The 72,089-nt window shown below is 35.1% G+C and overlaps 1 protein-coding gene across 2 annotated transcripts; it reads left to right on the top strand.

Moving 5' to 3' along the window:
• Positions 1–23,477: 23,477 nt before the first annotated feature.
• DSC1 (desmocollin 1) lies at positions 23,478–63,383 on the top strand. 2 transcript variants are annotated; one of them, XM_007487212.3, is made up of 17 exons: positions 23,478–23,928; positions 26,740–26,824; positions 29,675–29,877; positions 31,108–31,227; positions 32,506–32,661; positions 35,377–35,518; positions 38,305–38,468; positions 39,966–40,100; positions 45,675–45,860; positions 46,825–47,084; positions 47,212–47,354; positions 52,647–52,859; positions 53,775–54,020; positions 56,294–56,415; positions 59,282–59,542; positions 60,417–60,462; positions 60,543–60,677. In XM_007487212.3, the coding sequence occupies exons 1-16, from the start codon at positions 23,863–23,865 to the stop codon at positions 60,450–60,452; spliced, it is 2,538 nt and encodes an 845-aa protein (XP_007487274.1). In that variant the 5' UTR covers positions 23,478–23,862; the 3' UTR covers positions 60,453–60,462; positions 60,543–60,677. The 2 variants fall into 2 exon arrangements, with proteins under 2 accessions (XP_007487274.1, XP_001380481.1); XM_001380444.4 differs by lacking the exon at positions 60,417–60,462 and having other exon boundaries at positions 60,543–63,383.
• Positions 63,384–72,089: the final 8,706 nt, after the last annotated feature.

Genomic DNA, 72,089 nt, shown 5'->3' with positions numbered 1-72,089 from the left:
ATCTACAGATAGATTTCATAACAATGCCAAAGGCTGGACATTATAAATTTTGTCTAGTAATTGTAGATCAACTAACCAGATGGCCGGAAGCATTTCCTACGACCCGAGCCACAGCAGATTTTGTTGCAAAGATACTTTTAAAAGAAATTATTCCAAGTTTTGGCCTACCAGCACGTATTGACTCCGATAGAGGGAGTCATTTTACCGATTCTGTCTTAAATCAAATATATTCTTGCTTGGGGATAACTCCAAAATTCCATGTTCCATATCACCCCCAGAGCTCAGGCCAAGTGGAGAGGATGAATAAAGAACTTAAGACTATGATTGGAAAATTATGCACTGAGACCCATTTAAAATGGCCTGAAATTCTCCCTCTGGCCCTATTTTATCTTAGAAGCAGGCCTAGAGGAGACTTACATATTTCACCATTTGAGATGCTTTTTGGACATCCGCCTATACAGGCTAAGCCTTTCTCCCCGGCTTATACATCGCTATTAGGGGGAGATATTACTATTGCTTCCTATATACAGGAGTTACAGCACAAATTACGTGAACTTCATGAATCTGGAGCTGCAGTACAAGCTGGACCATTAGACTTTTCTCTGCATGACCTGAACCCAGGAGATAAAGTTTATATCAAGAATTTCAAGCGAACTGGAGCAACTGAACCTTCATGGGAAGGACCATTCCAAATATTATTAACTACTCCAACATCTATAAAGATTGGAGAAAGAGACTCTTGGATTCACTGCTCACATGTGAAGAAAGCATCTTCTGCTGAGACTGATTGACTCTATCCTATCATATGAATTGTGACTCTATCTTATCATATGAATTGGAGATAATAATCCATAGACAAATGGATGCTGTTTTTTTTTCAAGAATATATTGAATTACTGATTTTTTCTTATTTTTTCTTATTTCTTTTCTTTTCTTTTTTTGATCAGAATATTTGATTTTTTTTCTTATTTTTGTACTGAAGGTACACATAATTAATATTAATATTTTCCCTGCAGTAATACAAGTTAATATATATACTCTTGCTATAATATCAATATATGCCTAAAGCTTTAAACTATAGGAACCTGCCATTTATTGATAAAATATTATAGGACTGTGATCAATGTTTGTGTCTGATTCCAGGAAAAGGGATAAAAACAAGGAGCACAGACTAAACCTGAATAGTGCCAATAGAGCACACAAGAAATATTAAAGTGAGACTCGAGGTTGCGACGCTTAACTTATGTTTAAGTCGTAGGACTTCCTTGTATCTACACTCTTTTCGAAGTACTCAAACAAGTACAAAGCTTGATTATCATGCTGGCTCCCTATATCCCAGAGGAAAAAATCAGACAAGGGAATGACATTTCCCCATCAAAATAGAATTCTAATTCTTTCCTTCTTATATTATGGCAACTTCCTGTAGTCTTGGCTACAAATGGCTAAGTGAAATATTACTGCATTCTGTCCTACATACTTGTGGGATAGAAATTACTTTAAATTGGACCTATACAAGGTCTATTTTGAATTTTTCTTATGTTTTTGATTATTTTTCTATTCTTTTGATAATTGACACATACACCCCCATAACTGAACATTGCATTCTGAGCTAAACTTGATATTTTTTTTAAATACTTACTTCAGGGGGGATTGTATTTTAATTTAAAATCTAAGAATTTTTGAATTTTTTTTGTTTGAGATTGTATTTTTATAAAAATCCAAGACTTTTGTTTAAGATTTTACTGTTATAAAAAATTTCAAAGATTTTGATTTTGTTCGAGAAAAGATCTTCAAGAAAGAAGCTTGAAACTTTTATATCCAGAGAATGAACTGTTGCAGAAAGATGCCGAAAACCTACACTTCATCAAGAAGATCAAGAATGAACTTTGGATGGGGTTGATTGGACTGAACTTTTGATTGAAATTTTATTATATCTGTACACATTTATGCCAAAAGGGACTGCCCCTAATTTGGCTTTCTGTCAATGCGCCTAGCAAACATTGGTTTTGCTTTCTTTTCTTTTCTATTTCCTCTCTCACTATTCTAATTTCTCTTAGAAAATTGAATATTGTGTATATCTTTAGTTAGAAGTGAATTTAGAACTACAAAATGATTATGTTAAATGATCAATGGGGAGACTAGTCTCCCAATGATCATCAGGGGGAATTGTAAACCTCAAATTTCCTTAGACTTATAAATGTTGGAAATTTCACCATTGGGATATTTCATACTTGGAAAATTTCTTACTGATAGTCTATTGGAATGGAAATCCCATTGGCATGGGAGGTTCCTTCTCTTCCCTTCTTAAGATTACTTTAGGACAGAAACCTTTTGCTGAACAATGGAAAGGACTTTGACCTATGCTTAAGCATAGAACAGGAATTTCTTTGAGTCTTGATTGATTTTAGAATTGATACAATGGAGATACTTGGAATAAATCTCCACCCTATTCAGTCCTAATAGGATTGAGTAAGGGCTGCAGCCTAGATCAAAATTTAATTATTCCAATCTCTACCATACTCAAGTTAACAGGATTTAGAAAGGGCTGTGGCAAAGGAGTAAAGATTTAATCATTTGAAAAATATGACCTTCAACAGACATGTGCAAAAGCCAGAAACCTCTGGGCGGTCCTGGGTTAAGCTAGAGCCTCCATTGACAGGGAAATTGATGAACAGTGATTGGTAGATGTGAGGACTGAGGGGAGGCAACTTGGATGGTTTCCTTAAAGATAGGAGGGTCTGGAGACTGGAGGGTTGAGGAGTTTTGGTCGGTGTGGTTGCTGGGCTCTGAGAAGGCTTGCTCTGAAGGAAGCTGAAGGTGGGGGCCCCTGAGACTGTTTCTCCATTTTGGACACGTGAGTAATAGGGACTGGTCTTTTTTCTTTGCCCCAGCTATCTAAGGGCTTGGGCCTTTTGGCCCAGCCTAAACAGAAGGGGTATTTAATCCCTATTCCCTTCTCCCCCTTTTTTTTCTCTCTCTATCTCTAATTCCTTTCTTACTCCTATTGTAATTAAACTCCAAAAAAGGCTGACGGCTGACTTGAGTTTTTCATTTAGGAATTACATAGCTGATTCCTTGGCGACCTTAAATTAATATATATCAGTCTTTTAAAGTGATTCCCTTGTTACAACATCCAGGATGCACAGATCACCAGAGCCATGAGAGGAGCTGAATGCTGGACAGACCACCGATTGGTTAGAGTGACTCTTCAAATATGCATTGTGCCTCGCCATCCAAAACGTGCCCAGACAGTTTGCGCATTTTACAATGTGAGTCGTCTTAGAGATCCATCTTATTTGCAAACATTCCAGTCCTGCCTGGACAATAAGCTGTCTGCCAAGGGATCACTCACTGGAAGCTCAACAGAGAAATGGAACCAGTTCAGAGATGCAGTGAAGGAAACATCAAAGGCAGTCCTAGGCCCCAAACAACGCAACCACCAGGACTGGTTTGACGAGAACAACACTGCTATTGAAGACCTATTGAGCAAAAAGAACAAAGCCTTTATGGAGTGGCAAAATAACCCAAACTCTGCTCCTAAAAAGGACAGATTCAAGTCTCTCCAAGCCACGGCGCAGTGTGAGATCAGGAAAAGGCAAGACCGCTGGTGGGAAAAAAAGGCAGAAGAAATCCAGTGCTTTGCTGAATCAAAAATCTACAAACAATTTTTCAGTGCCCTCAAGACTGTCTATGGGCCATTAAAACCCACCACCACTTCCTTCCTATCCTCTGACGGTGACACTCTCATAAAAGACAAAAAAAGGCATCAGCAACAGGTGGAAAGAACACTTCAGTCAGCTTCTTAACCAACCCTCTTCAGTTGACCAAAGCGCCCTTGACCAGATCCCCCAAAACCGCTCCACTGAGCAACTTGACATCCCTCCTTCAATAGAGGAAGTCCAAAAAGCCATTAAACAAATGAGTGCAGGCAAGGCACCCGGTAAAGACGGGATCCCAACCGAGGTGTACAAGGCCTTAAATGGAAAGGTGCTCCAGGCATTCCACATAGTGCTGACCAGCATATGGGAAGAGGAAGACATGCCCCCAGAACTCAGAGATGCCTCCATCATAGCCCTATACAAGAACAAAGGTGCATGAGCAGCCTGTGACAACTACAGAGGCATCTCACTACTCTCCACTGCTGGAAAGATCCTCACCTGTGTTATACTCAACAGACTCCTGTCATCTGTTTCAGAGCAGAACCTGCCTGAATCACAATGTGGCTTGCGACCAGATTGCAGCACCATCGACATGGTCTTCACGGTGAGGCAAATGCAGGAAAAATGCCTTGAGCAGAACCTGAATCTCTACATTGTCTTCATAGACCTGACAAAGGCGTTCGACACAGTGAACAGGGATGTATTGTGGGTGATCCTCAGCAAGCTCTGTTGCCCAGCAAAATTCGTCAGACTGATCCAGCTCTTTCATGTCGACATGATTGGGGAAGTCCTATCTGGTGGAGAGACTTCTGATCGCTTAAACATCTCCAATGGCGTGAAACAAGACTGTGTCCTCACTCCAATACTATTCAACTTATCCTTCAACCAAGTATTACAACATGCTGTGATGGATCTAGACCTGGGTGTCTACATCCAATACCAACTGGATAGTTCACTATTCGACCTTCGCCGCCTGACTGCAAAAACAAAGACAACAGAGAGACTCATCCTGGAAGCTCTCTTCACAGATGACTGTGCTCTCATGGCCCACCAAGAAAATCATCTCCAAACCATTGTGGACAGGTTCTCCACCGCAACAAAACTGTTTGGCCTGACTATCAGCCTCAGCAAAACAGAGGTGCTGTTCTAACCCACACCAGGGAGGCCAACGAACCAGCCGTGCATTACAATTGACAGCACGCACGTTAGAAAGTGTTCTAACGTCAACACTTTCAAGTACCTGGGCAGCACCATCACCAACGACGGGTCCCTAGAACATGAGATCAATGCCAGGATCCAAAAGGCCAGCCAGGCACTCGGGCGGCTGCGCTCCAAAGTCCTCCAACACAGTGGTGTAAGCACTGCGACGAAGCTCAAAGTGTACAACGCAGTGGTCCTCAGCTCGCTCCTGTACGGTTGTGAGACATGGACACTGTACCAGAAGCACATGAAACAGCTGGAGCAATTCCACCAACGCTCCCTCCGGTCAATCATGAGGATCCGATGGCAGGACCGAATCACCAACCAGGAAGTCCTCGACAGAGCCAACTCCACAAGCATCGAAGTCCTGGTCCTCAGAACCCAGCTACGATGGTCTGGACACGTCATCCGCATGGACCCACAGCGAATACCAAGACAGGTATTCTATGGTGAACTGTCAGCTGGACTCAGGAAACAAGGCCGACCAAAGAGAAGATTCAAGGATCAGCTAAAGTCAAACTTGAAGTGGGCTGGCATGACACCAAAGCAACTAGAACTCGCTGCCTCTGACAGAAGCAGCTGGAGAACCCACATTAACCATGCCGCCACCACCTTTGAAGATGAGCGACGTCGACGTCTTGCCGCTGTGCGTGAATGCTGACACCAGGCCACACCCGCACCTCCTGTAACAACTGGCGTCCCAGGCCCCGTGTGCCACAAACTGTGCGCCTCAGCCTTTGGACTCCAAAGCCACATGAGGGTACATCAATAGATGATAATGCACAAAGACAATAGTCATTCTCGGTCACCGAGAGACTACTATATATATATATAATCATATCATCCATCTGATCCAGCTGCCTCATTTTACAGTCCAGAGAGATTAAGTGATTGATTCAAGGTCATACACGTGGTAAATGTTGGAGAATTGAATTCAGGTACTATGACTTTCAACTTAAAATTCTTTTCACTCTGTCACACATCCTTTGATTTCAGGACTAATAAACTTCCCTCCTCAAAACAAATATACAATGTGGAATGAAACCACAAAACTATACCTAGAAATGTATCAGTGTCTACTGTGAGGTTGTACCCTTTTGCTCCAGCACCTTCCTCCTAATTACAGACTTTTCATCATTATTAATATATTATCTACTAACAGTCCTTTATTCATCTGTAACCCTTTATGTAGGGAGAATGAGATGCACCATAGAGTATGGATTCTTTTTCCCAATTACTACATTTTCCTTCTCTTTCAGCATCATAATAATCCATTTACTTCATCTAAAGAAGTGATGCAAATCTGTATTATTGATCTGTATCCTGTTTCATTAAGCTGCTGTCTGGCTTATTTTTTAAGTTAGTGTTGTGTTCTTATCCTAGATAACTTCAGACTCAATCATGAAAGAAGAGTATTAAGCTGTTTCATAAGGGTCCCAGATATTATCTAAAATGACATACATCTTTATTTTTTCATCACTTCAAATTCTAGAGTTTCTTGTGGCAATTGAATAGAAACAGAGGAAAACGAATTAAAAGTAACCACTAAATGCATCCCAAGACAAGATTTTTTTAAAAATATAATATTTTTATTTACTTAATGTTGAAGAAAATAATATCCTCAGGAGAGATATATTGATATTTTGTGTTGTTAAGGGTAGTCTTTTAAGCAGAATCTTGCACAGTAGTATGCCATAGGTACAGATTCTCTTCAGTTTTTCCACAAATGTCCTGTTTAATAGACATGTGCTTTTGGGAATCTTTGTCTCCTTTTAAGGTTCTGCTCAGATTCTATGCCCTGCTATTCAAGGAATTTCCTAAACAGTCCAGTTGTTACTGTTCTCTTGTTTCTACTCCACTCAAATCACTTATACCTATTACTTTCCTTCCCCTCTTCCAGGAAAATAGAAATGTCTTGAAGGTAGGAATTTATTCATTTTTGTTTTTATGACTTCAAAGTATAGTATGGGCTTTTGTACATAAAAGGGACTTAATAAAAACTTGTTAAATGCTTGGTGAAGCTGAAATTAAAAGGGGAATAAAATAAGCAATGCAACTTATTTTTCAAAAGAGAAAGCTAAAGGGGGTAGGTGATGCATGACATTCTATTAAAGAATACTGAGAAGGAGCAATTGGACATGTAAAAGAGAAAAAACAGAAGAGGTGAGGGTCAAGGAAGACAAGGGAGAAAAAAAGAATTCTGGAGAAAGATGAATGTGGAAAATAATATCAAAAGCTGCTGAGATATTAAAAAAGATTAAGAATGAGGAAAGGACATCGCATATAGTAGACAATACTGCTAGAGAGCTCTGAAAAAAGTTTAATAGAGCAGTTCATATTGAGAAATGAGCTGGTTGTTTGGTAGTGAGTGAGTAAAAGCAAGGAATAGAGATGGTTTTTAGAAATAAATGTGTCACACTCATAAGAATAAGATATATATAGTATTATGATTTGAGGGAATGACAGAATTAAGGGAATAAGAAGTGGAGAAAGAGTCATAAAGAGACATGATAGATGAGAAACAGACAATAAGAGAAACAAAGAAAATAATTCAATGGGACAAACAAACTGCTAGAGGAGATGGGAAGATATAGGATCAAAGACACAGGTTGGGATGTCTTCATTGGCAAGGAGAGAATCAACCTCTTTATTAAAGATGAAAAACTAAACTGGATATAACTTAAAGATTTAAGAGTTTTACAATATTGGGGGAGAGGAGAAGAGGCATCTCACAGTAGATATCTACTATTGTTTTTGTTAAGTAGAAGGTAACTAAACCTGCTGAAAAAAACAGTGGTGTGGAGTTGGGAAAGGGTTGAGGGATCTTAAAGAGAGGGGAGAAATTTTGGAACACTTACTAGGAAGATAAAATAGAATTCCAAGGCAATTATGGAAGAATAAATGTTTTGATGTGCATTAATGAAGCCCAGTAGAGCCTAGACAACATGAATTTGTAATACATCTAATTATTATAATTATATGTTAACTTTAAACATTCAAAAACTTGGGAGCATGAAAAAAGATCAATTTTGAGGGCAGAATAGGTTTGAGGATTGGCAGGCATGAATTGCAATAGGGTGAGGGGACAAGGGAGTCTAAGGTGGCAGTGTATAGTTAAACATCCGGTTAACCATAGAATCAAGATTGTGAAGACAAGAACAGGTGTGAGCAAGGAACAATAGCCCGGAGATTGTTATAAGGATAAAGAAAATGTTTAGAAGGAATATGGTGGCCAGGTCTCATAGTAGATAGAATGTCAGACCTGAAGTTAGGAACACTTGAGTTCTGTCTGAGCCTGAGCAAGTTACTTAATCCTATTTGTCTCCGTTTTCTTCCCTATAAAATGAGCTGGAGAAGAAAATGGCAGACCACTCTACTATCTTTGCTAAAAAAACCCAAATGGAGTCAGACATGACTGAAAAATGATGAAAAAGCAGCAGTGAGGGAGAGAATACAAGTTATTATGATTGGAGAAAAGATTTCAGAATTGAAAAATCAGAGGAGTAGCAGAATTATGGATGACAGTGGGAGGGAAAGTATTATCAACCCTCTGGGTGATTGAGGTAGGGTGACATAAGCCATGAGATTTAGGACAACTAGATGATGAAATAATAGAGCACTGAACTTGGTTTCAGGAAGACCTGAGTTCAAATTCTTCATCAGATACTTCCTCTCTGTGTGTGTCTGGGAAAGTCAATTCACATCTCTCAGGTTTAGTTTCCTCATCTGTAAAACAATGATAGCACCTACTTCAAAGTGTTGTTGGGAGGATCAAATTAGACAGTGTAGGTAAATCATTTTGTAAATCTTAGAGCACTGTGTAAATGGCAGTTATTTTTATTGTTACTATTTAAACCCAACTGATGAGCTGGGTAGCCAAAGTGTTTTAGAGGATATCATTCTATTCATTGGAGTGTCCAAGTATGAGGAAACAGCTGAGTCAGAAAGATAAAATTTGATCCTAGCACTGAACCAGAAAAAGGGGAAGAGTGACCTATACTTAATAGTAAATCACAGTAACAAGGATCTGTGTGTAGAAGGCATTGAGTGATAAAGGCAGAAATTGTATCTGGAGGTGGCTATGGAGAGCAAAAATATATACCCCAATGGGTTCAATATTCAATAATAGACTGGAGTAGACTGGATGGACTAGAGATTGGATGGGAGAGGAGAGGAGAAAAGAACCAAACAATAAAAAAAGAATCTGAATGTTGTGGTGAGTTACATGGAAAGACATTTTTTCATTGGCTTAAAAGAGTTTTGGATTGGTGCTTTCAGCAAAATTTCAAAAACATCCACCTAAAATAGATACATAAAATGGGCTAGATTATGTACATGTCTCAACTTGACTATGCCACAGTTTCTAGAATATGTGACAATGAAACCTGAAATAAGTATAAAACCACACCTTGCTTCACAGCCTGCAAATGGGAATACAATATTGGAGAGTCTAAAGTTTATAATTAACATAGGTGTGCTAAGTGAAGGAATATAAAGGAGAGCACAATAAAATATATCTTGCAAAGGAAATTGAGTAAATTGTAAAGAAGTCCCTGTGATTTAAGATCTACATCAATAACTTTGCTTCTATTTCAGAATGGACCATGGGCTTTATAATAAACTTATTCTGTGGCTAAAACTTTCACATAAAAGAATAAAACTGAGATATAGCATTCCTAGAGGTTAAAGGTTATTTATACCTTATATATGTCTACCTACAATAGGAATCAATAACATACTTAATCTCCTTACACTCAACCTAATTGGCTAAAAAATAACAAAAGAATGTATGCTTTTGTTTATAGGATGCAGCCAACCCTATCTTTTGGAGATTTATAAATGAAATGCTCTCATAAATTTTAAAATTTGTGGGAAATGCGCATTAATTTCTCCATTTTATTCTTTACTGCAACTTCTCACAATAACCATCTGCCTCCTAAATACAGAGTAGTTTCTAATAGGAGTAAAATAACCAATGCTGTCATAAAAATAAACAAAAAGGTTTTTGGAAACCTCAAAGGGATATATAAGTGTTGTGGAAAGGAAACTAAAACAAGTTCTGGACTTTCTTCCACTGTGCTGGAACAAGCAACAGTGGTAATATTAGAGAGAGAAGAAATTGACAAGACTGACAGTTGGTGGGGGAAAGGGCAACTAGGAGTGGCAGTGGGTCTTGTGACTAGCACTTCCTTCCTGGCATGGGAAGTGTGAGAGGCTTTTCTTCCCAGTCTCTGAATAGAAGTGCCTCTATTTTCTTCAGCCCAAAGATACAGGCCCAACCAGCTCTGAATGTCAGAACTTTTCTTGTTCTGTCTACTCCTAAGATTTTGAAATTAAGAAAACTAACACAGATATAGTGTAGACAGGAATAAGAAAAACCCTCCACCAGCCTGTGAGGCCTGGCCTCAGCTCCAAAGCTGAAAAAGACTTAAACCTTATCTAGGGAAATCCCTCTTCCCTTTTCCCTGATACCTCCACAATCCAAACTGGTTATTAAAATTTATCTTATTTGAATATAGCGGTCAGATAAGTGGACTATCTTTTTCAGGGGGCATAAAGGGAGCTGAACCTCAGTTCTGTCATTCAACTACAAACGGTCCTTATAGGACCCCTGCTGGGTGACCAAAGTCTAGGGAAAGGCTTGTCCCTCAGGAGGGTCCATGTTTACCTGCTCTGGGGCATCTTCAGCATCAATCCATAGAGAAGACATCCCCACAGGCTATCATAAGTGGCTCATTTCTTGGACACCCCATTTTGTTCAAAAAATAGGTTCTCAGCAGGGGCATCTCTCTCCTTTACCTCACTGGCAGCCATATTCCCTCTCTCCCTTCACCTCCTCCATTCCCTACTACAAACATTTCTTATCCCCTGTTTTTTCAATCCCCCATCTTCCCCTATAAAATATTACAGTGTAAGTTATTGTTCTTACTATTATTATTTGGCATTGATATCTTAGAGGTAGTAATAGTAGTAATGATAGCATTGTTGATATTTAAGCTACTTGCACTATCTCCAAATTACTGCTTGTAAGGTTGGCTACCATACATTGTCTCTAGATTGGATAATTGGAATTCAGAACTATCTGTAGCCTTTATATTAAATTAATTCAACCTCATAAAGAATTCAGTTTTCCTTATGATAGTTTCATAAATATCATTTAAGTATCTCTTCATTATTTATCTATGGCATCCAGCCAAGAGCACAAGATTCTGTTTTATGCTCATCAAACAAATTCCTTCAAACGTGGGTCTGATGTGGCATCTCTAGAAAAATAAAAAAAAATTCATATGTTTACTCTTTCTTTACTTGTCCCTACTATATTATTTATATTGTTATAATATAAATGGTTGCCTTTACATGTGTACTCAAGGAAAACTAATTTGGAGGAGAAATATTTCAAGCTATTCTATTATTGTATCCATAAATATTCACAATCCTGTCCTTTGTCCTGACCTCAAGTTCCCAATCACCAACTTGACTGAGCATCTGGTTGTACAGAAGGCATCTCAAACTCAATCCATCAAGAACATCTTATTATCTTATCTTTCCTAAGCCTTTCTCTTTCCCAAATGTCCTTATTTCTATTGGCACCACCATTCTAGTTACCTATATTTTTAACCTCAAAGACATCCCTAAATCTTTATTCTTCTTTGTTCCCTATAAGCAATCAAGGGGCATATAGAAAATTCTACTTACACAAATTTCTCAAATCCATTCCCTTCTCTTCATTCATGTGTTCACCAACCAAGTTCAAGCCCTAATCATTTCTCATCTGGACTAGTTTTCTAATAAGCTCTCTGTTTCCATTGTCTACTTTCCTAACACTTATCATAGAGCTTGGCACAAAGTAGGCACTTAATAAATGTTTGCTAACTTGACTTCTCCAAACCATCCTCCACACTAATAGTTTTCATAAAACACTGATCCAGTGATGCAATTTCCCTGAAAAAGAATGTTCAGTAAAGCAACAATGCAATGATCCAGGACAATCCAGAGGGTCTTATGAGAAAGAACCTTATCCATGTCCAGAGAAAGACCTGTGGGAGTAGAAACACAGAAGAAAAACAACTGCTTGATCACATGGTTCAATGGGGATCTAAACGATCACCCAAGTGCAATTATAAATAATATAGAAATAGGTCTTGATCAATGACACATGTAAAACCCAGTGGAGTTGCTCATTGGCTATGGGAGAGTGTGGGAGGAACAGAGGGAAAGAACATGAATCATGTAACATGGGAAAAAATATTCTAAATTAATTAATTAAACTTAATTTTAAAAATGAATGTTCAGTAAATCATTATTGTTGTTTAATCATTTTCAGTTGCCTGATCTCCATGACCCTGGAGTTTTCTTGGAAAAGATACTAGTGTGATTTGCCACTTCCTTCTCCTGTCCATTTTCCAGATGATAAAACTGAGGCAAACAGAGTAACTGACTTACCTAGGGTCACACAGTTAGTGTCTGAAGCCAGATTTGAACTTAGGAAGATAAGTTTTTGCGACTCCCACTTTAGCACTCTATCCACTGTGCAATCTAGGTGCCCCAAGTCATTATTGAACCTAAAATAAAATGTAAATTTCTCAGATTGGCATTTAATGCCCTTCATTTTATATCTTCATCCTACCTTTTTTGGACTTATTTTTAATAAATCTCTATTATACACACTTATATTGTGAAAAAAGACAAGCCTATTTCTCCCTAAAACTCCACAGGTATGTGAGAGCAAGTTTGAACCAGCTTCCAACACCCAATAGTTACATTTTCAGTGTGATATTTAATATATCAAAAATTAGCAAATACAATACTATCAAGGCCTGATTTATTTATTTACATTTTTGTTGATTATGCTTAAGAAAATGATGGGGAAAATGTTTAAAAATATAAGCTAGACTTAAAGGTGTGGTTTTTAGAATTTTTTTTTTGAGAGCCAGTTCTTAAGCATTCACTAGCAGAACCCTGCAAACTTTATGCCCTTTCCAACTTCCATGCCTTGGTCTAGGCTATCCTGCATGCTTTGAATTCACTACCTTCCTCCCCACTCACTCATCTCCACTAATTTTTTAAAGAATCTACTCAGGTGCTAATTAAGAAACAAAACACCCTTTCTTTCTGGCTTGGAGTCAATAAGTTTTTGATTCTAAGACAGAAGAGAGGTAAGGGTTAGGCAATTAGGGTTAAGTGACTTGCCCAGGGTCACACAGTTAGGAAGTATCAGACCACATTTGAATTCAGGATCTCCTGTCTCCAGGCCTGGTGCTCCATCCACTGAGCCATCTAGCTGCCCCCAGGTGCCACTTCTTATAGAAAAATCTTTAACTTATTCCATTGGTTGTTAGCTTTCTTTCCCTCTTCAAATTATAACATGTTTATTTATCTGTTTAAATATTTAAGTCTCCCCTTAAAGGAGATGTAAGCTTTTTGAGGGTAGAGACTATTTTTGCTTTGTTTTATCTAAATCCCCAATATATAACATATAGAAGGAACTTAATAGATGCTTAATGAATTCCAGAATCTTATAATTGATGTTTCTTGTTGGCTCATTTCCTTTTTTTTAATCATAGAGAACTTCTTCTAATATAATACCTGCTCTTTGAATGAATATAGGGATAGTTAATGATCTCTTTCAAGACAAGGGTTGCTATGTCTAGTGCCATTTACAATTAATGATTTCTCCAACAGTTCTTTGCCACAATACCTTATCTTCTTTAAAGAAACAATAATATCACTACTAGGTCTCTGTTCCAAAGAGATCCCAGATAAGGGAAAAGCATCTACTTGTACAAAAATATTTATAACATCAAAGAACTGGAAACTAAAGGGATGTCCATCAAGTAGGGAATGGCTGAACAAGTTGTGATATATAATTTTAATGCAATACCACTATGCCCATAAGAAAGATCGAACAAGGGTTACCATACACTGTTCTATAGTTTCTGAGTTTGTAATGTAATATTTACAATTAAATTATGAGGCTGTTAGTAGCTTTAGAAGCTTTATTATATCAAAGTGGGGTATATGGGGTGCTCAGGGAGGGGTAGTATCTCTGGTATGGAGGGCTTGTCGTGCCCTCCTAGGGCAGCTCTCCAGCCTCTGATCCTCACCTGACACCCAGCTCTCACTTGTGGCTCCCAGTAGCTGCTAGCATGCGGCAGCGGCCACACCCCGGGCAAGGGCTTCGACAGGCCGGCTAAACCTTGTGAGGGTAGCCATTGGGGCGTCATGGACCCCTGGTGAACCAGGGCTTTGCTCACCCAGCATGTGAAGACTGCTTCGGCCGAACAGACGGAAGAAACCAATGAGAAAGTTCAATGGCTGAGATGGCGATGCAGCAAAGCACTGTGCAGTGCTTAGGGCGTGTTGGAGCACAAAAGACAACACGGCCATCCAATGCAGCTGAGGAAGTCTCCAGGTGTAACGATTTTTCATGCCACTGGACCCAGGCTTCCAACGCCGAGAGAGTGGGACTGTCTCTGTGCATAGACTTTTCCACTTAAATCTCCTTCACGCACAAGTGTCTTTGTGCACACTCATCTACATCACAGATGAAAGTGTACAAAGACAATCATCATCCTCGGTTACTGAGACACTACTACCACTACTACTACTACTACTATATCAAAGTAGAAATAGTAACGAGAGGGAAATGTAGGAAAGAGGTAGAGAGTTGCCTAGCCTATCACTCTATGTGCCATTCTAATGAAATAGAAGCTTGCCAGGAACAGGGGTCCAATCTTGAGCCAGAAGAACACAAGAGCCAACCTTCAGGTTCTAATCTCCAGCTAGAAATCCACAAGAGTCTCTTTAGCAAGTCACCAATGCCACACTCAGAATCTGAATCCAAATCTGAATCTGAATCAGAATCAGAATGTCCTCCAGACCCCAGGTCTCCTCTTTTTAAGCAGCTTTCTACAAGCACTAGCTTTCCCACATCACATCTACAGGAACCAATGATAGTTCCTTAATTTGTCTGGCACTGTGTGTGTGTGGGGGCGGGGGGCAGTGCTTGGAGGATCAATTTCCCTTCTGGTCTTGTTGATTTCTACTTCCTTTCACTGTGGGTGTGTGTATCCCTGCAAATCTCAATGATAAAAAAAAAAAAACCTTCAGTTCCCTGAATGATTAAATTAAAATAAAGGAAGGTCAAATCTTTTCTCAGTTATCTGTCTCTGTCTCCCCCAAACCTCTTTCCCACCACAAACACACATAATTTCTATATCACCAAAAGAGCAAACTGGAGGAAGAAATGAATATGTTATCTGAGGAGAAAACTGAAGCTGACTCAGCTGACCACAGAGGCTACAATAAACAAGTATTTATAAAGTCAACAAGTATTTATTAAGCAATTACTATGCCAGGCATTGTGCTACGCACCAGGGATTAAAACAAAAACTGAAACAGCCCCCAAGAGCTAGCATTATAATTGGGGAGAGAACATGCAAACCAATGTACATGTATAAAGCAGATTAGAGGTAACTGCAAAGGAAAGGAAAAAGTTACTAGCATGGGTGGTGGAGTGGTGGAGAGAATAATCCGGGTCCATAAAGGCCTCTTTCAAAAAGTAGCATCTGAGATGAGTCTTGAAGGAATCCAGAAAAGTCAGGAGGAAGAGGTAAGATGGGAGATCATTCTAGGCTTGGGGGAGACCCATTGAAAAAAACATGGAAAGTTGTGTTCTGTACTAGGAAAAGTATGAAAATTCGTTGGATCATAGAATATATGAATAGGAGTAGTAAGAAAGTTGTAAACATAGGAAAAGGATGGATTAGAAAGGACTTTAAGAACCAAATAGATCATTTTTCTATTTGATTCTAGAGACAACAGATTGTCACTACAGTTTGTTAAGGGGAAGAAGAGAAATTGACCCTCTCTTTAGGAAGGTCACTTTGGCTGTGGGGAGGGTTTGTGGGGTAAAATATTATGAATTTAGTTTGAATCTGTTGAATTTTAAAATGCCTACAAAGCATCCTGTTCATGTTGTCTAATAGTCAGCTGAAGATGTGAGACTAGAGGTCAGGAGAGGAGTTGGGGCTGGATAAATAGATTTGAGAAACTTTGGCAAGGTAATTATAATTGAATCCATGGGAGCTGATGAGATTACCAAGTGAAACACCACAGACAAAGAAGAGAAGAGGTTAGAACTTTAGTTAGTGGGAATGACTTACAAGGGAATTTGAGGAGGAGGAGATTAGGTAGAAAGAAAAGAAGGAAAGAGAATTGCCACAAAAACCTATAGAAGAGAAAGTCTTAAGGAGAAGCAAGTAGATGGCTCAGGGATAGACCCTGTGGCCTGGAGTCAGGAAGAAATGAGTTCAAATCCAGCCTCAGACATTCACTAGACATGGGGCCTTGGGGGGAAAGTCACTTAACTTCAGTTTGTCTTAATCTTTTGGAGGAAGAAATATCAAATCCCATAAGAAGTCAGACATGACTGAATAGCTCAACAACAACCACATAAAGGAGAGGAGAATGATTTAAATTGTCAAAGTTTGCAGAAAGATCAAGAAGTATGAGGATTGAAAAAAAGGTTTCTAGTCTCCTAAAAATCCTCCATATCATTTTCATAGGGATGCCATCTAACTGTACCTCCCCTACTTGTGCATAACTGAAATTTTATGCATGCTGATACTGTTGGACTTGAAAATTTATTCTTGTTAAATGTCATATTATTAAATTTAGCCCATAATTCTAACTTTTTGAGAAATATTTGGGATCTCAAAGTTATCTAACATGGTTAGAGTCCTTCCTACTTTTGTGTCCTTTCCAAATTTGGTAAGCATTTCACCCATGCTTTCATCCAAATTAAAAATGTGGAGTAGAATATATCTACTGACTAAATCTGAGCAAACAACCCATAATAACCTCAAGCATCATTCTGCATTAGTAGAGGAAGTTTCCTCATCAAGAATTCCTTACATCAATGAAATCATAGGACCAGAACCTCCTTCCCCAATATGCTAGAAATGATGATGTTGCTAATAATAATTACTTGCTTTTAATGTTTGCCTAATTTTTATTTTAGCAACCAGTTCCTGCTTATTGGTGAAAATTACGTCCAGAATAGCAGTTGCCCTCATCAATTCTTCTGTCTTTTGAAGATTGGAATGATCATTAAGACAAACAAGAAAATAATTTGCCAACTGTTGTGCTTTAGCAGAAAGAAAGCTTTGTCCAGTGTTTGTGACATTTTAGAACTCCATCACTACTGAAACTAAACTCCCAATACTACAATGATGAAGATATGAATATATGAGTCAGATGACATTAGCACTAAAATTCCATTTTTAAAAAATAAATATTTTTTACATTTAAATATCCAGTTAATTCCTTCTCCTACCCCCATTAGAGGAGTATCAATTGATAAAATACTTCTATGTATAAAACTATGTCTTGCTTATTTTCCATTTATTACTTCCTTCTCTGGAGGCAGACATATACAAAGTCATTCTTCAAACAATATTCCTGTTGCTATATATAATGTTTTCTTGGTTCTTCTCATTTAATAATTCATAATTTCATTTAGATCTTTCCATGTTTTCCCGAAACTGAACTGTTCATTATAAAATTCTATTTATTGTGTCGAATGTTTGCAGAATTTGACACTGCATTGGGGCAGTTTTGCTGCATTATAAGACAATCACTGAACTTAAGAGACTCAGACTCTAAAAACTTTGACTCATCAACAATAAAAAATTAGCAATATTGTTGATCAATTCTGTTTATCTATATTGTTATCTAGACAGCTCCTTTCGTTTTCCTTATTAGAATTAGTTGCATATGAATCATCTGAGTTTAATTTCTGAAAGCATACTAATCCTTTTAAATAGACTTTTCCTACAGAAGCTTTGGCAATGGAGCATGTATAGTCAGAGTGCTATTAACTGTTATAAGGTCAAAATTCTGTTATCCTATCATCTTTACTATTTCCTCTCTACACAGCCATGTTGTTTTGATACTTAGAATTTCTTTCCCCTTCCTTTTAACAAATCTCTAAATCCTGCTCATTCTGTCAAATTCAACTTCAAGTCTGTTCTTATTCATGAAACATCCAAACCATGTACCATTCTCAAAGATGCCAGTTCTGCCACTGGGTAACTATTTTTTAAATATTTTAGACTAGATACCCTGAAACCATCAATACATTTTTTATCTCTTCACCATTACCTATCTGCCACTGAGCTTCTTTGTTTTCTCTCCTTAAATTTCTCTTGGCTTTACCATTCCAATTTTTTCCCCACCAGCACCCTAACTGATGCATTATTACCTCACATCTAGATTTTTTAAAATTTAATTGATTAATTTAGAGCATTTTTCCAGGATTACAAAAATCATGTTCTTTCCCTCCCCTCCCCCCAATGCCCTCCCATATCGGACACATAATTCCACTGGGTTTTACATGTGTCTTTGATCAGGACCTATTTCCATATTATTGATATTGGTACTAGGGTGATCATTTAAGGTTTGTAGCCCCAATCATATCTCCATCAACACATGATCAAGCAGTTGTTTTTCTTCTGTGTTTCTACTTCCACAGATTTTCCTCTGAATAGGGATAGTGTTCTTTCTCATAAGTCCTTCAGGAATGTCCTGGATCATTGTATTGCTGCTAGAAGAGAAGTCCATTACATTCGATTGCACCACAGTGTATCAGTCTCTGTGTATAATGTTCTCTTGGTTCTGTTCCTTTCACTCTGCATCAATTCCTAGAGGTTGTTCCAGTTCCCATGGAATTCCTCCAGTTCATTATTCCTTTGAGCACAATAGTATTCCATCACCAACATATACCACAATTTGTTCAGCCATTCCCCAATTGATGGGCATCCCCTCATTTTCCAATTTTTTGCCACCACAAAGAGCACAGCTATGAATATTCTTGTACAAGTCTTTTTCCTTATTATCTCTTTGGGGGTAAAAACCCAGCAGTGCTATAGCTGGATCAAAGGGTATCACACCTAGATTTCTGCAACAATCTCCTATCTGATCTTGACTGTGGTCTCTCTATTCCACATTATCATTCCACATTATACCACCAGTTAATAATGGATTAGGATGCCAAAAACTCACTGGCAATTATGATAATGTTCATTTGCCAATTCTTAATTCCTATATTTCTCTATTACAAATGGCTCTTTATTTCAACAATTTAGGTGCTCCTTCCCATTTGATGAATTCCAATATACTATCTTGCCTTAGAATCAAGTAAAAAACCCTCTGTTTGACATGTGAAGTCCTTCATAACACGTCTCCTCCATTTTTCCAGTTTTATTATGCTTTATTTTTCAATATGTGCCTTTTGATCTGGTGACATTGGCTTTTTTGTCATTCTACAAATCATTCACTTTATCTCTTGGCTCTGGATTTTTTCTCTGAATGACCTTCATTCCTGAAATGCTTCCCATCCTCATCTCCACTTCTTGGTTTCCCTGGCTTCATTCAAGACCCAATTAAAATGCTAATACTCTAAGGAAGCTTTTCCCAATACCTCTCAATTCTAGTGCTTTTTCTCTGTTATTTCCTATCCAATTCATCCAATATGGAACTTGTTTGTGCATGCTTGCTTTCTTGTTGTCTCCTGCATTAGACTGAGATCTTTGAGAGCAAGGACTGTCTTTAGCACATTTTTGCATCCAGAGTGTGAGTAAGTGCCTGGCACATTGTAGGAGTTTGATAAATATTTATTGACATACTATCTTCCAGTCATAGTAATTTTTGAAGACCATTTATTGAGATTTGTAAGGCTTGATATTCATGTTGACACACTAATAGCTCCTTTGAATGTTTAAGTAATTACAATATGCATAGAACAACTGATACAAAACACATCTTCCAATAAATGTATGATAAAAGATAAAGTGGGTAAGTGTAGGAATAACAGATGAAATGTCCTAGTGTTAAACTCATCCAGACTCCTGAGTAACAAGAGTTTTTATGGAAAAGCATAGACAACAATTATATAGGATAAGAAAGTCAGACTGGGGGTACAGTCTGAACCACTGGACAGATTAGTCATAGCTATCAGATCATTGATTAGAATGTAAGTGTAACAGAAAATTTTTATCTGTTTTAACAGCTATTTGGGTTTCATCTCCATTAGCCATTTTTGTCCTTTTTGGTCACACTTTCTCATCTAGTCAGAATTCTCTAATTTAGCACTGAAAATGGAAACAGAATAAGAGTCTGGTAGTTCTGTCTTCTTTTTCTTCTTTGTTGCAATTGTTCCATCCCAAACAGCAGGTCTTTGATTTTCCCAATTTTTCCAATACAATTAAAAAAAACAGCTTCCCAATTCTATTATAGTTTTTTTTTTGGTTTTAATATTCCCAATATTAATCTTACAAGGTCATGCTATCCATGTTGATCCTTGCTTTCTTATTTTGTATGTGGCATTTTAAGTGTAATTGTAGGTGATCTGTTTTATCTACCTACTCTTGGACAACTCTTTCATTTTCCTTATTGGAATTATTTTATATAAATCATCTAATTGATTTTTTAAAATTTTTGAGAGCATACTAATCTTTTTAGGTAGACATCTACAGAACCTTTGACAACGGAATAATAGAATCCTTTCAGTGAAACTTTTGAATCTGTTTTCTCTAAATCTAGAGTCTGTGACAAATCTTGCTGGGTTTTTCTTTAAATGTTTTATCAGTTATACTTTAGCAACTAGTTTCTTTTGGTTAGTTAGAAAAGTAAGCCTCCCTCATCATGTCTTCTCCATTAAGGTTTGTCAAGAATTTGTTAGTTCCTCTGTCTTGAGCAGAAAAAGATATTTTTAGATATCTGGATAACTGAAGTCCTCTATCTTTGCTATATATTATGAATCTGTGGCTGAATTGTGATGAGATTGTGATTAAGAGACATAACTGTATACTGGAAAGAACACTGTATCTAAAGTCAAGAAAGTTAGAATTCTGTCCATGCTATTTATTTGCTATATAACCATTGAACTCCTTTGATCCTGCTTCATTTTCTATAAAAATAGACATGATAGTGTAGTTATCTATAACATAAGATTCTTAGTTGGATCAAATGAGACGATATATACAAAAATATGATATTAACTTGTTATAATTCTCAAACTACTAACTGACTTTCTTCTGTCAAAGTTCTTCATTGTATAACTCTTGGATAACACCTCTCTTTTTCTTTCTGTTTTCATCCAAATGCTTGCTTACAATACTATATTTCCCCCTTTCTCATTCCTGAATTTTCTTGTTGTTTTTTAAAAAACCCTATCTTCCACCTTAGAATAAATAAAGTGTATTGGTTCTAAGGCAAAAGAGTGGTAAGGGCTCGACAATGGGGGTTAAGTGAGTTGCCCAGAGTTACACAGCTAAGAATTGTCTGAGGTCAAATTTGAACTCAAGGCCACTGTCTCTGGGCCTGACTCTCAATCCATTGAACCACCTAGCAGCCCCTATGGATTTTCTTACATAAAACTATATCTTCTTAATATAATTTATTACCCTATTCTTGTCTTTTGCCTATATCCTATTGAAAGAGCCATGCTCTTAGATAGTCATTTTCAAGCCTTCAGTTCCATACTACCAAGTTTCAGTGATAAAGATACAGTTAAATAATTTGTTGTTTCCTGACTTATGGTTTCAATTTTAGCTTACTTTTCCCTGATTATTTGTATATCCTCCAAACTCAACACCTGTAGTAGTGTTTATTTCCTCACTACATACTTAAACATAGACACTATTGGTAGGAGGCAGAACCCAACTCTGGTATTGCCCCATTTCAGGGAGTAAGGCTGGAAAAATGAATAAATACCTACAAACATTGGTGATAAAGAAATATTGAGAGCCAAGGATGATTAAGGCACAAACAGAATAGAAAAGAAAAACTTTACATCATTTATATTCAAAACCTCAAAAAATAACATATTTGCTATAAATTCTACTAGAATTCCTAGAACAATTAAGCAAGAGTTAAACATAGTCATATAAATGAAATAAGAGCTCTAAAAGAAAAATGGAGAAGAAATGAAGGAGAATGCTAGAGGAAATCATTACAAGGAAATAAACTGCCTAATAGAGAAGTTCCAAAACTTCCTCAAGTAACAGACTCTATGAAAATTATATTGAAATAGAAATCAATTCATAGATGACAAAATAGAAGTGAAAGACTAAAAGTATTTTAGAAAACATAAGATATCTTCCATCGAAACTAATTGCTTGAGAAAATAAGATAAGGAATTACCTAAGAATCATTGGACTACCTCAAAATCTCCTCTGTTAAAAAAAAAAAAAAGGTTAGAGACAAAAACGTTGTGGTAAAACAAAAAACAGTCTAAAATTTTTGATTTAGCAAGCTGGCCATAACAGAGATTTGTGGTTCTCCCTGTTCTGCTTTATGTTTGCAAATGATTCTGTGTGCTTTCATTAAATTCATAATAAAAAAGTGGGTGGAGAGAAAAACCAAAAAGATGAAGTAGGGAGGCTTTTATTTGTACTGGAGAAGAAATAAGTCCCCCCAAAATAAAATCATAAATCCATTCAAGTTTTATAGAGATAAAACAGTGATTTATTTTAAATGAGGTGTCTCTTATTTAAGGTGTTTTTCCAACTAGATTATAAGGTCCTTGAGAACAAAGTCCATGCCATATACTTCTTATGCATCACACCTTCTACTCAATAAATCATTGCTGATTTCTCTGGGGGAAATGCATTTGAATACTTGAAATTATTACTTCTTTATGCTAACTTTCTGGTTCTGAAATGGAGAAAAATAGATTTCATTTTAGGTAAATGTTTCAGGACAAGATGTTAAAGGTTTGCATCAACAGTCTGTTTCAGATACTCAATTCAGTAAGATCTTTTGTTTTACTTCACAGGAATAGGAGCCTGAGTGGCATAGCTGAAAAGAGGACTGAATCCAGCATCAGGACACCTGGGTTTTAGGCTGAGCATGTCATTGTTTTATAACTATGACTATCTATATTTCTTAACCTCCTTGGGAATTCATTTCCTTATAATAAAGTGATTACGCTAAATTGCTTAGGCACTGAAATTTCAAGGGCTAAAATTCTATAATTTTAAAACTAGAGAGGCCCTATCCAAAAACATTCAAGAAAAATAACATATTTGCAAAAAAAAAATAAAAACAAAACAAAAACTGAAGAAAAGAGGGGAAACACCCCCCAACCCCAGCTGCTTCCTGGCCATTCTTGACCCAAAGTAATGATTTAATGGCTCCTTAAATTCTCTCAGGCTTTTAGGCTAAGACCCTGGGTGGCATCCTAAATGGAAGGGAAGGAGACTGGGGATAGACTTACAGCAAAGCTGCTTCAGACTAGAAGACTTCATGTCTTCTGGAATCACAATGCTCTATGTGACAAGGCAACACCTAAATGCTGAGATGGAGAGATAACAGACTGATGAGAAGGTGATTGCATACCTGTTTATGTCCTTTGATTTGCCAATGGCAATGAGAAGTGGGGGAAGGGAGCTAATGAGAATAATTCCAACTTGACTTCCCTGCATGATTCCTGTCTCTTCGCCTGAGGCAGGGCAGGTTAATAAGGCCAAGGAGGAGGGGAAGGGGTGGGAGAAGGGATGGGTAATAATTGGCATGGGACCTCGTATACCATCAATCTGGGGGGAAGGGAGGAGAGGGCTGAGGACCAAGGGAGTTCCCTCCTGCTCCTGCCTATGTAGCAAGTAGCAGAAGAAGTTTTGAAAGTTGCTGCAGGAGGAGCCAGTGGCTGGTTTTGGGGTGACGGTACCCCACCCTCTACATTTGAGGGAAAACCCCTTGGCAAGAGGGGGTAGACAGAATTGGGAGGGGAAAGAAAGAGAAGGAGAGAAAAGAAAAGTCATTCTCCTGCACCTCCTCCTTCTGTCCTTCCTCACTTCTCCCTGTAGTCTCCACTGGTGCAGAGGAAGCAGCATATCCCCCAGCCAGGGGCCTGCAGTTGGGGACCTGCTTGCCCGCCGCCTGGCACTGCTTGTCCTGATTCATCAGCCGCTGCCTTCCCAGACCATTGGGAGCGCTTCTGATGGCACCAACTCCTGGCGGCGCCCTGAGGAGCATCCTCTGCAGGCATCTCCTCTTGTCTCTCCTGGTGAGTAAGAGCCAAGGGATTAGCGAAGGCAGCCAGATGTGTTAGCAGCTTCCTCCTGCCCCCTGTCCCGCTGTCCCGGGAGGGTGTGAAGACAGGTGGAGGAGAATGATGGACCGCGGGGGATTAGTGTAGGGAAACTCTCTCTCCCTTCTAGCCCAGCTTAATCAAGGGGAAACAGGGAAAGCGGGCCGCCCAAATAACCAAGCTCAAAGACGGTCCGCTCCAGGGGAATTCCCTGCTCCTCTACCAGCGGAGGTATTTTTTTTTTAATCCTGAGAAAATGAGCGTAATGTGATCACTGGCCAGGCACGCGACGGAACGGTAGCTGCTGGCATCAAGGTGTAATGCTGTTAGGATACAAGGGATGTGGGTTAGGAAGGCTGCTTTGGCTTCTTGTCACCCAAGGAATCCCGGGGACAGAATCCTTAAGATCAGACAAGAACGCAGCCCCAGGAAAGAGCAGAGAAAGGGCAGCTGAGGGTCCTCTCCCTAGGACATGGGTACCCAATCTTTTCTGTGCCATAGGACCCATTTGGCAGCCTGATGAAGTCTGTGGATATCTCCATAGAAAAATGTTTTTAAGTGCATAAAATACAGAGGATTACGAAAGGAACCAATTGTGTTGCAATAAAGTTATGAGTGTGATTTTTTAAAAAGCTTCCAGAACCCCTAATCTATAAATAAAAAGGCAAAGTCTAGGAGAAAATTTAGAACTTTTGTTTCAATCCAGGGATTTCTCCTCAGAAATTTTCAGTTAAAAAAGCCAATTGGAAAATGGAAAGGTTGGGAGGAAATTGTCAAATGGGACCCTGGTTTATCAAAACTTTAGATACTGGGCCTGTGTGTTTTTGTTTCTTTCTTTATTTTTTAAAAGTGCTCCATCTCTCATCCCCTAGTGTCAATTTGTTCTTCCACCCTTTTACTCCAAGGCTGTTATGCTAACCAGCCTTAACCTTTTTTATGAGGCTAAGATTTCTTCCTAGTCATTAATCCAACAAAGCACAAACACAGAGGATGGCCTCCCTGGGTAACACATCCCCTTGCAAATATATTTGTTTTGCCTTTGCTGGTAGTTCAGCTGATGCACTCTAGCTCTAAGGATGGCCTAAAAGTGACCTCTGAGGAGGAACATGATCACTTGAGTGATGTAAGGAACTAAATGTTTGACATTTATCTGCTAGGAACATCATAGTCTGCTGTCTTTTTACTTTATCGCCTTTCCTTATCCCTTATATTTCCCATTGCAATATTACCAATACCCTGTATATAGAGATACAAGTGGTTTTATCTATGGCACACCTTTTTCACTTCCTAACACCTGTTCCCTTCCCTTATATTTTTTGGGCCCTGTTTAAACTTGTAGCCATCAATAGTACACATTCCTATCTTCAATGCTCTGCAGAAGTGTCTGGCAGGAAGAAAGAGTGGGAGTAAATACAACACACACCTATATACACATACATGAATATATAAATTGACTAGTGAAACTGAAATTCAATTTTAATAATTTAAATACAAAATATTCATTCCTTAAGGATTTCCTCATTTTTATAAGCTTATAATTTCTAAAATAATCACATTTTATTCTAATTTCTAGCATAGCATAACTACAGTGTTTAATTTATTTCACTGGAGATTGTCAAAAGGGAGTTTTATCTAGTTTCACCTAGCTGATTTTCTAAACAAGTTGTTTATACAGATTCTCTCTCCCTCAACACTGCACCTAAGAATCAAGATCAGGGTGACATTACTATGTACACACAAAAGTTTTTAGACTACTATTTATAAGGTTTCTTTAGAATCACAGGACTAAATTAACCTTAAAAAATCACTTTAGTACATTCTCTGACTTGAGGAAAGAACACTTAATCAAATGAGAATATCTCCTGTGTATAAAATTATCCAAGATGGGGCAATACCAAAATGTGACTTTCTTTTTTTCATTCCTAGTTTTGGTCATTTCAGTTTTATTTGGAGGGCTTTCACAAAACCTCAAAGTGATTTAAATTGTTCATGAGGTTTTGCTCTTTTTTCTTTCCTAAACAAGCTTAGTCCTGAGAAGAAAAAGTCATTGTTGCAAAAGTAGAAAAGAATGCCTTCTCCAGCAGATTAAAAAAGAATTATGAGAAAGATGACACATTATTCTGTGGGTATTCCAACTTTATTAGAAAATTTTTATTTGAAAAATTATAAAGTGATCCTTGCAAAGTATCTAACTAATATATAGATATGTGTGTGGTCACACATATAGAGCAGACCTAAGAGGAAAAAAACAAATCCTAGAACTACTACATAGTAAGTAGTAAGCTATGAGCCCCCTGAATTTTACAGTGACTTTTCAGGAGTAACTGAATGAAAGAAGTAACAAAAAAAACTTCTCAGTTTGGAGTTAGGGTAAGAATAAAATTCCCTTTGAATATCTATAATGAAATAAATTAAATACTGTACCTATGCTATGCTAGAAATTAGGGTGAAATATGTGGTTATTTTAATGAATTATTTGGTCACAAACATGAAGAAATCCTTTAGGGAATAAATGTTTTTATTTAAATGATTTAAAGCTGAATTTCAGTTTCACAAAACTAACATTCCCCTTCCTTTTAACTCAAAATCTCTAAAATAACTTTTCCAAGCCTTTCAAAGGAATTGCTATAGACTCATTCTTAAAGATTCTGTGATTATAGCTACTTTCATTATAGCTCTTTCAGAAAGAAGTTCAATTTAAGAAATCAACATTTCTTATGACATACAAGTAACGTGAAAAATGCTATGATGATGTGATTCCCCTTAACACAATTTTTTCCTTTGTAGGTTCTATGCTTCTTTTGTGATGCTTGTAAGAAAGTTGTTCTTAAAGTTCCTTCTCATCTTCAGGCTGACACACTTGTAGGCAGAGGTGAGAAAATATAGTAAGAGTTTCAAAGTTGTAATTGTATTTTCCTTAAGGCTTTTCTAAGAGCTGGGATGAAGGCCAACCCTATGTAAAACTGGGTCTATAATGATGGGTGGATTGCTTATTTTGTAGTAGTGGTTAGAATCGTCTGAAAACCCAGAGTAAGTTTTCTTTCTTTTCATTCAAGAGAAATGAAGAAACAAATATTAGATTTAAAGTCATAGACATTTATTTCTTCAGAATTTGTGTGACTAAATCCTTTTTTTTTTTACATCAACTCAATTCAATTCAGATCAGCAACTCTTTTTAAATACTTGCTAATTTTAATGCACTAAAATTGACTCCAGGTATACAGAGAAGAAAAGAAAAACTGTGCCAGCCCTCAAGGAGCTTAACTACTTCCAAAGTTCTCAAGTCATAGCTCTTGAAATGATTAGACATTGATAGGAAATACCAAGAATCCAATCTGGGACAACTTCAATATATTTTAATTAGGGTTTGTGGAAAAACTAAGCCAAATCTATCTTTATATTATCCTAATAGCATATGAGCTATTGTTTTCATCACAATAATCACCATTGCCACTGACTATGAGGGAGGTGTAACTCATGTTTTATAACTAAGATTGATTAGATCATAAATTTAAAATGGGAAGAGGCATTAGAAGTCACCTTGTTCAAACTTTTCAGATTATACATGAGAAAACTGAGGCCCAGAGAAGTTGAACAATTTCCCCAAGGTTACAAAAGAAGAACAGATGCATGATTTTAACCCAGGTCTTCTCACTCCAGATCCAATACTCTTGTAATATGAGTGACATCTCATCTTGGTTGTTCCCTGATCTTCCATCTTTATTTAGAAAGATTCCCCTGAATTCAGAATTTCCCCTAAAGTCTTAGTTTCATCTTAAGCTTTAATATCTATTAATTGCTATATTAGCTTGAGCAATCATTTAATCTTTCTGGCATTCAGTTCTTTATCTGTAAATTGGGTGGGTAGGATTAAATAATGTTCAAGACACTATTAAGTCCTAAGACTTATGCCCCCATCTAAGTAAAGGATATTCTAAAAATATTCACATGACCTTTGACTTTGTTACTTAGAGAGTTGGTCTTACCTCAACCCAAAATGAATCTCTTGAGCATTTTTATAGCCATGCCTCCTTTTAGCTGCATTCCCTCCAAAGAAACACATTATTATGTAGTTTTATTTGTTTTAATAATAAAAAATAGAATTTATTTTATTGCCCTACAGGATGACATATTAGGTGGCATATATAGTGACTTCAATTGAAGATTATTGTAAGGAAGTCTGCAATTTTTAAAAAGAATACATTGCAGATTTTTATATGGTACTATGAAAAGTTATCATTTATCATATTATTGAGGAAATTAGTAACATTTTTGTATAATTAAATTTTTTCATTTTCTCAACTGAACTTTCTACTCTCATCGTAGCTACCAAAAGTCTACCAGACTCTCAAAAATGTTACACAATGGCCTGATTTCATTTGAGTTTTGCAGTGGAAAGAACTGCTTTTGCAATCAGCAGATTTGGATTTAGATCCAGACTACTATTTCCCTAGAGTTGTATGATCCTGGGCAAATTTCAAATTCTCTATGGCCCCAGTTTCCATATATGTAAAATGAAGATATTGGACTAGAAAACCTTTGAGGCTCCTTCCCACTAACTCTATGAGTCCATTGTACTGTGAATTTATAATACAGATTTTAAGATCCAAAAGGCAAATGATATAAATGCATACAAACTCCCATATTGTAATAAGAAAAGTTAAATTGTACACATATGAATGGTATTAGAAAACAAGTGAATGCTTTTACCCTCTTTCAAGGACTACACAATCTATCTTTAGACACGGAGCTATATTTGTATTTGTCACACAGGGGAGGAAATTATCCTATTTAAAGCATTATGTTTATGACTATTTGAAAAATGTCTTTATGTATGAAATGTTGAAATCTAAATGAAAAATCTAAAAGAGATTTTCTCTGGAAAAGAATGTACATGAAAGGCAATGAGTGTAGTTAATAAAATTAAAGGAAAAAAATTGTGTGTCCTACTGGGAGCCAGGCAATTTTGTCTTTGTAACCCAAGTGCCTCACACAAATGTTTTTTTTTTTTTCCCCATGGAGGAGACATGCTTATTGAGTTGAATCCAGCATCTCCTAAATCTTACGGGTTTTTTTCCCAATCCATCATTTTTATACATAGATCTCTAGATAGTACTACATAGCTTAATATCAATGGCAGAAGAATGTGATTAGAAATTGTAAGGTCAGAAGTAAAATTCAATCTTTTCTTTTTTCTACATTCATCCTCATTGGCCAAAATAAAACAAAACTATAGTTTCTGGAGGAAAATATGATTAAATCTTTCTTAGCATAATTTTTATAGTAAAGTTAAAGAGAATTAAATGTATTAGGTTTAATTATTATGAAATTGTGACATAAATCAATGTAAGACATGACTCTGTTGGTATCAGCCTAGTTATTAGAACTGTCTCTCTCACCCATGAGATTGTTTTATGCAACCTTTGTATTTACTTTCATGTGTAACTCATTTTACCCTTTAATAAAAGATATATTTTTTGTGGGTAGAGAACTTTTTTTTTCCTTTCGTATTCCTGACTTGTGGCACAATGTCTTACAGACAGTAGGCATTTAATAATTTTTGTGGAACAAAATTGAATTGGTTTGAAAGATACTCATAACTCAAATATTGTTGGGTTCATCCCTTCCCTTATCATGCTCAAACAAGCAGTTGTCATTCCTGTAAAACATGTTCTCTTTTTGTTTGCATCTTTCAAATCTCTGTCAAATTTCATCCATGCAGTTAATCTGGAGGAGTGTTTCAAGTCAGCTGACCTCATCATTTCAAGTGATCCTGACTTCAGAATTCTGGAAGATGGTTCAGTATATACAACAAAGGACATTAAATTCTCTTCTGAGAAAAGAATATTTTCCATTTTGCTCTCAGATTCTCAGAAACTGGAAGAAAAAAATATAGAGATTTCCCTGTTAGCACCAGAAAAAAAGGTACAACACACAAAAATTTGAAGTGCTTTTATTTATTGCTCTATTTAAAACAAACATCCCCACTGTTGTCGTTTAGGTATAAGTTCAATATGAACACTTTGATTTGTGAATAAAGTAATTAAGAAGTCACAGCATGAAAATCACTAGATGAAAAGGATTTATAAACAAGGTTGTTTTTTAAGTAGCATGTCTAGTTCATTTTAAGAACAGTAATTCATATGTGTATGTATATGTGCATATAAAAACATGTACATGTAAATACATATACATTTTGTATTTATTGCATGTTATGTATTTATGTGTGTAAACATAAAGATATACTATTTTATGGTTTACAAAGTGCTTTCTTAAATTTACTGGGAGTGTGTGTGGTACTATGAGGATTACTACCCCTACTTTTCAGATGTGGGCAAGAGATGAAAACAACTACAATCACATGGTTAATGAGTATATATGGCAGGATTTGAACCCAGATGTCCTGACTTCAAGTTTGTACTCTCTTGACTACACCACATTGCCTGATTTAATTTATAGAAATTCAAATTATGTACTTTTCAGGAATATATTTTTGTGTGTACCTGTGTGCATATATGCGTGTGTAAAAGAAATCATTCCTAGAGTAAAACTTTTGGCATATGTATATATCTGCTGAAACATGGCATCCCCAAAATTCTTGGGTAATTTTAAGCTATTAAAGCTTTTAGACCTTCTTTATATGTACACACCCATCCTCACACACAATGATCCAGCCATCCACACCCACCCTACACACACACACACACACACACACACACACACACACACACACACACACACACACACACACACACCACACTAGGATTATAATACTTTGTACTGTAGCATTTTTTATTGTCTTTCAATGAATCATTTGGTTTGTGGATTTCCCACAGCTATCCAAGATCTCCTTTATGCCTGATCAATAAGTTTCTGGTTTATCAAGAGTAGAGGTGATCCAGGGAGAAGTTGGGACCAAACTGGGGTACTCGGGGGAATGTATGGAAGCAGAAAGTGGGAAAGAGTTGAAAGTCTTGTCTGAGCACTTCTCATGCGTTTGTTTAGTGACATCTTTCTCTTCTCAAACCAAACACATTATATTTATTTTATGTTATATGTACAACTTCCATAATTTCACCATACATTTATGAAGGTGAAATTTTAATTCATATGTTTGTTATATATGGCATTTTTTGTACCTCCTACCATATTCAGATGCCTGTGAAAAGACACTCAAAAGACAAAGGTCTTAAGAGAACCAAAAGAAGATGGGCTCCAATTCCATGTTCAATAATGGAAAACTCTTTAGGTCCATTTCCACAACAAATTCAACAGGTAAAGACATTTGAAGTTTTATTTTACACTAAAGGAGTTAAATGTTAAACCATATATTGTTATTTCCAGCTGTTACCTAATATGATCTGAATTATTATAGTAAACTGAATGAGAAAATGTATTATCTATGAATGGTTGGATGAATTAAAAAAAGCTTTAAATAAGCCCTTAGTACATACTAAACATTATTGTATTAACTGCTGATACAAATTTTAAAAAATTGAGATAGTCCCTGCTCTCAAGGAATGTATGTCCTAATTTAGGGAGATAACACATGAAAGAAAATTTATCATATAAGCTTGATAAAAAGATCTGGAAATCCTGAGGGCTTCAATGGTGGAATGAATGGCAAGGTCCAGGAGTCCCAAGGTTGCACCATTAGGATATATGGCAGCACCCTAGGATCTGGAATGTATAGTGGCCAGGTAGATGATAAGGTGTGGAGTACTTTGTTAGGTGATTTTTTTTGTTCAGTAGTTTCAGTTGTGTCTGACTCTTTATGACTCTAGAGTTTTCTTGGCAAAGATACTAGAGTGACTTACCATTTCATCGTCCAGTTTATTTTACAAAGAAACTGAGGCAAACAGGATTAAGTGCCTTGTTTAGGGTCACACAGCTAGTACACATCTGAGACTAGATTGGAAATCAGGTCTTTCTGAATTCTAGGACCAGTGCTTGATCCATTCAGCCATCTAGTTGTCCCTAAGGTGATCTTACAGTCATCTTAAAATGATTGTAAAGTAACATGGTAATCTTCCATCTTAGCATAAGGATTGGTGAGATAAAAGTACTCAAAAGATTGAGTGATTAGTGAGTAAAGATGTAGATATTTTGGTGTATTATAGGCAGAGTATTGTTGATGCAAAGCATCAGTTTTCAGGGTCTATAGTGTACCTTGAATGTCTGGGAAGCACTATCAGGGAGTAGAAAAACCAGAAATCTGAGAATCGTGCAAGGTGGGCTCTAATCCCTTTATATATAACGTTGGGCAAAATACTTCATCTCCTGACGTTAGTTTCCTAACATGTAAAATGAGGTGGGGAAAGTGAACTAGATCATGTCTATGGGGTCCACTGGGAGCTCTAAGTTTCTGTGATCCTGTGTTTCTCAAATATACACATAAATGGGTAATTGGGGGAGGTTAGGGATAGGGTGAGAAAGCATATAAGGGAAGAAAAAGAGTGGTCAGAAATAGCCCAAGATTCTATGATATTTGAACATGAAACTTTATATTATAACCCTTCTCTTATATGATTGTTTATTTTTTTAATTTTCCAGATCCAGTCCGATTCTGCACAAAACTACACCATCTATTATTCCATAAGTGGACCTGGAGTAGACAAGGAGCCTTTCAATTTGTTTTACATAGATATAAACTCAGGGGATATCTTTTGTACGCGTGCTGTAGACCGTGAGACATATGACAGTTTTCAGGTAGAATCTGGAAATGGTTATAGAGAATTAAGTTCGATTTTATTACTTTAGCACTTAACATTTAGAATAGTAACATTTAAACTTCTTCATTTTTACTATTTAATAACACACAACATAGATCAGATAAGGATCAAATATTTGTTTTACTCTTTTAAACATATTTAGTGGGAAAATAAGACAAAATACTTTATTATGCGTGAAGAATGGAGGGGAGAAAGCATCTTCTTGCTTCATAGTCATTATTTAAATACTAAATGACTACTCTGAGACTATACTAGTATCAGTTTTGAAATATATTAAAACACTTGTTTTCTAATAAAGAAAAGGTCCTAAGAAATATTTCCAAAACAAATTAATCCAGAATAATTTCTTTTTTGTTTAATGAGTTTCCAATAGGATACATACAGTTTTAATAAATTTTATATTTCAATCATTTGAGCTAAACCAAAATAATTGTAGGTCATATGATTTAATAAAACTATATAACCACCAATGTCACATAGTTTTTTCTGAGGAAGGAATGAAATAATAAATACAAAAATTCTTTAAGCTTCCTAAAGTCATAACTTGGCCCAAGAAAATGCCAAACTATATACAATCGTGCTAGATTTTGCTCCCCCTACTTCTCCCATTTTTACCTCTAGAGTGGTAGAAAGCACAGGAGAAATATAAATAATTTGAACTGGGCTTTAAATATTTACCTATACATATATATATATATATATAAGTATATGTATATAAGTATATAAGTATATATATATATATATAAGTATATGAATTCAAATTGTTGAAGGATCAAGTTTTGTCTGCTAGGAAAGATATCTACTAAATAGAAACTATATACTTGATGATGTTGAACTTTTAAACTATTAAGCTCCCCTAATTAGTGTGTCCTTAGAAGAAGAGACCAGTGGAACTAACAAAAATTCTAGTGATTGTTTTCCTTGAAAATGTATGTGAGATTGCAGATTGTTGTTGACTTTGACAAGTAAAATGAAAAAATGGTAGCCCTGAGATTTGAATAGCTATTTAAAAAGAGGGTAGATTATAAAAGGATTTGGATTTTTCACTACTGCTTAAAATACAAAAATAATGTTAATTCAGGGATAGAGTATATACTTAATAAGGATTGGTTAAAAATGAATTTGCCTGGAGTTTTGAAAAATCAACTCAAAAGAGATTTAAAATAAAAAAGGATGGAGAAAACTTTACATGTATTTACAAAAGTACGTCTATAAAGTAGTTATAATGTGGGAAGAAAAATGGAGGTAAAATGTTCAATAACCTACAGATGACTAAAGACATTTAAGAAGTCATTAATAAAATAACTAGTTCAGATATATAAATACAAAAGCATGAAATATTGGTAACAAGAGAAACTGATTCAAATACTTAGTGACCCATCACTAATAATCTGAATATATAGCGCTAGAAAACTATGTCTTACTCAAAAGAATGAGAGAAAGTAGTGGAAGAATAACACTATATTAGGAAGTTATACTCATGGGGTTCAATTCAGGAACCATATAGGGAATCATAGTGGAAGGCATTCGAGTCAAGCTTAATGGAAGGAGAAAATGGAAACATTGTCCTATGGGAAAACTACAGATTCCTTGGACAGATGATGTATATATCTATATATGTACATATATAAATATATATATGGATCTATACTATGTGAAACATATCAAAAGTTTGGTACAGAAATATGGTGTAGTAATGAAGAAGTTCCATTATCTGGACATCTGGTATTGCTCTCTTCCAAAGGAAGAATATTTAATACTTCATTAGCTTGACATAATGATAATTTAATCCTTCAAAAGATGGACTAAACAACAAGGAAAATGGTTATTCTGAACCTGATTTGGATCAAAAAAGAAAGCTACAGCTGCTGATATAGAAATACATTTTAGAATTTGTTATAGCCAGGAAAGCCAGACATAAACTAATCCAAATTTTAGAGAACAGATTTCAATGTCATTTTGAAAACACTTATTAAATTCCTACTATGTGCCAGAAACTGTGTTCAGCGCTAGGGATAAAAGTAAAGGTAAAAACTTTCCCAACTCTCAAAGAGCTTACAATCAAATGGGGGTAGGGGGAATAACCAGGTTCAAATAAGATATATACAAGATAAATTGGGGATGATCTTACACTGAAGTCACTAGCATTGAAAAGAATGGGGAAATGCTTCTTGGATCAGATGGATTTTTAGGTGATGGAATTTTAGGTGAGATTTGGGGGAAGGCAGAGAAGTTAGAGGTGAAAATGAACAGGAGAGAATTCTATTTAGAGTAATGAACTGCTAGGGAAAATGTATGCAGTCAGGAGTAGAATGTTTTGTGAGTGGAATGGTAAATAGACCTAGATTCAAGGAAAGAATAGATAAAATCTCTTGATTTAAAATTCTGTGAGAAAAGTAGGCGGAAAGGAAAGAAGTAGGAGGAGCAGTGGAAAGCCCTCATGAATAAAATTCTGAAAATATATAAATTTAAAAAAAAGAGGAGTCATTCAAAGAGATCAATGGGATGCATCTTGGTTATAGTACTAATTCTTGGGTTTTATGGATTTGGTCTTATGCCACAAGTAAAAGAAATTTATGTTTTATTAATTCTCATTCATTAAATTTGACTATTTATATCTATATTGCTTATATTATATAAAATAGTTTATATTATGCTAAAGAATTTCTTGGGGCTCCTCTCTATATTTTAGATAATTGGTTATGCGACAACACCAGATGGTTACTCAACAGATCTGCCACTTCCTCTTATGATCAAAGTTGAAGATGACAATGATAATGCTCCAGTTTTTGAAAATATGGTTACATTTACTGTGATTGAAAATTGCAGAGTAGGTAAGTACATAATTTTAATAAAATATTATAATGAGTATTACATTTAATATGTGTTATTAGTATTTTTAAAGTTATTGATTTTTTCACTAATTCATTTTATGCTGGTGGTTTGGGGTAGTCATGAATTTAAATTGCTACTATAATACTATGAATTTATTAAAAGCTAATATTTAAGATTAAACCATCACTAAAGCTTCTTTGCAATCACAGTGCAATATCGTGTACTATTCATGTGTTTCAGTCAACAGTTTATTTTTGTCATAATAAATAATTACTTTTTAAAAAAACCATCACTAAAAATTTAGGTGATATTAATAGAGTATAATGGTAATGTTTTATTAATATATTATAACTATACTTATCAATTTTATTTAACCCAAATCTCTTAAATTAGAGGCTATTATAAAGTTGTTCTTACCTGAACTAAGTGTACAATCTAATACTCCCACAGCGTGAAAGACTCATCTCAGGCAGTTAAGTCAAGAAGTTATGATATAGCCTAAAAAATGGGAAAGAGAATCTTCCCACAGAAAAAAGGACAGTATAGAGAGAGGATCAAGAAACATCTGAATGATTCAAACACTAATGTGTTTCCTTTTTATCTCTTCCTAGTTGAAAACAAATTCTTTAAAGGCAGGAAGAATCAATTTTTTTAAAAATCTCAATTTCCCAGAGACAAATACTTTGCAAGTAGTAGAAATGTGATAAATGAGTTAATATTGAATGAATGAAATGTATCACAATAACCAGAAACAGGCATGATAATTTGTTTCCCTTCACTTATTCAATAAATACTTATTGAATGGTAGTCTGTATAGATCAGAACTAGTTGAATGACAATTGAATTTCTATTTTTGATAGGAAAAAAGATAAGAAAAGATACTTTGTGCTAAGTATATTTTCTAATATTGTCCCTGTTTAATAGACCTATTGGTATCTACTAAAATTATTTTGTAATATTTTCCCTAGTTATATTTATTATGACTAATCGACACATACCTTCATAAAAGTGCTACTAAAGTGTCTCATGGTATAGATGTGATCCCCAAATCTTGATGGGTTTGTAAAAAATGCAAACTTTAGTTGATTCTTCCAAGGTGAAAGGACTTTAAATGTATTGTCTATAATAGATTGTGTCTTTTCTCTAAGAATCATTCTGTGTCAGCATTGGCAAAGTGTTGCATTTGTGCTGGGAGGGGAGAGCTGCTCTGCTCCCTCACTTCCCAGTGCCTGAGGACATTTTTATGCCCCACTCTCTGTCCAGCTGCTCAACGTGAGCACATCCTCCCTCTGCTTTTTGGAGTAATGAGGGGGACTCACAAGTTGCAGTTGGGGCACTCAAACTTGAAAACCTTCGCCACTGCTGCCTATGGTATTGGAAGAGTGCTAGACTTGGAAACAAGAAATCCTAGGTTCAATTCACACCTCTAGCAAAGGCAAATTAAAAAAACAAAAACCCTTTCTGAACTTCATTTTCTGAATACCAATAGCTATGGTATTTGCTTCATGGGGTTTTTCTTAGCAATTAAATATAATAATGCATATGAAGTACTCTGTAAATTCTAAAGTGTCATAAAAATATCTGTTAATATTGTTATAACCAAGAAGTTGAGGAAGTAATCACAACTCTACCTCAAGCTTTCATGTCCTCTAGTTTAGACCTCCAATTGGTAGCTATGTGTTCATTCTCTGCCTTCTCCAATCCATCTTCTATACAGGTCTTAAATTTTTATTCTAATATTTCAAGTTTGACCATTTATCTTTCTGAAAAACTTTCATCTACTTTCTATTGCCTCTCAAATCAAATAGAAATTCTTATTTGGGGCATTTACAGTCCTTCTGAGTCTGTCTTCAGTCAATGAGGTTGCATATTACTTGCTGTAATTTCCTAGTTGACAAATTCTTCACAATACCATAATTGACTAAAAGATGCATAGAATGGAGGATCCCATTGTAGACTCAAAGACAGGGTTGGTAAGGACATTATTATTTATTTTTCCTGGTTATTAGGGAAGTGTTTGTCTTAGTAGAGCAAAAATCTGTCCTAAAATTTTCCTTTGAAGAACATGCATCCCATGTATATGTTAAAATGATGGTTGGCTCAGGAGAACTTTGTTAAAAAATTCTCTGTTAGTGTCAAGTGAAGCATAAAATAGTGACATATATGATTACTAAATGTAATAATTACTATTATGCATATATTGTGAATAATTTTAAAATAAGAAATGATGGTGTCTTCCAGACGCTCCTATTTGCAGCTGAAATTATATTGATTGTGTTATGACTCAAGACAATATAGTATATCCTAAATGAGATTCATAACTATTCAAAATATTTGATCATCCAAAAAAGGAAAACCAAAGTAGATGAATGATAGTAATTATAGTCATTCCTTTCTTTTGGAAAGTCACACAAAACATTTCCATATTGGCCTTATGAGGAAAATAAAACAAGAAAAATAAAGTAAAAAAAGTATGCTTTAATTTGCATTCAGAGTTCATAAGTTCTATCTCTGATGGTGGAGAAAAATCACTCTTACAATTAAATAAAACATGTAGATTAAATAGGCTTCACATTATATTAATTAAAAGTCAGTTAACTGAAGTTCATTTTTAAAACTGTAGAGAAGCCAAGAGCTTTCAGATTATTATCATATAAACCTCAACTCTTTTGTAAAAATGTCCTTGTAATACTGGACTTTGGAGAATTATCTACAATTATATCTCAAAAATATTAAATTCCATTGCTCATTCAGTTGTTCAAGTGAATTTGGTTTATCTTTACAGGTACTGCAGTGGGAAAGGTAGTGGCCACAGACAGGGATGAGCCTGACACACTACACACTCGTTTGAAATATACAATTTTGAAGCAGAATCCAGAACACCCAAAGATTTTTTCAGTCCATCCAGACACGGGTGTAATCACTATCATATCTCCACCTGACAGAGAAGTAAATTATCTTTCAGTTTCCATAGAAAGTATGTGTATGTGTATGTTTATGTGTATAAAATAGACAACATGATTTCTTCTCTGTGATGTTGTTTCTGGAAAAACCTTTGAGTTTGTTTGTGAGACCCTTCATTGCCTGCTCTTCGAAGTCTTCTTTGTTTGCTTCCAGAGTGATTGGGACTGCATAAATGCCTTGGGAAGGTCACTGTCATAAGTATTATCACCTCTTCTTTCTAATTGCTTCTTGTACCTCCCAGTTTCCTTTACGAAAGTATAAAATCTGTGGTGGAATTCAGTTATTACTCATAAAATATTGATATACTTATCTTACTCAAATTGGTTGTGTGTTTGGATTGGTCCTCCTAAGATATTTATAATTCACTCATACTTTTTTTACCTATGAGCAGCAAAGAAAGAATAGACAAACAACTTTTAAAATAAAACTGAGAAGATAGCAAAGGAAAGACAAATAGAAAGGCTGCACCAATGTGCAGAAGAAGGGCTTTCAGGAAGATAGGAGATAATCTATATGTTATAAAAAACACAAGTTTTCATAATTGCAGAGAAAACAAAAACATGAGATTCATAAATGAAAATCAGAAGATGAAATCGAATAGGTTCTTTCAAAAGTTTACATGTAAAAGTGACATAAATTTTAGCAAGTCAGAATTCTTACGTGATAGATCAATTTGATCAAACTCCCTGATTTAGCTTCTGTGGGAAAGTGAGAAATGGAATAGCATTGTTTAATGGAGGACATAAGTATAGGAAACAAAACTTTTAAAATAAAATGTAGAACATGAAAAGAGCCAGACAAAAAAGAAAATTTAAATTAAGTAGAAAAATAAAGGAATTAGCCAAGTTGCTCAGTTTCAGCCTATGAAAATGCATCATTAAGAATGAAACCATTCTAAAGAATTGGGAAACTCTAAAAAAAAAAGAACAGTAAGTTGAATGTCACCTAAAATTCTACAAGAACCTCTTAAGACTAGAATTGGCAAGTAGTTTCTGATCATCCTACTTAATTAGTATATCAAACATTTCTCTATGAGCCTTTGTCTTGTCTTTCCAAATGAATTTTAAAATTTTGCTTTTGAATGGGTAATTATGCTTACATCTAATTAATTTTAAAGAGCCTGGCCCTACCTGTCATATTTCTAAGTTAGTTAAGTGATGCAATGAATAGAGTACTAGACTTGGAGTCAGAAAAGCTTGAGTTCAAATTTAGACTCTGATACCTACTCAGTTGTGTGACCCTAAGCAAGTCACTTAACCTTTCAGCCTTAGTTTTCTCAGCTCCAAAATAATAATAACATCTACTTGCCTGGATTGCTCTGAGGATCAAATGAGATAATATATGGAAATCATAACATGCTGTGTTAATGCTAGCATTATTATTATTGTCCCCAAAATGTTGAGTTAAATTAGAGAATGATTGGTCTATTTGAAGAATAAAAACATTTCAAAACTTTGACAGTTCTTTTTTTTTTTCATTCAGGCATGTTCTTCATATGATTTGAAAATGGAAGTACGAGATATGGCTGGGCAGAGTTTTGGTCTATCAGATACAACCACTGTTACTGTTCATATTCAAGATGAAAATGACAATGCTCCTTCTTTCAAAAAAACTTCTGTAAGTTTCAAACTGCACCCCTGCCCCTACTCCACCTCAGAACTTTGATAGGTTTGTGAGAACATTTGTTATGGATGACATCTGTTTAGTGCTTTATCTGGGAAGGAAAATAAGACTGAGAAATATCATGAGAATTCCCTTACCTCCAAACCGATGGGCCAAAAAGACCCAGAATATTAAGCAGGGAATTATACCTTCCTGTTATCTTTGGAGGAATCTTTCACTTCATGAGAAGGACACCTCTTCTCCCTGAAATAAATACATGAGACTATTGACAGATGATTAGTAAGTTTGGAATACTGGAAAGTAAAAGGAATGAGGAATTCTAGAGTATCTACTATGAATCATTACATTAGTAAGCCATTGAGTCAAGGGTGAAAAAAGATAGAAGGGAGGAAATAGACTAGAACAAAAGGAAGGGATCAAGAGAACAGAAGTCACAACAAAGCCAAATGGCAAGTTTAGAAAAATGAGCTAGTGAGAAAGGTGAAAGAACAGGAAGTAGTGTTCAGGAAAGTGTAATTTCTAAGTTCAGTTCCACTCACAAGTCCTAATGTCTAATTGAATTAAAAATATTTGTAATTATTTATTTAACTCAAAAAAACAATGAAGTCATATTGTTGATAATTTTGCTTCAGGGAATTAAAGGAAGAAATTACCCCCTTTGTCCTTCTCATTTTCAGTCCTGGGATTTAATTGGAGAATGAAATAGTTTAATATTTGTCCTTAGGCTACATATCCATAGGTGATTTAATGAAACAAGCAATAAAAGTGACTTACATATGTGCTTTCTAAGTGTACTAAGACCAAGCTCCATTTAAATAGTATGATATAAAACATACCAGCGCTATGATCTTGAGGGGAAGCAATACTCCTTGCACTTCATAGGAAATAATCTATTTTGCATAAATTTGCATGGCATTCCAAGCCTAAAAAAATCAAGTTATTATAGGATGTGAAGTCTGAAAGCATCTTAGAAATCATGTAGCTGATCTCATTTCACAAGTGGGGTAAATGAAATGAAGGCACTTGCTCACAGCCATAGTTAGACAATGGCTATACCAAGATTTTAAATCTGGTTTTAGACTTGTAATCCAATTCTCTTCCCACTAATAATAATATTATTAATATTAGCTGACATTTATATGACACTATAGTTCATAAAGCATAGTTATACATTTTATCTCATTTGATCTATGTACTATTTCCAGTTTATTACTTCTATCTACTTATATAACACAAACTTATTTAGTTATACATTCTTTTTTCCTTATAAAAATAAAACAAATGTAATTTCCAGTAAATGCCTAATAGAGGGGATTATTATTATAATCATCCCTCTAATAATATAGTCTGATGATTATTTTTTAATTTTTACCAACATCATTAACGTGTACCGAATATTTACAATGGGTAAATAAAAAGGAACTAAACATGGTTTGAAATTCAAATTGCATATCCTTGAGTATCTTAAAGATAAATTTCACCAATGAAATATAATTTTTCTTGATGTTCCATTCAGACAGTTATCACTTCTTGAAAATCATAATCTTAGGGGCAAGATTTTGAAGTGCATGTTTGTGATGAAGCCTACCTCCTCTGCATTGACTTATAATAAGACAAATGTAGACTTAAAATAAAGGAATAACAACAAAAAGGATAGAAGAGGAAAGGAAAGGAAAGGAAAGGAAAGGAAAGGAAAGGAAAGGAAAGGAAAAGAAAGGAAAGAAGGACCCCCCACCCAAACAATTAATATAAATTCAGAAAATAAGAATTCAGGCAAAAAACCCCAAAAGATACCTCCCTCCCATAAAATAATTAAATATGATAGAGTAAGATAGATGGTAGCAGAAATCACCAAAAGGAAAAAAACAAGACTAGAAAAACAAAATCAATACCTCTAAGATTAAGAATACAAATATTTTAAAACTTCCAAAGTAGTTTAAATTCATGGAAAGATAAAGATATTCCACAAAGACAAAGACAAAAGTGGAAATAAGATCACAGAAGGAAAAGTTAAAAAACAAAACAAAATAAAACATAAGAATCCACAGTGTGTAAAAAAAGATTTTTAAAAACCTTTATGAAGTTGTGAACTCCCTGGAGTAGAGAGTATTTCAGGCAGAAAAACTAATAAAGAACTGAAAGAAAAAATAACAAAAAATATTTTAAATGACAAAATTGGAAGGCAATTTCAGATTCCTACAACTAAAAGAAATATAACTGAAGAGAATGCATATTATATCATAATCAAATAAGAATGACATGGAATATATTACCTATAAGATATATGTATAGGAGAAAAATCTATGAATAAACAAGAGAAAGAAAATTGTGGGATATAAAATGAATAATTTTGATTACATTAAATTTTAAATTGTTTGTACAAAAAACTCTAAAAAATTAGGACCTTAGAAATTTGTGTGAATTTTTATAGCTTCTGAGATAAAAGTCTTATATATAAAATACATAGAGAACTTTATCAAATGTATAAGACTATAAGCCATTCTGAAATTGATAGTCAAAAGATATGTCAAGAGTTTTTTGGTGAATAAATCAAAGCAAATATAATTACTTGGGGTGGGGGGAAGCTCTATATCATTACTGATTAGAGAAAGTCAAATCAGAACAACTTGATTAAAATGATAAAAGAGCAAAATGACAAATATTGGAGGAAATGATAAAAAATGGAGATATTAATACAATATTGGTGGAACTGTGAACTGATCCAACCATTTTGGAGTGCTGTCTGGAATTATGCCCAGAGTTACAAAACTGTGTATACTCTTTGCCCCAAGAATACAGCTATATGGTCATTCCCAAGGTGATCTACGAAGAAGGAAAAGAACCTGGATGTTCTAAAATATTTATAGCAGCCCTTTTTGTGTGAAGGAATGCACATCAATTGGGGAACGGCCCAACAGGTTATGGCATATGATTGTGTTGGGATACTATTGTGCAGTAAGAAGTGATGAGTATGTTAATTTTAAAAAACCATGAAAAGCAAAACAAGCAGAACCAAAAGAATAATATATATCACAACAGAAATGCTTTTTGAAGAACTGTGAATGTCCACCTCCAGAAAAAGAACTGCTAAATAAAAACATATATGGCAGTTTAATACTACCCTCTAAGTATTTTATTTTCTCTTCAGTTATTTTAAATGAAATTTCTCTTTCTAATTCTTCCTCCTGAGTTTTGTTAATTACAGATTCTGGTGTAAATATATTTTATATCCTACAACTTTTGCTGAAATGATTGTTTCAGCTATTTCTATAATAGATTCTCTAGTAAAATGCTCTTAAATTTAAATTTATTAATCTAATTTATTTTACATAACATATTGTTATTTATTTCATTTCATTTTAATTATTTTAATATCATTTCTATAAAATTGGTGCTTTCAGAAAGTTGTTTCTTGTAATTTTACAGATAAATACATTCTCTCTAAATATACATATTCAATCATTTTTCAGTCATATCTGACTGTAATAGAAAGACTAGAAGTCCTAAGGCTGCAGTAGTGGAATGAATGGCAAAGTTCAGGAGTCTTGAGGTTGTACCAGGAGGTTAGATGGCAGCACCTCAAGGTCTGGAATGTGTAGAGGCCAGGCAGATGATAAAGCCTGAAGGATCTTAGGAGGCACTAGCAAAGTAGATTGTATGGTGACTTTTTTGTTGTTCAATCATGTCTGACTCTTCATGACTCCATTTGGGGTTTTCTTGGGAGAGATCCTGGAGTGGTCATTTGCTTTTCCAGCTCATTTTACATATGAGGAAACTGAGGGAAATAGGGCTAAGTGGCTTGCCCAGCATCACAAAGCTCAGGACACTCCAGCTCCGAACTCAAGACATTTTCACTGTCTCCCATACTTAGAATTCTCTCCTTCCTCACTTCTGCCATATGTATATACATGTACACACACACACACACACACACACACACACACACACATATATATATATATGTGTGTGTGCATATATATATATATATATATATATATATATATATATATGTGGCCTTTGTGTGTGAGTGTATTCAAAAGAAAACTCCACAACAAGGTGTGGAATTGCTAATTAAGATTCCTTGACCTAGAAGGCCATCTGGGCTTTGGAATTTGGATAGATGAAGAAGATAAATAAATTAAACATACTAAAGGTCTAAAATGATATTTCATATTGTGACTTGATGCACAGTATCTATGGCCTTAATCCTTAGTCCTTAATGTTTTCTTTAGCCTTTCTGTTGCCTTTGACATTGAGTATCAACCATTTCTTGTTGATTTTCTCTTTTTCCTAGATTTTTAGGATGATATTTTCTACTGGTTCTCCTCCTACCTATCTTCCCACTCTTTAATCTTATTGGCTAAATCTTCATCTGATATCTGAAGGTGCCCCACTCCTCTCTGTCTTAAGCCTCTTCTCTTCTCTCTTTATACTATTTTAACTGATGTTCTCATTATCTCCCTATGGATTCAATAACCATTTCTCTGTAGATGAATCTCAAGTCTATTTATCCTGCTCTAACCTCTGTCCTGATCTCCAGGAATCTGCTTGCTGGATATCTTGAAGTGGATGTCATGTAGACATCTTATATTCCACATGTCCAAAACTCAATTCATTATCTTTTCTTTAGAACCTTCTCCATTTTACTAACTTCCTTACCACCACCAAAGGCACCACCACCCATACAGTCATACAGACTAACAAGCTTTGCGTCATCCTCAACTCCTCACTCTCATCTCCCCTTGGACAATCTTTTACTAACTGCCACTGATTCTCCTTTGATGACATCTCTCTTCTGTGGTTCTTTCTTTCCTCACCATTTTACTCCTGGACTATTGCAGAAGCTTGGTGGTTGGTCTTCTGGTCTCCAGTCTCTTTCCATTCCAGATAATCCTTCAATGAGCATTCTATCAATCTACCTAAGGCATATATTTTACCCTGTTACTACACACACACACACCCCCATTCAGTACATTCCAGGCTCCTCATCTCCAGAATCAAACACAAAATCCTCTGTTTCTCATTTAAAGCCCTGCTTTCACAGTCTTCTTATACCTTACTCCTCAGTGACACCAACTTCTTTCCAGTTTGTTACCCAGGACATTTCAGTTCCCAACTCCAGGCATTTTTGATGGTTGTGTCCCATCCTTAGAATCTCCTTCCTCACCTCTGCCTCTTGGCTTCCCTGGATTCCTTCAAGTATCATCTATGCTCCTATCTTCTGCAAAAATCTTTCTCAGACCTAAATGTTAGTGCTTTAAATCTGAGATGATCTCTAATTTATCTTGTGTATATCTTATATCTACATAGTTATTAGTTTGTCTTTCTTAGTTCCATCTCTACCTGCCTCAGATTTTGAGTTTTTGAGGGCAGTTATTGTTTTTGACTTTCTTTTCTACCCCAATACTTAGCATTCATTGAACCTGACACATAAGCACATCACAAAATGCTTATAAACTTAATTTGACTTTTTTGCTGGGGGGTTAGGAGTGGAGATGAGGGAGGATAACAAGCATGTTACTCTTAGAAAATATGCAGATGGTGAAATTATAATAAAATTTGTTTCAGTATGTGACAGAGGTAGAAGAAAACAGAATCAATGTAGAAATCCTGCGCATGGACATAGAGGATAAGGACTTACCTAACACTCCTCATTCAAGAGCGAAATATATTATCCTAAGAGGAAATGAAAATGGACAGTTCCAGATCACTACTGACCCCATGACAAATTCAGGCATCTTATGTGTCGTCAAGGTAAATAAATTGAAATGATAAGCATGCATTATTATTATTATTATTCTATATCTCGATTGTGATTTCAAATTATACATATAATTTTATAATTTATATATATATAAAGCACCTAAGCAATTAATTAAATTATGATGACTTGTTCCATAGCAAGAATCCTACAGAATAGGCAAGATAGGAGGCATTGTGGTCTATACAGTGAATTTCCAACAGATCCATTTGAGTATTTGAATGTTATTAATTATATTTACAGTATTTGGGGGGGCTTGCCTCAAAATTCAAAGTGTATGTGGTTCTTTTTTCCTCTTTTCTTTTTAAAAAAATTCTTCACTACCATCTTAGAATCAATACTATGTATTAGTTCTAAGACAGAATAGTGGCAAGGGCTAGGCAATGGGGATAAATGACTTGTCCAGAGTCACACAGCTAGGAAGTCTCTGAGACCAGATTTAAAACTAGGACCGCCCATTTCTCAGCTTGGCTCTCAATCCACTGAGCCACCTAGCTGCCCCTGTATGTATGGTTCTTTAAATAATTACTAGATCACCCTGTTCTACTGGGGTTATTCTTTCTTAATGATTTGTGCCTTTTGCATGAAAAAATGGGAAGCAACATAATGTGGAATGTGAGACTATTCAAACAGTAGTGTTCTATCACTTCTTCAGCATTTTTATTCATGATTAAGAACAGATTAAAATAAAAGAAGAAGACTGCTGCTTACCAGTCAAACTTAAGAAGTAACATTGGAAACATTTGCCTAAATCCAATAAGCTTATGTTGGAAAGTCTTCAGGTATAACTTCAGTGGCCATTAGTTTCTAATCAGCTTTTATTTTTAACATACCTTTGTATTCAGCTCCATAATTTTTCCTTTTTCGTTTGCTATGCTTTAGAAATTAAAATACAAAAATAAAAATGGGCCTGCTATGCCTTTTTTTTTTACTAACAAGATATATTTGATTGAACAGCCACTGGATTTTGAAGCCAGTCGCCAAGTTATTTTACAAGTTGGAGTAGTTAATGAAGCTGAGTTCTCTAAAGGAGCAAACAACAGAGGTGTCTCTACTTGCACTACTGTTGTCACTGTCAATGTCAAAAATGTTGATGAGGGACCTGAGTGCCAGCCTCCTGTCACAGTTATCGAGTCTCAGGATGGTATGCCGGCTGGGAAAGAAATCTTGGGATATAAAGCACGGGACCCAGAAACTTTCAATAGTGAAGACTTGACGTATGTAACATTTAAATCATGTTTATTTTTAATTTCATGTATTCTTTAATATGGAATATGAGGAAAAAGGAATGCTTTCCCTAAAATGATAAATCTAAAAATAAATCATTTCATATCTGCTCATTAGGTATAGGATGTTACAAGATGAAGATCATTGGTTTGAAATGGATAGGAAAACAGGGAACTTGAAAACAACTAAAATCCTGGACAGAGAGTCACGATTTGTAAAAAACAACCAATATAACGTCACAGTGCTTGCAGTAGATAAAAGTAAGTACCATATCTGACAAATATAATATGACTGCACAGTTGAGAGATTTCAGAAATTATCTACTATAGACCGTTCTTAAACAGAAATCCCTTCTACAACATCCCTGGCAGGTAGCCATCTAGCCTTCCCCTGAAGATCAATTCTGATGAGGAGCCCACTATTTCTGATAGCAGCTGATTTCACTTTGGGGACAGCTCAATTTTCCAGGAAGATTTTCCTTAGAGAGGAGCCTGAATGTGACTTTGTCATCATCATTCAAATTCTGCCCTCTGGAGCTAAATAGAACCATTTAGCTTATAGTGTGGGAGAATAAATAGATAGAAAGAATTGGTTGTGAGATTCTATTACTGATACATTTATAGTTGTGTTTCTCTGGAAAGGACAGTTCCTCTGTTTGAGATTCAATTTCCTTATATTTAAAAATGGGAAAATTGCACAACCAATTTCATGCCACCATTTTAAGAATATTTTCTAAACCTTAAAGCATCATAGAATTTGTGAGCTATTACTATGGAACATAATTATCCTTCAGGCATTTGAAGGGCGTTCTAATGTACCTCTTAAATTTTCTCTTCTGTAAGTAATACATTGCTTGGTTCTTTCACCTAATCACTCTATAGCACAGTCTCTTGTCTCCATATCATTCTAACTACCTTCCTTTGGAAGCTCATAAATGTTTCTCCTAAAACATACTTTGCTCAATCTGAGTGTAATACCCCAAATGTGATCTGATCAAGGGAAAAAAATGATCACATTTCCTACTATGGCAGTGAAACACTATTAATGAAGCCTAAGATTATTTCATCATTTCTACCATCCATATTATATGGACTCATATTGTACATATATTATACTAATCCTTCAGATTTTTTCACAATTTGTTATAAAACCATGAATTACTATATATGTATATACTATACTGTATATACTGTATTATGTAATTTATCTTTTGAATCTAAATATGGAGACTTATACTTATCCCTTTAAAAAGCAATCTTTTTCATTGGACACATTCTTATTTAAAGATATATTTTGGATACTGTTATTTAGTATGTTTCTTTGATTCACGGCTTTGTGCCATCTGCAAAATTAATTATATAAACAAGAGCTCCAGAAAAATATTTACCAAAGGCCTTAACAGCCCAGGACATCTTCTGCCTTTGTACATATAAGGGCTTAAACTATGTTTTGAAAAGAATTTATTGAGATTTTCCCTTCCTGTCTTATTTTAAAAGACTCAAGAACTATAGAAGAGCTATAGTTTATCCCAGGACACTGAGGATCATTACAAGTCATTAAGAACCCCAAATGAGGCAATCATAACAAATGTATATTCATTTCACTATGATACCTGCCCAGAAAAAATGTGAACAACATTGGTGGCTCCAGATCACAAGAGTTTCAGTCCAAGATATGTGGTATACAATAACAATGTCCAAAATAAAGACAAAAGAATAGCAAAGTCTTAAAAAGAAAATGTACTGCTGTATGAATTCTGGGTGAGCTAATGCAGCCAACAAATGCTAAATGTAACTAAGAAGGACCCTTCTCTTAATTAAAGCAAAAGGAAAATCAAAGGAGTGCTAGGATTCAACCCCTATGCAATGCCTCTATGCAATGATCAATAACAGAGGCAATAATGATAACAGAGAAGAAAGACTTACGTAGCTCTTACTTAGCTTCTGTTTTCCAAGAAGACTTATTTTTAGACTGAGAATGGTAGTACAGAAATGATTTTAATTTAAAAGGTATTAAAAAATTCATGGGTCCATGATGTATGCTGATTTGTCATTATACTCATATAAATGTAAGAAATAAAAAATAAATCCTATTACAGTTTTTTTAAAATGATATTTTAAAGCTATAATAAAATTTAATCTTAATTCTCACTTAAATCTTTGAGAAATCTCATTAAATGAGGTCCAATAAAGTTTAAAGACATGAACGTAAATGCAGAAATTTAAAATATCAATATTTTGCTCTTTATTTCTCAGCAACAAATTAAATATCTAAGTCTCCATAACTTTTATCTAAAATATTCATACATACAAATTGATATTTAATATTTTTATCATCTCACTAATATATATTAGGAAAGTTAATGGTGTACAGAAGGGTGTACAGGAAAATTCATAAGAAAGCTCAATATTTTAAGACTCAAGTTATGTTATCATGCAATTCATGATTACTTTATTTGATAAGATTTCCTTATGAGCTTTCATGGAAGATTTTTTTTTAACTTTTTTCAAAAAAGTTTAGGTTTTTGACTTTTATTAATAATGACATTTGTATTGTGATCACCTTCTCACAGAAAGTTAATGTGGCACAGTACACAAAAATACATTTTAAATAATGGTCAAATGTTGAAAATTTTAGTGAAGGGTAAATATACTCACAATCCAGTTTTTTGGTCAAATAATTTTTATATCTCTCTTTTCATTGTTCAAAATGAGATCAAATCCACTTGCTTATATAAAATTATAACACACATATAGATATTTGTTCATTAGATATACATTTTTAAGATAAACAACTATTTGAGGTCTAGGGACAAAATCTTCATAACAAATAGGACATGATCTTGAAAAGGATGATTTTATAGCATTTAGGAGAATGGTTTCCCAGTATTTTACTTATCAGAGTGATAAAAAATAATATTTGTCATGTTAAATCTGAAATTGGCAATTAAATCTAAATATTGCCTTGTACAATTTTTATTTTAAGATTCAGTTAACCAGAACATGGGTTATAGTCACATGTAATTGAAAGCAAAAGCTTTTATAATATATTCAAAATAACATGGATTATTTCACATATATTGATAGATATTATTACATATAGATGGCTAATTTCTAAGTAAGAAAGAACAATAAGTGAATCAATCAGTTGTACCCATATTTGTTCAGTTCTCAGAACTAAAATTTTAGTTTGACAATTTATGATTTGGCCACAGATGAATATGAAAAGTTTCACCCTCTATTGTTACATTGAGTAATTTATTTACCAATATTCTTTGATCCTGTTCAACTCTGTTAGCTAAATAGAAATCTGAAATATAAAATAAGAATCATAGATCTTAGATATATTATAAAAATAAAATTGGCAAGTTATAAAATAAAATATTTAGATGGAAAAACTGTTCAATATAGGTTCAAAACTGTTTTGATACTTTTGATAGAGGCAATCAAAAGTATCTTTAGTGATGAAGTGAAGTTCAAATGTGAACTTCCTTTCAGTGCCAGGCACAAGGATGCTAAAGATATTTTTTATAAAAATAAAATATTTATTGAAATATATAAGGATAAAGAAGCATTTCTAATTTTAAGGGATTCTAAATCCATCCAAATAAACTCCCAGCTTCCACAAGGAACTGTGTTTCACAGGCTACACTAAACCTCCATGATCTGACTAACCCAAATTTATACTATCTAAATAAAAACTACTGCTATTACCCTTATAATTCTTAACTTTGTCTTAAAAGGCTAGCTGATTGAGTCTCAATAAGAATCAAGTTAGGACTCTGAGCCTTAACAGACTCAAAGACCAAACCAAACACCAGGTTTTTCTTTGGTCTTCTCAGAGTTAAACAATTTATAAAAACCACCAAAGATATTCAATAGTGTTTTGTAAGGATAATTTAGGGGTATGACCTAATCTATATTTAATTTTTGGTCACCAGGGGATATCCCAAATAAAATACTCAAGTCAATTTGGAAATCTATGGTGGTTTAATCAATATAGAGGGAAGAAATCAAGGAGAAGAGAGAGGGAAAGGGTATAGGATTTCTCCTGCCTGGCCTGTGCCAGGGGGAGTTCAAAGTTCTCCACCACAAGGTTTCTGAAGAAGATTAGAGGCTTCTAAGTGGATAGTGTCTGGAAGGTAAAGGAAGAAAAATCAGCCTAAACTCCAAGAGAGCTCAGAGAAGATGCCTCACCTGAACTAGGTTACTAGGCTTCCTTCAGTATGGTATCAAGGAAAGCTCACCACTAAAGAGGACAATAGCTGCCACCATGCCAAGATGCCAAAAGGCTCAGCATGCTGCCACCAGCCACCTCTCCACTGCAAAAGAGGCCAGAGAGAAGAAGTGAAGTGAAATATCTAGATGGTTTTACATCATTTTCCTGTGTCTCACCTGTACCAATGGTAGCTTAAGCTTGACTTGCAGCCCAGGGGTCTGTCAGCTGTTTCTGATTTGTCATTTGCTAGCACATGTCTATCACAGGTCATCCTCCTAGATACTTAAGTATGGGTGTAGACATTCCTGATTTTGTTAGACTAAATATGGTGGAGTAATCTAAAGTTCACAGTTTCCCAAGTTTGGAAAGGAAAACACTAAGCTCCTTCAGATTTTTCCCTCAAACAGAGAGAGAGGTAAAGATGTTACCTCCTCCAGCCCTGAGAGAGTCTCTGAGAGTGTGTCTCTGCCAACTGTCAGAGAGAGTAATTGACAGAAAAACGGTTATAACTGTCAGCATCTGGAATCAACATGCTCTCCCAGCTCTGCTTCAGACTCCAGTTCTTTCTCAAGCCAGCACTCTACTTTTTATCCATAAATCAACAAAACAATACTTATTTTCTAATATCATCTTTACAATATGGAGCAGTAAGGGACCTTAAGATGACTTAATCCCATCTCTTCATTATAAGTTTGTTATACTTGATTTCTCATTCAGTCATAGAGATAATATAATACATTTAAAATGAGGTAAAATTCCCATATTTAAAGAAAATAAGAAATTATTAAAATGTATTATTGAATTCACCTTGAGCTTTCATTATTTTAATGGACTTTATACTTTTTTTTCAATTTTTGCACCAAGACTTTGAATATCAGCTGGTCTGTCTTCTGTTTTACAGTCAGTGGAGACATCTACTCCCCAAATTAAGTCCCCAAGAGATTAGATGATTCATGGAAAAATATAGTGCTAACGAGTGGCAAAGGTTAATAATAATAACTATAATAATAATAACAATAATATTATTATTGGCAATAATAATAGCTTTTATATAGTATCTACTATCTGCTATGCACTGACCTAAGCAACTTATAAATATTATCTCATTAGATTCTCACATCAACTCTTGGGGGTATTACCCCCTTTTTTTCAACTGAGGAAATTGAGAGAAATAGCTAGTAAGTTTCTGAGGATTTGAACGGAGGACTTTCTGGCTCTAGACCCAGCACTTCATCCATTGTGCCTACCAGCTGTTCTTATTATAAATATATTAATTTGTTGTACTATTAGTGAACTGAAGCCAATTATTTTTCATCTAAGAATTATTGTTTCAGTTGGCAGATCTTGTACTGGAACACTGGTGGTCCGTCTGGAAGATATAAATGATCATTCACCAGTAATTAAGGATAATGTGACAATTTGCCGTCATGGGGATGAAGGTGCTGTAATAGAAGCTATGGATCGTGATGGGCCAACAAACGGTCCACCTTTTGACTTTAAGTTGGATAATTTATCTAATAAACTCTGGATACTTAGGAAAAAAAGTGGTATGTAAAAATGTAAAATGTTTCTACTTGTAATTTACAGGAATCTCTATCTTTTCTTGTGAATTTGAAGATTGTTAGCATTTGTTTGTAATGATCTCAAATATGGGGGGGGGAAGGATAAACAAGTGTTATTAAAAAGCAATGTTGGGGGCAGCTGGGTGACTCAGTGGGTAGAGAACCAGAGTTGGAGATGCGAGGTCCTAGATTCAAATCTAGCCTCAAACCCTTCCTAGCTATGTGACCTTAGGCAAGTCATTTAACACCTATTGCCTGGTTCTTACCACTCTTCTGCCTTGGAACCAATGCAAAGTATTGATTCTAAGATAGATGATAAGAGTTGTTTGGGGTTTTTTTTTTTAAGCACATCTATACTTCTCTACTCTGTAAATCCTCTAATGAATAAGGTTAAATAGGGTTTAGTTAACTCGGGTTAACTAAAATTGTTAATATATCAATATAGAAAAATGTAGGGGTTTTGTTTGTTTTGCTAATGTTTAAACACTAACACTAGAAAGGGCCTGAGCTTTTCTTCAAAAGTTAAGGGAGAATGTTATTATTTCTTTTATCCTATAAAAGAATGCATGACCTCAAATAAAAATGCCCACCTGATTTTCTTTTTCCTTAAAAATTTTCATCAAAATACACAACTTGAGGGGACAGTTGGGTAGCTCAGTGGATTGAGAGCCAGGCCTAGAGATGAGAGGTCCTAGGTTCAAATTTGGCCTCAGACACTCCCAGCTGTGTGACCCTGGGTGAGTCACTTAACTCCCATTGCCTAGTCCTTACCACTCTTCTGCCTTGGAGTCAATACACAGTATTGACTCCAAGACAGAGGTAAGGGTTTTAAAAAAATACACATATTAATTTGCATTGAAAGGTCTTGTTAATGTCATGTCAATATTTCTCTTCTTCCAGATACAACTGCAATAATTCAGCCACGGGAAGGTCTCAAGAGTGATTTTTATTCAGTCCCCATTAGAATAAATGATCGGCATGGCAATGGTGAAGTGTCTCATTTAGGAGTCAGATTGTGTGATTGTACTTTACCAAGCGAATGTAAAATGAAACCTTTTGGTCAGGTGAGAGATGTATCACCTCCAAATATACATCTTGGAAGGTGGGCAATCCTTTCAATGGTGCTGGGCTCTGCAATGCTGTTATGTAAGTATAATTATTTATCTTGCCTTTTCTCAAATTAAATTAAATTATTGCATTTGTGTGACCATTAATACCTTTGCATAATATCATCCAATTTATGAACTTCTATAGAAACACAAAATTAAAGAACTAGAGGGGGACTTAGAATTAATCTTATCCAATCTTCTCATTTTATTGATGAGGAAACTTGGGTCTAGGCACTATTTCCTTGAGGGAGATGATGGTAAAATTACTTTGTTTAAATCTACTATGGTTCTTTTCCCATTCTGAGGCATTGGACAGCTCTTACTGTCATATTTGGAGAGTATTTGTATTCTACTCAACCAAAAAAATAGGGCACCTCATTTTGGCATTTCTTAGGAATGTGTATGTGAGTCACATAGATGACCTCCTAGTCAGGGCCCTGTGTATTGGCGCCAAGGCAGAAGAGTGGTAAGGGCTAGGCAATGGGTGTCAAGTGACTTGCCCAGGGTCACACAGTTGGGAAGTGTCTGAGGCCAGATTTGAACCTAGGACTTCCCATCTCTAGGTCTGAATCTGAGCCACCCAGCTGCCCCAAAAGATACATTCTTGACTGAGTATGCTAGTTGAATTCTATCCATGCAGGAACTATAGTTCTCTTTAGAACTATGGTTATTCAGATATGAACTAGTGATTTTGTTCAGATAAATTTTAAATGTAAGTCTACCCTGTGGTTCATGGTTCTGTTATGGCATCATAAAATCATAAATTTAAATCTTGAAGAGATCTTAGCGGTTATCTAGTCCAGAGCAAAAAAAAAAATTTTAATGTTCTATAGCTTAATCATTAACTTACTGTTTGTTTTGAAGGCGTTACCATGGAGTAGTGAAGAGATCCTAGAGATGAGTTGGGAAGACCAGAATTTAAATCAACCTCTAATACTCACTATCTGTGTAATCCTGGAAATTCACTTAACTGATTTCTCTAGATCTCCCATTTTTCTCATTTTTAAAATGGGAATAACTTGTAGTACCTCTCATAGGGTCTTCATAAGGTAGAGGCAATATACAATATCATATAATATGTTTATAAAACATTTTGCAAACCTGAAAACAGAATATAAAGTCAGCTATTATTATTTAAATGACTGATAGTTTAATTTTAATTTTATTTTTTCCAGATTGTATATGAATACAATTTTAATAGTCATTAACTGATATTTAATAATTTAATTTTAAGATTAATTTGCTCCAACAAATACTTTCAAATCCTAGAATTATTTATATTTTCCTATGTAGTTTCCTTAAACCACCAAAAATAAAAGTTGAAACCATCTCTCCAAGGCTTTTGGAGCATGCAATTTTTAAAATTAATTTTATTTTTAAAACTTGAAACTGATTGAGAGGAATGGGGAAGAATCAAGCATAAAACAGGAAGGAGGAAGGAGATTGGGATGATATAGCAGACAGTGGAGACAGTGCTACATCAAATGCTCCCAAAAAGAAAATGTTATAATAATGGAAATATGAGAGAATCTGGAATCCAATCTCATCTCTTCTACTTATTACCACCTCTTTGACCTTGGAGTGGGTGTTAATCTTCTTCTCAAAGGAGAATATCTAGAAAAGGCATGGTGTGAATTTCTGAAAAAACAAACAAACAATAATTTAATTCAAAAGCTGGAAACTGTCTAATACTTTGAAAGATGTGTGATATTCATGTGGGTATTTCTATACCAATCAAAACTCTTCTTTTTCTTATGTGATTTTTCTTCCACTGTTTTCTCCTAAATCACTTAGAGAGAAGTAATATACTGGAAGACTTACTACAATTCTTTTAATATATTGGCATATCAATGTGCCCTTTAAGTTTCCTATAAAATGGCAGTGAACATAGAAGTCAAAATTTCTCTTTTCTTGGCCCTAGTGCTTTTAACTGTTTTGTTATATATCATGTTAAGGATCTAATTAATTACCAATGAATAGCATTAATTAATACATGTTTAGATTCTATATTTTTATTTAACTTTCTAATTACATTTTAGTCTTATGATAGCTACTGAATTACTGAAATATAGAAACTAAAATACATGAATTAATTTGTTAAGATATTTCTATAAAGTTCATGACTCCTTTTTTCCCAAAGTGGTTCCCACTACTAGGAAATTGGTTGTTTTTAATTTGTAAGAGGTAGAAAAGTTCTTAAGAAGAAATTAGAGTTCAACCAATAAGCTAAGAACCCTGGGGGTATCCCCAGAAACCTGTCCAATAAAATTTTAAATAAATGAAAGAGTTAATTCAAGTATTTTGTTTTAGGTTCCCTCTTTGTCTGCTTCTGTGTCACCACTCAGAAAACAGTACAAAAATGCTTTCCAGAAGATATAGCTCAACAGAATTTAATAGTATCAAACACAGAAGCCCCAGGAGAAGAAGTGACGGTAAATTTTTTTCAATCTTTTTTGTTTGTTTTTGATTGTGTAATTAACTGCAAAGTGAAATTCAATGATCTCCTTTAATTGTTCACATGTTAATTTATCTTTAATTTTATTAGTCAAAATTAATCTTTTAATTTATCATGATAGAGTATATAAATATGGTGCTTGGCTCAATTCTTCAGGAACATAGGATATTGGGGAAAACTGTTGAGCTTAATTTCCTCTCACATAGCCTCAATGGAAGTAAATAGTTGGTAAAGAAGTTAGCTGAAACTGAAATGTTTGACCAGCCCATAACAACACATTTAGTATAAGAGTTCAGGATTAGAATTCAGGTCTTCCACAATTCCTGGTTCAGAACTTTTCACTAAACTACACTGTCTTTCACTTAAATTTGCACTCCACTAATCATTTACACTGTGAGGTAGATACTATAGTGTAGTAAAATGAGAATGATTCCTCCCAGTGTTTTTGCAAGGCACAAATGAGATTCCAAATATAAAATATTTAGTAGGCTTTGGGGGACTCCAGAGTCAAGTGAAGGGTTTCCTTGTTTTTGAAGGATGGTCTAGTTGTGCTTATAGGAAGCATGAAAGGAACCAATGGATAGAGAGATTTAAGATTAGAGAAGGAAAGGGAATGATGGAAAGGGCCATGCTTGCTAGGAAAAGAAGCATGAGGCATTTTTCTATAACTTAGAGTTTTAGAGGGTTACTGAAGGTGCTGAGAGGTTCTGTGACTTTTCCAAGGTCACACCACCAGCATGTGGCAGAGGCAAGACTAGAACCCAGACTGCCCTCTATCCATGGTACCAGGCTGCCTCTCTATTCTGGTGAATTAACCACTTGAGATTTGGAGGTTTTAACCAACTAAGCTTACCTCAAAACTAGAGTATTACAATAGCTTCTGACCAATCTTCTAGACTCTCCCAAAGGCTAGTACACTCTAGCTGCACCTCCCAGATTAATTTTACCAGGATCATCGAAGGCACCACACCACAGAAATTGAATGGGTCCCATATTTTCAGTAGAGAAGTGTAGGTTTCCTTCTGTTAATCTGGGAGAGGCTAGCATGAAGTTGGGGACTTGAGTAGAGGGGAACAATTTTGGAAACCTGCAGAGTATGAAACAGTAAATCAATAAATAGAATAGGAGGCCTGCCAAGCAGGAGTGAACAAATTTGTAGTTGTTTAAATCATTCTGATGTCTTTAGTTTCCAGCAAAGCTTAGAAGCCTAGGAAATGGTGAGAAAGAACAAAATGGGATGGATTATCAGGGATAAGGTTATTAAGTCATCCCAAATGGAAGATTAAGTGATTAAGGTTGTTTAACTGGAGAAGAGAAGGTTCAGGTAAAAGTGATTATTCTCTGCAACACTTTTAGGCTGTTATTTGGATAGGGATTAGATTTGCTTTTTGGCCAATCCAGAGGGCAGAACCAGAAGAAAAGAATAGAAATAACACAGAATCAGTTAGGTTTTGATGTAATGACAAATTTCTGAACAATCATACAAAAGTCCAATGGAAGGAAATAGTGGTTTTCCTCTCCATTGGAGGCCTTAAAGTAGAGGCTGGATGATCATTTGTTAAGTATTTTAGAGTGGTAATTCTTTTAATTACAGGTTAGAATAGATGGCCACTGAGATCCCTTCCCACTCCAAATTGGTGTGATTCCGAGGCCACAGAATTCTCTTTTTGTTAGACAATAACACTTTTCTTTGTTTCATATGATATTATTTGTTTTAAATATTTTGGTTTCTTTTTGAGGTTTATTTATTCTTGCTTTTCTTTTTATGAATATTTTTATTGATTAATCTTCTTTATGCACTTGACTTTTATTGAGACACAGTCTCAAAGTCCTATTCTTATATTTTCCTTTCATCTTGACCCTCTCCTTCCACTGCTGCACAGGCTAAGGTGCTGGACACCTTCAGTTTCTTTACCCTGTGGACCTGCCAGGGTCCCTGCCCTAAGTAGCCTCATGGAGGAGAGGATTGACTGGTTCCCCTCCCCCACCAATTTCCAGGCCTTTTTTTTTTTCATTACTGTCAATATTGCTCCTCTCTAGCCTACATCACTGAGCGCTCTTGCTCCATATTTCTTCATTGCCCTTTCCTCCCTTGCTTCACAAAGTGGGAAGATCTACTAGGAGTGTCTACTACTTTTTGTGGGATGGGGTAAGGATAGGGGAGATGTTTTAGGTAGAAATGCTGTAGTCACGGGAGAGCCTTAAATTGTGGTCCCCAGGAAGAAAGCTAAGAAGTGACTCATACTCAGTGTGGCAGATGTGCAGATTTGTATGGGAGAGTGACACTGAGTGAGGGCTCTTTATGGTAACATTTTATGGTGTTAATTTATGAGTTTTCTTTTTTTTAAATTTGTGTGGGAGTGGGAGTATCTATCTTTTATCCTACAGAATCAGCTGTAATCACTATCTGCCATCTAAATATTTTATTTTGAGGTTTAACATTGAATGTATTTATATAAAGCTTCCAAACTACCTTCTTGCTGATTGTGTGATCCAGCATGTTATTTTTGGAATAATAGTTTGACTTCAAGTAAATGTATCTTTGCCTTTTATAGACATAATATGAAGTCTTTTTAATTCTATGGAAACAACAACAAAATACCAAATTGTTAATTTACTGTGTAGTGTAGGCCTTTTATTTTTGGTCCACGGATATTTATCATATTGAACATTTTAAAGGGTCCTTGCTTCATTATTTTCATTATTAGGATTTTAAGTAAAAAAAGACAAAACTTATGAATCTCATGCTTTTGTGTTATTAGAGATGAAACAGCAAATGAAAATATATGGATGGAATAAAAAATTAACTGTTATTTGGTATTTTTACAAAATTTTCTTTTTAGGAAGCAAATATTAGACTTCCCACACAGACTACGAACATTTGTGAGCCAATTATCTCCATTGGGACACTTGGTGGACAAGGAACCAAAACTGGTGGACAGCAAAGTTTTGAGATGGTCAAAGGAGGTTATACTTTGGAATCAACCAAAAGTGGAGGACATCAAACACTGGAATCATACAAAGGATCAGGACAGGGGTTGGGGGATAATGGAAGATATGCCTACACTGACTGGCACAGTTTTACACAACCACGTCTTGGTGAAGTAAGCTCTTATTATCCCAAGTTTACATTATGTGTGTGTGTGTGTGTGTGTGTGTGTGTGTGTGTGTGTGTTTTATGCCAGTGTGATTATCTATATAATAGACATCTGTGAATTTGGTGTTGCTGGTCATCCTGTTACTATCAACTGCATTTTGCCAGTTTCTTGTGATTTTAAAGCTCCTAATACCTGGTTTCCTTGATTTATCGTCAACAAAAATTTTTAACATCACTTTTTAAAGAGATATTCGACAAGAGTGTCAAGTGTAACTATGTGCAGGCATGTTTTAGTAAAAGAAAACCTTTGGCATCTTTCTTGCTTCAATACTACCAATAACATCAAATTAAATAAGGTTTACATGATCATAAGCTTATCATAATTATAAATATGTTTGATGCATTTAGGATAAGCATCTGGCACTAAAGTACATAGTTTACAATTGTAATATATGTAGCCATCAACTGCTTTCGGTGATGGATGGGGAACTCAGAGTTACATTCAACATCAGCAAATTACTTCAACCAGATGGCTAATGACAAGATTATTTTGATTCTTCATTTTTCTTTTTGGTTAACATACAGATTTATCATCCAATTTAGACATTAGCTAGTTTGAAATATTTGATTATAGTTCTATAGTTCCATGTAAACATCATCTACCACATAATCTGTCCTGGTTATGTGAAGCACTTATTTATTCAGCAAACAAAAAAACCCTCAAGTATTCGTGAATTTGATTGGAAAAATGCAAGTGAGTTTTATAATAGACATATAATTTAATTTATATCATTGTAAATCACTAGAAACATTTATTTGCTAAATATTTATATGAAATATGAATATAATTTAGACCAATCATGTGCATTTTTTATATGTAGGAATCCATTAGAGGACACACTCTGATTAAAAATTAAACAATAAAAGGTAAATCAAAGAAATTATTTTATGTGAATATGTTTGGTGTTTTTTAAAAAATAATAATAATATGTTTTCTTCTTCTACAGAAGGTGTATCTCTGTGGACAGGATGAAGAGCACAAGCATTCTAAAGACTATGTCCTTTCATATAACTATGAAGGAAAAGGATCTGTAGCTGGCTCTGTAGGCTGTTGCAGTGATCGGCAGGATGAAGAGGGACTTGAGTTTTTAGATCATCTGGAACCCAAATTTAGGACATTAGCAAAGACATGCATAAATAAATAAAAGAGGGAGGCAGTGAGGTGTTGTGGAAAGAGTCCATTATTTGGAGTCAAACAATTGGGATCCAAACCTGATTTGTTATTTTAGGAGCCCATGCTACCTAGAGGTCAATGAAATCAACTGTCTGTTAAGAGCTTTGCAAATACTAACACAGTAAATTAGTGTGAACTAATACTAGTATTACTAGGCCATAACTTTTCTGTGCCTCAGATACCTCATATGCATAATGGGGATTTTGGAGTTGGTCCTTTCTAGCTCTAAATCTTATGATCCTAGTGACAACTGTAAACAATTCTTCAAAAGTTTGTCACAGGGGTTGTAAGTTGAAATTTTTGTCAGCATCTACTCTCTCTCTCTCTCTCTCTTTCAAAGTTAAATTTCCTCAAGGTTTGATTCGTTAGTTTTCATTTAAAGGTTATCAGTTATTTCTTTTCTTAATTATATACAAAACAATATTTTCCTTTCCTTTATCACAGAACAGGGAGGCAATGATCCACTTAAAATGTTTTATGTAATCTTGAACCCTGTGTATCTTTTCTATGAATAGAGATGCCTGGGAAAAGGGTAGATGGTCAAAGGTAGTGAAATGTAAGATTTTAAGCTTGTTTGATATAAAGGACATCATCTCACTTTGATTTAGTGAATATAAATGTTAGAATTTTAATAACCAATAAAATAAGAAGTGTGAAATATTGGAGTTGTCTGAGGAACAGGAGGATATGGGTTCAAGACTCACTTCTGACATATAATGTCTGTGTGATCCTGGGCAAGTCACTTACCTTCTGAGTGCCTTAAGCAACACTCACAAACTATATATTGTATAGAAGGTATACATACTTGCGCAGTAGAGAGAATATCCTCTCCTGAGTATTCTTTTTACCAATGAAACCACAGCTCTAATCTCTTACCTAATAACTGCCAATATTTCTTGGTGGATTCTTTGACTCTACAGACAAAGGTCATCTTCAAGCACTTTGCCCTGGAGTGCCAAGCTTGCCTAGACATGAGGGCAACTCTCCTTTCTATATCTTCATAGCTCTGAACTTTTATCAGTAGAAAATGGCATGACTAATTTATTAAATCCATTTATTTACAAGGCAATGAGTAGAAAAATGCAAAATAAGATAAGGAAAGGACCTTAGGATTATTGAAATGTCTTTACTTCAGTCAGAGAAATGAAAACAAAAACCAATTTTGAAGTTTTTGCAGAAAATGAAAAGATTTAAAACTGACATGTATATATGTAAAATATTTTAAGTGAATACTTTTTAAAGTTTTAAACTTCTTGATTATGCAGCAGTCCAGAAAAGAGCACAGTTATTTTAAACAAATGTTTGTTAAGAGATTTTATCATTAGACTGGAAATATCTATGGATAAAAACTGTAAATGTCATGGAGATGATTTTCTGTCTGAAAAAAAAAACAGTTTTTCTTTGTCTATTAATTGGTAAGATAGTGACTGGGGTGCCTGCTTGGACTTTTTATTTCCGTTGCCTCATTTCTCCTCAGTGGCAATTTCTAGTCTATGTGTTCCTTAAAATGAAAATAAGGATTAGAATAGAAGAGAGAAATCAATATATTTTCCCCATCGCACATATTACTCAAGGTCTTAAATACAATATCATATATGTTATTATTCATGTTACATGTGAAATAACATTTTTAAAACACACAGGTAAGATATAACAAATGGGACAATTAAAACCAAATTGTCATGCTAAAAACATTTCAAAAGGCACTTTTGTATTGATTTGTGCTGTGATTCTGAGGAAAGATGCTAATACTGATAGGAACATAGTAAGGGTTAATTAGCAACATGAAAAGCTAATTGCATGGATTTTCACGGTGAAAGTCTTCTGAATAAAGAGAAAAAGGTAACTACTACAACTTTAATTTATTCCCAGCTTGTCTTTCTATACTACACAGTCCTCTTAGCTGTTTTAGGGAAGGAACAAAAGTGGAAGTATGTGTTTAATCATCAATGCAGGAAAGACCAATGCTTTTGGTGGTATGGAGCTCTTTCCACCAAGGCAAACCCCAAGTCATCTATAACTCATTGTCATAGAGAGTTTCATGTGGCTATGGAAGATTCCATATCTTGTGCCAATAGTAAATGGTGGAGATCAGATTTGAACCTAAGCCTTCTTCACTTCAAATCAAGCCACGTTATCTACTACAGCTTGCTGACTCTCATAGATGTGAACATAAAGTTTGATTGTTTCAAAAATGTATTTCTGCTTCAACTAAGCGAAGCAATTGTTACAATTCACAGAGGGGGCCCGGGTGTGGGTGGGGGGAAATTGTGTAGAAGTCTGAGAGCCAAAGGCGTCCTGTGTTGATTTTCATTGTTTTAAAAACCACTTGAGTATCATTAGTTGTTATCTCTCAGAAATACCATTAATGTTCTCTGTTAAAACTGATTTTATAACGACAGTCCCATGACTGAAATGATAATGTATGTTGGAAGTTTTAGAATTGGAAATGTCCTACAAATGAATAAGTTAATTCTTATTAACCAATGCAAATGATCAATTATTTTCTGTACTTCTGGTGTTTCAGTCCTTAAAAACAGAAAGGGAACAAATAGCCAGTGGTGGGGTGGGGAGGAAGAACTGTATTTTGCAATAAATTTACTTTTTCTGCTTTTCTTGGTAGTTTTTTCCTAAGCCTATGTAGCCTGCTGTGTTTTTGGTATGTATGTATGTAAGAATTCACTTAATAAGAATTAAAATTTCTGGTTACTTATAACTTTTTATAGATATAAATCCTAATGAGAGTGTTTACAGATGGTTTAAAGGGAAAATACAGTCAATGAGTCTTTTCAATTGAGATGAAACATATTACTCATTTATTTTCTTTTTAAGGTTATGCGTGTCTCTTTAATTCTTAGGGGGTGTTTTATTTCCTACAAGAAAGTTGTATACTTTCAGAGGAATATTCATAGCCTTTCAGAAAACTATCGTAGTCTATCCTAAATTAATAGCCTATGCCCAGGGAGGAGTACCAAATGTCAAAATAATAATATCTATATGCTTGAACAGGCTACAAATATAAATAATTACCTGCCCATTGGCAAAACTGTGTTGCAGAATGCAGAAACTTGTCCAGACTATGCTTTAATACAATGGTTCTTGACCCTATCTCACCTGTCTTGTTACCACTTTGAAAAATGACAGTAATGAAATACATCAAGTATGAAAGTAACACGATTTTTGTTTGTTTATTAAGAAATAAGAAATAACAATCAACATGCATTTATTAGATACCTAGCATGTGACAACGTAGGCACTGGTGACAAAGACCAAACTGAAAGAGTGAGCATATTATAATTATAATTGTTATATATTATATAATTAAAGGACTAGCATACATCAGAAATCAAAGACTATAAATCTACTTTGAAAATATAAATCTACTCCAAGAGTAAGAAAGAACTTGGAAATCACTAAGTACTTCTTTGCTCTTTGATAGATAAGAAAATTGAGGCAAGTTAATGTCAATGTCACAAGGTTACAGGTCTTCTTAAGAGACAAGCTCACAAATCACTAGGACAGTCCTCGTGAACTACCAGTGGTCAAAAGGATCCATTTTGATGAACATTGATTTAGGAAATTAGGGTTTACGTGATATCCAGAGACCCAAGAGAATTGCCACTTTTAGGTTTCTACAATTGCAATTTATGGAACAAATACCAGTATTATCATATGCATATGTGTGTGTGTTTGTGGTTAAAAAATGAACTTTGGCCACATAAAATCATTCTGGAACAGTTAGCCAAAATTTAAGGTAAGACAGAATTGTTAATAATTAATAGATGATTAATAATCTGACATTTTACTTAAAAGGTATTGATTAAGGAGCATCTAAGTGGCTCAGTGGATTGAGAGCCAGGCCTAGAGATAGGAGGTCCTGGGTTCAAATCTGGCCTCAGCCACTTCCTAGCTGGGTGACCCTGGGCAAGTCACTTAACCCCCATTGCTTAGCCCTTACCACTCTTCTGCCTTGGAAACAATACACCGTATTGATTCTAAGATGTAAGGTAAGGATTAAAAAAAAGGTATTGGTGCAAAATTAATTTCATTAAGTTATCTTTAAATTTATGGTCTTATTTAAAGCATGTAAACTCACTGTTACTAATTACCTGTGAATTTTTTCTTAAGTACAACTACTACTGAGTTCAAAGGAATATTTGTACACAGAACAGTTTCATGACTGTGGGAAGGGAACAAACGTTTGCACCAAGAGACATCCTCACCCTACTTTATACCCCCAAGTGCCTCTTACTCATAGGGAAGAATTCTGTGGGAGTATTGAAGCAGATGAAAATTAAGTGTAATTATCATAAATGAGTTTCACTGAATACCAAAGTCCTCATTTAACCCTTCAAAATTTTAATCCCTCACATTCATTAATTGTTGATAACTTTGTACAACTTAAAATTTAAAAAGAATATTCTTCAAGAGAAATATGTTTGTGGTTAGAAAGATTTTAGATTATTACTACAGATAATGCACTTTTAATAACTACTAAAAGGGTGTTCCCTTCCCAAACTCCAATGTTATACTTTGTTAAATTTGGAAAAAAAAGAAAGGGGAAAAAAGGCCTAGTCAGTGTACTTAGGGCTAGACATAATCAGATAAAAAAATTGGACAAGGAGATTAATAAAATATGGAAATATTCTGTCCTGAACCATTCTAACCCTTCTTGTCAGCCACAAAAATTTGTGAAGGACATCGAAAAGTTGGCTACAGGTGGTATATTCTCACTGATAAAGGGAATGGTAAAAAAGTAATGGGAAAAGGGAAGGAAGCACTAAGTAGAAGCAGGGTTCCTGTAGGAAGCCAAGTATAGTTTAAGTGAGTATAATGATTTTTGACAACTATTTTTAAGGATGTTTTAGGGGCTCAACATGTAAAAACCACATTGATCTGAACTGAAGCATGAGCCACAGCAGCAAAATGAAAAGTTTGCCATGATCCTTGTCCAACATGTATGTGCAAGCTAGCTAAAATTAAATGAAAGGAATGTTTTATAATTGCTGAATAAAATCAAATTTTCATAAAAGAAGATGATGTCTCAAATGTTTTATTCTGAAAATGTGGGGCAGCTGGGTGGCTCAGTGGATTGAAAACCAGGCAAGAGATGGAAGGTCCTACGTTCAAATCTGACCTCAGACACTTCCCAGCTGTGTGACCCTGGACCAGTCACTTGGCCCCCATTGCCTAGCCTTTACCACTCTTCTGCCTTGGAACCAATACACAGTATTGACTCCAAGACGGAAGGTAAGGGTTTAAAAAGCATGTGTTTTGTCTTGAATAGAAAACAATGTTTTTCAAGTGATCTAGTAGATTTCATTAATGTCATTGTTTTCTAAAGCAGATTTCATTCCTTGGTGAAAATCTTCAGGAAACCCAAGTTGAATGAGGTCTCCCAGAATCCATACACGAATTCAATTGTACTAACGTTTTTGAAACACACATACTTTGTGCAAGGCCTTATTCTAGGAATTGAAGATAGAGAGTCATCTAGCTAGAATAAAATAAACTTGAATGAAACCAAAAGATCTTACTGATCAAAAAATTAACTGATTGCTGGACTTTAAGAACAATCTAAATTTAGACACACATTCTTTATTATTAAATCATAAAAAAGTGACTTGTTCATATCTATGAAGATTACAAGATTTTTTTAAATTGACAACTTGTTTTCCAGTATTGTATTAGATTAGAACAGCAACAATCACTATGGTTTACATTTGAATAGCATTTAAACAATTATTATGAAAATAATTTTTTTAATGGAATACCTGGATATGATGGTAACAATATAAAAAGTCTATAACCACTGGTGTGTTTTGAAACTTGAACCCTTGTGTCATTCCAATCCTGTCTGTATATAAATACTAGTTTGTTTTTTTTGTTTGTTTGTTTTAATCATCTGTCCCTTTATCACTGACAAGTCATATATTTCTGTTATAGCATGAGCCTGGTCTCAACCACTTTGTAACCCAAGGCAAGTCACTTAAATTTTCCTGGCCTCAGTATCCTCTTCTGTAAAATAGGGATGATAATAACAATAACCCCTTGTGTTCTTATTAGGATAAAAGTAATCTTTTAAAAATGCTTTGCAAAGCTTAAAGCATTATAGAAATTACTTTGCATACGGAGGTCTAATAAAGATTAATGTTATTCAATTAAAATACAATAATAACTATTTTTGCCAATCATTTAATTAAAAAAATTCTAAATATTTTTGACCAGTTCTTCACTACCAAAGGGGAGGATTACCCCTATTATTTGGCAAAATCAATTTACCTAATCCTGATCATTTACCCAATAAATCTGAATTATGCTTAGACTATTTCTCTAAATTAATCCAAAGTTAATATCATCAGAGCTTGGCTTCAGTTGTGCAATCTTACCTCAGACTGTCCTTAATTGCAGAGCCAGTTTATCCCTATAATTTCTTTTTGTGCTTTCTTTGTCCTGGGTGTGGTTCTCTGAAGTATCACTAGGGTGTGGTTACAACCTGTTAGAACCAGTTACATTCTGTTAGGCAACCAGCTACATCTTGTCCTGATGGTTTAGCTGCCCTGTTTCAAAATGGGAAATAAGGCAGAGAAAAAAAAGAAAGAAAGAAAAACAAGGTATTCAAGTGGCCTCTTTAGTGAAAGTTACTAAGTCTAAAATAATGAATGACCAGTTTTCCCATGATTGTGTTTTATCTGAGGGTCGAAACCTGCTTCACAAATAAGTAGAACATTTCTTGGGCTAGGAACTGGATCTTCAACATCTCTTCCAGCTCTGAAGCATATTATCTTAGGATAAAGTAAATATAATTGGCCAGAACCACAGCCTGGAGAAGGGAAATAATCCTATAGTCTCACTCAAGACATCATCTAATCCTACCCATTCCTTTACCAAACTCTTTACAAAATATCAATTTGATCAGGAGCATCGGTCCCCATAAGTACACATATATATGCATGTGTCCATATATCTATGCATAAATACAGAAATATTTTAAATGCATACAGGGGTATGTATGTGTGCATATATGTTGTTATTCAGCCATTCAGTCTTATTTGACTTTGTGACTATAGATCAACTGCCTATAGGGGGGATTTTTTGGTCAGAAATATTCCAGTGGTTTGCCATTTCTTTCTCCAGTTTTGGGCAGGTAAGGACTAAATGACTTGCTCAGGGTCACATAGCTAGTACATGTCTGAGGTCAGATTTGAACTCTGGACTGACTCCATGTGTATGTATGCATTTGTATGTGTGTTTACACATATATACACGTGTATAATCACTTGATGCCACATATGCATGCATGAGTTGATGCCCATCCATGAAGTGGGTCTATGCATGTGTACATGTATATAGGTATGGATTTTATTATCTCAGTGTCTCTATTATGCTAAAGGGATGTTCATCAATTCGGAAATGGCTGAACAAGCTGTGGCATAAGCTTGTGATGGAATATTATTGTGCCATAAGAAACGGCAAACAAGATGATCACAAAAAAAACTTGGAAAGAATTATATGAAGTGATGCAAAGTGAAATGATCTGAACCAGGGGAGCATTGTGCACAGGAACATCAGTATTGTATGATCATCAATTTTGAATGACTCAACTATTATCAGCAAAGCAAGAATTCATGACACTCATGATGAAAAAGGCAATCCACTGCCATAGAAGGAACAGACAGAATCTGAATGAGGATTGTGCATGCCATTCTTCACTTTATTTCCTCCCTGAATTTTCCTCTAGTGTAAGCAATATTTGTCTTGTTTCACAACATGATGAACACAGAAATATGTATTATATGACTATATAAATGTATATTAATATATATATACAACCTTTATCATATTACCTGTCTTCTTGAGGTGGAGAGAAGGATGGAAAGGTGGGCAAGGTCATGGATTGTAAAATGTCAGAAAACAGATATTTAAAATTATATCGGCTTTTAATCTGAAAAAAATTTAATTAAATGAATATATTATGAACTTCATGAGACGTATATATTTGGTATACAACTACCAAGTTTTATTGATTCTGTCTTCTCATCTGTCCCTTTTTCTCCACTCATACAACAACCCTCTATTCTAATCTCTCATTAGCTCTGTCATAGACTAATGCAATCTCCTCCTAACTGGCTCCTTGTCTCAAGTCTCTCTCCTGTCAATTCGCACTCCATATAGCAGTCACAGTGGTGCTCCTAAAGCACAGGTATGACTGTCATTTCTCTCCTCAAGTTGTTCCAGGGATTACCTATTTATTGCCTCTATGATCAGAGACCAACTCTTTTCCTTGACACTCAAAGCTCTCCACAATCAGACTTCAGTCAACTTTCCCAAATGGACTGCACGTTACTCTCCTCCACACACTCTTATGTTCCAGACAAACTGATCTGCTTGTTTTTCCCCATTTATAAATGCCACCTTCTCTACCTGTGTTTTTGTGAAAGTGCTCTGTCTATAACGCATTCCCTCGTTACAGCTAACTCTTAGAATTCCCACCTACCTTTAGGATGGAGCTCACATGTCACTTCCAATACAAGCCAATATGTATTTCCATAGTTGCTAATATCCTCCTCAAAAATGACTTTATATATATTTTCTTATATATGAATCTTTTATTTTTCCAGCCAAGTTGAGGAGTCAAAGTTTCTGTGATTATCTGTGATATGTGCTGAGAAATGAAGTGGTTCCAAGGGCCTTAGGGGGTCCCCTTAACCCTTTTAATGAATGACTATTGTATGCCCCTTGTTTTTTTAAGGGAGTCAGTAGAGTTTATTTGGACCAAGTCTAGTCCTTTAGGAAGACATTTTAGAGATAGTAGCCATGTGTAAATGGGTGCTGAGAAAGCTGATATTTACTGTTTTTTTTTTAAATTCTCTACTAGGCAATATAGTGGATAGAACCCTGGAGTTGGAGTCTGAAAGACCTAAAGTATGGTCTGTTTTATTTATTAACTTAATGATCCTGGGCAAGTCACATAACCTCAATCTGCTTCAATTTCTCCATCTATAAAAAAAAAGGATAATAATGTCACTTCCCTCATCAGCATGTGAAGATTTGAGATTACACATATTTATATGTGTGTATGAGTATACACATATATATATAATAATGAGATTATGTACACACACATATATATAATCTTCACACATGCAAATTGAACAGATTAAAATTAATAATCAATAACTATGTATTATATTTTAAAAGTTTTATTAATAATAACTAAAGCAAAAGAACTGCCTGAACTCTTCCCAGTTGCAGGTCAAGGAGAGCATGGGAGGAATCCCAGCAAACTTAAATACAATCATATAATCATGTAAACATGGATATGCAGGAGATATGCAGGAATTTGAGGAAATGTAGGGTTTTTTTATATTTTAGGGGTCAAGAATTTCTAACTATACATTATGATGTTTTCAAATCTTAAATATATAGGGGATAGATAAGTGGCTCAGTGGACTGAGAGTCAAGCCAAGAGATGGAAGGACCTGGGCTCAAATCTGGCTTCAGATACTTCCTAGCTGTGTGACCCTGGGCAAGTCATTTAACCCTTATTGCCTAGCCTTTACTGCTCTTTTGTATCAGAATAAATAAATAATATTGCATTTAAGATGGAAAGTAAGGATTTAACAAAACACAGTATAAATAAATTCTTTTTATCCTGTGATTTTATCTCCTTTATTAAACTTCCATAAATGTTCTTTCTAAATTCCTGGATTCCTTCTTATGGTTATATTTCATGGAATTTGGTAAAATCATTAGATTTGCTTACCTGTTATCCTTGTGTAAAACACAAATTTTATAATGGATCTTGCCAAAATAACCTTATTTTTCAAAAAGTTATAGAAATTAGTCACATGAGGAATGATATAGAAATCATTCACCCAGATTTTAGCAAAGCATGTAAGAAAGTCAAATGATCCCAGTCTTATGAGGAAAAAAAATCTGCACTAAACAACAATGTCATTGAGTGGTTTAGGACCTGGTGGACTTTTCATAACCAAAGAGAAGAGTTATCATTCATGGTTCAATGTCACTATTATCAATGCTTTGGATAAAAGCAGCAATGAAATGTTTGTAAAGCCTGAAGATGACACAGAGTTAGAGGAGTGATATCTAAAACAATGCATCATAACGTCAGGATTAAAAATTATATGAACAAACCTGAACATAGGAAAGAATATAATAAAATGAAATTTAATAGGAATCAATATAAAATAGTATGTGTTCAAAATATTAACTTTACAAGTATTAAATTCCTCACTTTTACATATGAAGAGAATACTCACAAAAGCTCTCTGAGTTTGAGGGATGTTTTTACCCACACACAAAATAGCATGGAACATGGTGGGGCAAGGAACAAAGAAAATGAATGACATCTATCAACGTTTAACTACACAGGAGAATGGAAGAAATGGTGTCAAAATTGTTAAACACCTAACAATAAGGTTGTTTGGTAATTATGGGGCAAATAATCATTTCTAAGCTTATAGCCTAACTATGAAGGCACCATAGATTTAAAGCCAAAAGGGACTTTTGAGGTTATCTAGTCAAACTCCTTCATTTTGTAAATGAAGATTTACAAAGGTTGAGAGGATAAGTGACTTTTCTAGGGTACAGTTCAAAGTTCAAGTAAAATTTTGAGATAGGTGTTCCTGACCCCTAGACCATCACTTTATCCACTATGAAAATTGGTAAGTACATAGTGCTCATCATTAACCAACTGAGTGAAATCTCCAACTAAGAAACTAACTCTCTCTCAGCAGTATTAGGTAGTTTGGAGGACCCTATTCTTTGTACAAAACAATGACACCAGAGGTGAGAATCTCTTATTGGGGAGATGAGAAGTCTTGGTAATCAAGATCCTAAAGAAATAAGGCTGGGAAGGCCTTTGGTCAGTTTCCCTAAAGCAAAAGGTTTTTTTGTTTGTTTGTTTGTTTGTTTGCCTTTTCTGAAAAAACAAACAAACAAACAAACAGGAGAAAAGCTTTGGGTATTATTTTAGCTAAAGTATAATAGCAGGATCTACTCTTCTTCAGTGAGAGACAAATATGGATTTCAACAAATCCAGAAGATGGAGTTTATGATGGAGAATACAATTGAGCAAGACCTTACAGAGACTACAGGTTTAGTGAAGTTTACAAGTTCAGTGAAGCAATGTCTTTGAGTGGAGATTTTAAGTCAAGGATGGGGAATAGTACTTAGCAAAGACTGCAAGACCACAAGACTCTTATCAGATCTATATGATGACATCAGTAGAAGATATTAATGACCTATAGCATTGAAGATTTGAGCTTTCCCTCCACAAATGAGCCTTAGTTACATG

Source organism: Monodelphis domestica, chromosome 3 (genome assembly GCF_027887165.1).
Source record: "Monodelphis domestica isolate mMonDom1 chromosome 3, mMonDom1.pri, whole genome shotgun sequence".
Classification (NCBI taxonomy): domain Eukaryota; kingdom Metazoa; phylum Chordata; class Mammalia; order Didelphimorphia; family Didelphidae; genus Monodelphis; species Monodelphis domestica.
This window is presented reverse-complemented; position numbering and strand designations above follow the sequence as displayed.

What these genes read in the sequence shown, in the direction of transcription:
- DSC1 (XM_001380444.4), top strand. Translation starts at nt 23,863, where the DNA reads ATGGCACCAACTCCTGGCGGCGCCCTGAGGAGCATCCTCTGCAGGCAT. An exon ending in CCCCAGGAGAAGAAGTGACG is followed by an intron (nt 56,416 to 59,281) that starts GTAAATTTTTTT and finishes TTTTCTTTTTAG; the next exon opens with GAAGCAAATATTAGACTTCC. An exon ending in CACAACCACGTCTTGGTGAA is followed by an intron (nt 59,543 to 60,542) that starts GTAAGCTCTTAT and finishes CTTCTTCTACAG; the next exon opens with AAGGTGTATCTCTGTGGACA.